Source organism: Vicia villosa, linkage group LG5, assembly GCF_029867415.1.
Source record: "Vicia villosa cultivar HV-30 ecotype Madison, WI linkage group LG5, Vvil1.0, whole genome shotgun sequence".
Classification (NCBI taxonomy): Eukaryota; Viridiplantae; Streptophyta; class Magnoliopsida; order Fabales; family Fabaceae; genus Vicia; species Vicia villosa.
The window spans coordinates 168,617,599-168,680,374 of NC_081184.1; the positions used below are offsets into that span (position 1 = coordinate 168,617,599).

Consider the following 62,776-nt stretch of genomic DNA (forward strand, 5'->3'; position numbering starts at 1 on the left):
TAATATAGGTCATTTATATACGATTTGATATGGTTGTGAAAATTAATTCGATTGATAAATGTTGATATTGTTAGACCGAACGTCTTGTCTCGATTCGAGCTATAGGGACTTTCTAATAATTTTGTTACTTTGTCTAAAAAATGATGTGACCTATGATGTGTGTGGACCGATCTCAAATTTAATTTTTAATTGAGGGTAAAGATTAAGTCAACGAATTTTATTTTAACTGATAAATATTGATATTGTTATGTTAAACGTCATCATTCAATTCAAATTTGTACACACAATTTTGCACTTGAGTTTATAGTGAATATTATCGCTTCATTTATATGTACTAAAAAATTAATGGTAAAGATCCAGAATGACTTTATTGCTTTCATACCAAGTGATACACACCAATCAATCAATCTTTACATTGAGTCAGCTTCCATCTTACTATAAATATGAATAATAAGAATCTCTTCAATTGATAGAACAAAACCTATATTAGGTAACTACATAATAAAAGTAACATACAACCATAAGGAAAAGAGACCACTACCTTACATGAATCCCCACTTTAAAGTAATATGCAAATCCATGTGTTATCTTCCAATACACAAAGTGCTACAAAAAAACCTGCCACCAAACTACTTGTTTGGTTTGTTTATAATATATATAGTAACTATATAGATACATTAGCATGCGCATGTGAGTGCGTTTTATGATTATTTTGTTGGTGTATTTTTGTATTTTTGTACTCATATTCTATTCTTTTGGGTCCACTATTAACATCACCACTACTATAGGACTGTATTCTATGGACAATACAAGTGCACAGGACCAGGAGCAAGCTATGCAGGAAGAGTATCATGGTCAAGGGAACTCACTGATGAAGAAGCTAAACCTTTTATTTCACTTAGCTATATTGATGGCTCTGAATGGATTAATTCATTCTTTTGATTTTAGAGAAAATTTGCTTGTTTTCTCATGGCACAAATTTTTTTATGTAAAAATTCCATAATAATAATAATAATAATAATAATAATAATAATAATATAATAATAATAATAATAATAAAGATAATAATAATAATAATAAAGATAATAATAATAATAATAATATGTATATATACTACTCCCTTTGTTTCAATACCCTTGCAAGCTTTATGTTAATAAATGCAGTTACATTGAGGATTAATCACGACAACTTTGTTTCAATATCCTTGCAAGCTTTATATAAATAGAAAAGTAGATGAAATGAATCGGAAAGGGGGTGTGAATTTTATGTCCTATAAGGAGATATTCAAAGTAGTCATCAAATAGATGTACTCAAATTTGAGGAAGATATGAAAGGTTATGTGTGTGCTGATATCTTTTTTTAACATATAGTAGATGAATCTATAGTTATAATAGAAGATGAAGTAAGAGAGTATGTTGAATTTGTACATGAACCAATAAATATTGACTCGAATTATGAGGTTTAAGTTAAGAAGGGGGGAATGTCTAAGGTGAGCAGAGTGAAAATGTAAATGTTTAGCAGATGGAAGAAGTCCAGATTGAGGAGAAGGAAGAAGTCCAGTTTGTGAATAGGATAAATCCATGTTGAGGAGATATAAGAAGTCTATGTTGATGAGGGGGAATAAGTCCATTTTGAGGAGAGGGAAGAAGTTCAGATTTAGAAAAGTGCATATTCGTTAAACAAGTGACTCCAAACACAAGGTTGAGGTGAATTGTGTGGGTTTGAAAATGATGTCCAAATTAAATTATTTGATAAAATATGAGTTTAAAATAAATTTATAAAACAATAGAAAGATAAGCATCGAAATAAAGAAAATCGGACATAAGGAAATGCAACAGAACTAAATAACAAAAATGTACAGAGATAATGGAAGAGAAAGATGCACTAGATATTTACAGATGTTTTGCCTAATGATTTAGCCTTCTCATCTTCCCACAAGAACTTTTTCTTTGAAGTTTTCACTATGATGTGAGCTTTTGACAAGTTTTGCACACTAACCTCCTTACAAAAAGACTAAAATTTTATAATGGTTTTCCTCACAACCAAACACGAGAAGTTTAACTATGGAGACCTCTTAACTAAGATTTACCACCAAGACAATCTCAAGCCAAACGAGTGATTTTAATATCGGCTACGCTCATGAACCAAACAAGAGTTTTAATTACAGAGACCCCCAACCAAATAGAAGTATTATCAGGTTCACCTCAACAACTAGGCAAGAGCTTTCCAATTGGATTAGCTCGCAGCAAAATCAAATTTCTTACAATGGAATATTTAATATTTCCCTCACACCTGAACCAAACACCTCACAAATAAATGACTCACTCTCAAAATCACTAAGACAACTGTGAAGAATATATATATATATATATATATATATATATATATATATACACAGAGAGTGAGAGAGAGAGAGAGAGAGAGAGATGAGCTTCAAAGCTCTCTTGAGGCTCATGAGCAAGGGTTAGATAAGAGGAGTAACGAAAAGGAAAAGGTTGAGATCACTTTGTAAGCACAGTTCAATGAGAAGAACAAGAAGTCAAAAGGAAACTAGTCCAAGAAAAATAAAGGGAATTTTCTGAATTTTGGTTGAAAAGATTCAAAAAATTCGAAGAGTTTGACATATCAAAGGGGGGAGAGCAACTGCAACAAAAATGGTAGTCAGGGCAACTTTAGAGGTGACAAGTTTGACAAGAGTAAGACACGTTGCTTTAATTGTCAAAAGCTTGATCATTTCACAAGAGAATGCAATTCGAAACAGAGGGAATCTCAAGGAGATGTAGATAAGGTTTCTAGACAAGAGGTGGATGATGAGAATACACTCTTGGCCATGATCATTCAAGGAGAATGCAGCAGCAGCAATTTCGGGAACGCTACATAAACGTTTGCGAAAGAAAAATTTATGGTGACTGTTGGAGAAGGAGTCGAATACAACAGATAGTGGTACTTGGATTCTGGTTGTTCTACACATATGACGGGTAGGAAGGATTGGTTTGTCAAAATCAATCAAGCCACGAAGGATAAAGTGAAATTCGCATATGACACCACTTTAACGGCCAATGGGATTGGTGATGTTTTCATCATGAGAAGGGATGATGGTCATTCCTTGATAAAAAATGTATTGTACATTCTAGGAACTACACGTAACCTTCTAACTATTGGCCAATTTCTTGAGAAGGGTTACAAGATTCACATGGAAGACAAGATGTTACACGTTTGGGATGCAAATGAGATTTTGGTCCTTAAAGCTCATATGGATGCCAATAGAACTTTCAAGATTGAATTGAAAGTGATGGAGCATAGGTGGCTTCTACAGTGGCAAGTCGAGATGAATGGTTCTGGCACTACCGTCTTAGGCATTTTAATTTTAGAGATCTCAATGTGTTGCAAGGGAACGATATGGTAAATGGGTTTCCATCCATCAACATCCTAGCTCAGATTCACGAAGATTGTGTGCAAGGGAAACGACACAAGATTAAATTCAGCAAGGATGCAGGTCATAGAACCAAGCATCACCTTGAGGTGGTGTATTCTGATGTGATGGGCTGATACAAGTTGACTCGTGTGGTGGAAATGGGTACTTTTCACTTTTATCGGCGATTATAGTAGAAATTTATGGACATACCTAATCAAGAGAAAGGATGGAGTATTCAAAGTTTTTAAGAAGTTCAAGTCCATGGTTAAGCGGAAAAGTGGTCACAAGCTCAAAATTCTCAAAACGGGTGGTGGAGGCGAGTATGTCTCAAGTGACTTTGAGAAGTATTGTGATGAATATGGGATAGTGAATGAGGTTGTACCACCCTATACACTGCAACAAAATGGTGTTTCTGAGAGGAAGAAACGATCGATTATGAACATTGTGGGAAGCATGTTAAAAGGGGAGAACTTATCGAAAGAGTTGTAGGGAGAAGCAGTTTCCACAACTGCCTATTTGTTGAATAGGTGACCTACAAAGAAGCTTCAGAAGATAAATCCAAAAGATACATGGTATGGATTTAAATCGAGCCTAAATCATTTGAGAGTTTTTAATTCCATGGCATTTCGACATGTTCCGGGTCAACTTAGAAAGAAGTTGGATGACAAGGGTTAATGATACTTATTGTTTAACACCCTACTAGAGGTTACAAACTGTTTGATGTTGAAAACAGGAGGATTTTGATTAGGTGGGACGTTGTAATCCACGAATTAAAGCAAGTGGAACAACCTGTAACCAGTTACATGCAGACGTTCATCGGTAACATTATTGTTAAAGCGGCAGTAAAAAGTAAGTACTTGTTTAGTTTTATCATATCGTCAGGGATTGGTGCTATTGAATTTTCGTTCGACAATTTCTCGCGTTAATGAGTTTGGGTTAAAATGGGTTAAAATAGTAAATACAAGAATTGAACTTATGAACATAAAAAGAATTCATTCTTCGAAGAGTAGAAAACTCTCAGGTTTGCATTTCATCTACCCTATCAAATACTTAAACTTACTACCCAGTTGTACTCAACCTAAATCACTCATCAATATTATCATGTATCACTCACATATAGGTTATCTCTAACGCAAAGTAAGATATCAACTGTATCATTCGCGGAGGTGGTCTCTCAGAGAAACACAAACAACACGGAAGCATTAAGCTTTGATACACAGGTGAATACTAAGCCTTAATCTATCTTTAGAATTAAAATCCAATAGATGTTCATCCAAAATCTGGATTCGAACCTGTAACACCCGGAATTTAATTAATTATTTAATTAAATTGTATAAGGAAATTATTTGTTGGAATTAGTCGAAGTTAGAATTATTGGCATTATTATAAGAGGCGTAATTGAAATTATGCGTTGTGTTGGGCGGATAAATTAATGATCGAGAAATTAGTCGGTTTAATCGGAGAATAATATTAGAGATAATATTACTATAATAGACTATTATTAATTTAAGTTGATTTAAGCCGTAGAGAATGATATTGAATATGTTGAGTTGGTGGTTTGGACGATTTATTTTATAGTCGGTAGTTAGTCAGTTTGGTGGAGAGAAATAATAATAGAATTAATATTATGGATTATGAGAGTGTTTTATTTAAGTGGGCTTAGACATTGCGTTGGTGATAGTAATCATGGGGGTGTTAATTAGTAAGCCCAAATGAAGATTATAATTATAATAATAATTATAATAAAATAAAAGAAATAAGAAGAGAAGTTAGGTCTCAGTAGATGTGGAGAAAGAAGAAAAGTTGGAGAAAGAGGAGAGGTGCAGAAGAGAGCCATGGCGGAAGAGAAAAGCTAGAGGAAGTCCAATTTTCGCAGCAAGTTTCTGCAGTGAGACACCTTAGTAAAACGAACGTTTCTCCCAATCCAACCGTTGGATCGTCGCGGTTCTTGGACATAACGTTCCAGACTCGTAGAGGTAACTTCTGACCGGAGCGATTTTCGTTTTGATGATTTTAAGTTCGTCTGACAAAGCGATTTCCGAACAGGTTTTTGGTGCGTCTCTGCACGTTGTTAGAAAAGATTTTCGGAGAAAAGTTGGAAGCGGCGGCCTAAGCTATGGCAACCGGGAGAGTAGAGCAATCTCATATCCAAGGTAAGGGTGGGGTTCTAGCTCTATAAACGGGATTATGATGAATGATATGTGGGGGTTATGGTTGTATGATTGCCTCTGTTTTGTGTGTTGTGATTGTATTGTTGAATGTTGAAATTGATTGATGTCTGTGAATAAGGTTATAAAATTCCAATCAATGGTTGTGGGAAATTAACCTAGGGTTTATAATTATTATTGAGGAATTAGTTGTAGAAAATTGATAGATGTTGGTGGAGTATAACTATAATATTGCTATGTTTCTGTGATGGTCGAAATTGAATTGTACTGGAATCGAAGGAAGAAAATTGAGTTTTAATTTTGTTGGAAGATGCTGTCAGCGCAGGTAAGCGCCAAGGTTTGGACGCGGCGCAAACTGAAGGTTTATGTGGTGTTCGCGACGCAAAGAGAGGTTCGCGGTGCGTGCTATACGAGTTTTAGAAATATGTTTTGATTTCTGGTTGTTGATGTTTTATGTTGGTTGTTAGGATCAAGCCTTAGTAGGATTAACTTGAGAAGAATTATAATTATTATTAGTGAAGAAATTGGTTTAAATTAATTAGAATATTACACCGTTGGAATTGATTAATTTAATTAGTAGAAACTATAGTGATGATTCTTAGTGATGAGATATGTAGTTAATGGATTAAGTTGTATAAAGATGGAATTGGCGTGAAGAAGAAATAGCAGTAGTAATAACGATGATATATGTAGCAGGCTGAATTAGTAGCATAATTGGATTTAATAATAGAATTAACGAATAGTAGAATTGAAGAATTAGTACCTAGATGTTTAGGGGTTGTTTTGTAATGATTAAGTTGATGCAATTGATGCATGTTTAAGTTGTTGTTTTCGTTTTTGTTGTTCCGGTTGTTGTTGTTGATACGTTGATTAAGTTGCAGGTCTTATGACCAATGTTGTTTAAGTTATTGATGATGTGTTGATTAAGTTGCAGGTCTTATGACCAAGGTTGATTAAGTTGTTTGCGGTTGTTGCATTGTTGTGTTGTGACGTTGTGGTTGTTGTTGCATGCATACATTTGCATTGTTTAAGTTGGCCTTGATGGCACCACGTTGAAAAGTTGAAGGCTTATGCCTTGGCCTTAATGGCACCACGTTGAAGGCTTACGCCTTGTTGAAATGCCTCGATAACCTGACATATGTTTAAGTTGGGAGTTTTACTCCAAATGGTACCACATGCATTTGCACAGTTGAGTCGCATTTGAAGTTGTTGTTGTTGTTTCGTTGTTGTTGTTGTTATTACGTTGTTGTTGTTGATATAAGTTGTCGTTATTGTAAGTTGTTGTTGTTATAAGTGGTTGTTGTTATTAAGTTATGATGATTTAAATTGTGAAATAATTATTATAACTATTGTTATAGTTGTTATTGCTAATTGTTGTTACTAATTGTTGTTATACTTGTAACTGAATATTGTTATCATAATTGTTGTTGGTAAATAATTATTATAACCGTTGTTACTATTTGTTATTATAACTGTTGTTTGAATAAGTATGAAGTGGTGATATTGTATGATCTAATCTTAATATATTATTTATCATACGCTTGCTTATATTGTTGGATATCTCACCCCTTCTGTAATGATGTTACCTATTATTGGTAATTGAGCAGGTACTCAAGAATAGCTGTGGAAGTGAAGTAACTTTATGAAGTCTTTAGTTACTGTTAGTTCGAGTTGGTCTTGCTCTGATACGTAGCACTCGGGGGATGAACGATTGTCTTTTTATTGTTGTTATAACTATAAGTTGTTAACTTTTAAGTGGAATTTATGAAGTAATATGATGTTGGTGAAGTTGTTTTAGTTTAATAAAAATATTATGCGAAGTGAAGTTGAATAATTGATATTATTATTTTTAATAAAAGTTGTTTTATTTTTTAAAAGAGTAAACAGGTTTTATCGGTTCATCCGAGTTATGTGCTATGTATCTAAGATATATGTGATTAAGTTGTTTGTTGTTTTACGTTGAATGTGACATCCCAATTATATGTTGAATTTCCGCACTCTGATTTTATTAAATATTCGTCGGGTAGATTTGGAGTGTTACATTAGTGGTATCAGAGCAGGTCGGTCCGTCCAGCCAAGTTGTCTAATGTTATTTATTCCTCTCTACGCGACAAGTGTGTGAAACACTGTCGGTACTTGTTGCTTTCTGGTTGTTGCAGGAATTAGTTTGAGCGAAGTGGGGGAGAAGCTTTGCTTCTCGGATGTGGTTCAGTTGCAAGTTCGCAAAGAGGATTGTTGTCTGGGTGTTTCGAAAACTGAATTTCGACGAAAGAATGTGTCTCTCGAGTTATAAAAAGTTTGAGAGCGAGGATTTATGTTAAGGACTGTTTGGAAAGTGATTAAATTGAAGAGAATGAGTTTTTGAGTGAAATTTCCGTAAGCAAAACGTAGGAAACTTTCTGAATCATTGTGAAACTTCGAAAATTCATAACTGGAGTTCTGGACGTCCGATTTGAGTCCCGTTTGAAGCGTGGGAAAGCTAACAAGATGAATTTTCTTATAAAAATAGTGGGAGCATCTGTAACAAATTTATTGGTGGCAGGATTATGTTGGAAAGAAATGAAATTGTTCGTTTGAGTAGATATCGTGTCAACTGTTGACGAAGGGACAATGATTAAGTGTAGGATTATTGTAGATCTTGTTATGGATTGTTAGTAAGTAATTATAAGATTTGTTGTAGTTGTTAGAAGTACGAAGAGCATAACTTCAAGAATCAGGAGTGTTGATGATGATAGCACAAGGGAATTTTGTTCTGATAGTATCACAAGGCGTGTGGTAGTATGAAGTCGTAAGACGTCGGTGTTAGCGGATTCAGATGGTTTTGCAGATGTTGAACTATGATGCTTTTGGTGGTGTAAGTGCAATTTCTAAAGGAACATTTTGTAGTTGGTAATAATGGTTATACTCCATTACGATTGTCGGATATTTATTGACAAATTAAGGACTTGATCACCCTTAATCTCTTGTTGATAGTAGATGGAATTGTATTGGATGTTATAGACTTATTTTACTATCTCGATGATGCAGAAAGCGTTTAATGTTGAGGAAAAAAATTGAGGCGCGGGTAAAGCTTGTAAATTATAAGTTGATAGAAACTCTAATGAGGACGGTGAATTAAGATGGATGATCACAGTTGCGCAGCTGAAGCGTGATGTGCCAAAGTGTTGTGTTTCCTTGTAAATAGTGTTGATTGAAATAGGATTTCTTGTAAGTCATTTGTCAATGATGAGTTGAGTAGTTATCGGTCAAGTTATGTTGTCAGATTAGTATTATAATAATTTAGTCGTTGTTGCAGTAATGTTGTTGTTGGTTACCGTAGGTGGCGAATGATATCCTGAGATATCATGAAGTTGATTAAATTGGTTACTTTGAGGTTATTATGGGAGTGACCTGACAAAATGATGATGTGGAATGAAGTTGAGGTTGGAGTTGGTGGATAGAATTTTCGAGGACGAAAATATTCTAAGTGGGGGAGAGTTGTAACACCCGGAATTTAATTAATTATTTAATTAAATTGTATAAGGAAATTATTTGTTGGAATTAGTCGAAGTTAGAATTATTGGCATTATTATAAGAGGCGTAATTGAAATTATGCGTTGTGTTGGGCGGATAAATTAATGATCGAGAAATTAGTCGGTTTAATCGGAGAATAATATTAGAGATAATATTACTATAGTAGACTATTATTAATTTAAGTTGATTTAAGCCGTAGAGAATGATATTGAATATGTTGAGTTGGTGGTTTGGACGATTTATTTTATAGTCGGTAGTTAGTCAGTTTGGTGGAGAGAAATAATAATAGAATTAATATTATGGATTATGAGAGTGTTTTATTTAAGTGGGCTTAGACATTGCGTTGGTGATAGTAATCATGGGGGTGTTAATTAGTAAGCCCAAATGAAGATTATAATTATAATAATAATTATAATAAAATAAAAGAAATAAGAAGAGAAGTTAGGTCTCAGTAGATGTGGAGAAAGAAGAAAAGTTGGAGAAAGAGGAGAGGTGCAGAAGAGAGCCATGGCGGAAGAGAAAAGCTAGAGGAAGTCCAATTTTCGCAGCAAGTTTCTGCAGTGAGACACCTTAGTAAAACGAACGTTTCTCCCAATCCAACCGTTGGATCGTCGCGGTTCTTGGACATAACGTTCCAGACTCGTAGAGGTAACTTCTGACCGGAGCGATTTTCGTTTTGATGATTTTAAGTTCGTCTGACAAAGCGATTTCCGAACAGGTTTTTGGTGCGTCTCTGCACGTTGTTAGAAAAGATTTTCGGAGAAAAGTTGGAAGCGGCGGCCTAAGCTATGGCAACCGGGAGAGTAGAGCAATCTCATATCCAAGGTAAGGGTGGGGTTCTAGCTCTATAAACGGGATTATGATGAATGATATGTGGGGGTTATGGTTGTATGATTGCCTCTGTTTTGTGTGTTGTGATTGTATTGTTGAATGTTGAAATTGATTGATGTCTGTGAATAAGGTTATAAAATTCCAATCAATGGTTGTGGGAAATTAACCTAGGGTTTATAATTATTATTGAGGAATTAGTTGTAGAAAATTGATAGATGTTGGTGGAGTATAACTATAATATTGCTATGTTTCTGTGATGGTCGAAATTGAATTGTACTGGAATCGAAGGAAGAAAATTGAGTTTTAATTTTGTTGGAAGATGCTGTCAGCGCAGGTAAGCGCCAAGGTTTGGACGCGGCGCAAACTGAAGGTTTATGTGGTGTTCGCGACGCAAAGAGAGGTTCGCGGTGCGTGCTATACGAGTTTTAGAAATATGTTTTGATTTCTGGTTGTTGATGTTTTATGTTGGTTGTTAGGATCAAGCCTTAGTAGGATTAACTTGAGAAGAATTATAATTATTATTAGTGAAGAAATTGGTTTAAATTAATTAGAATATTACACCGTTGGAATTGATTAATTTAATTAGTAGAAACTATAGTGATGATTCTTAGTGATGAGATATGTAGTTAATGGATTAAGTTGTATAAAGATGGAATTGGCGTGAAGAAGAAATAGCAGTAGTAATAACGATGATATATGTAGCAGGCTGAATTAGTAGCATAATTGGATTTAATAATAGAATTAACGAATAGTAGAATTGAAGAATTAGTACCTAGATGTTTAGGGGTTGTTTTGTAATGATTAAGTTGATGCAATTGATGCATGTTTAAGTTGTTGTTTTCGTTTTTGTTGTTCCGGTTGTTGTTGTTGATACGTTGATTAAGTTGCAGGTCTTATGACCAATGTTGTTTAAGTTATTGATGATGTGTTGATTAAGTTGCAGGTCTTATGACCAAGGTTGATTAAGTTGTTTGCGGTTGTTGCATTGTTGTGTTGTGACGTTGTGGTTGTTGTTGCATGCATACATTTGCATTGTTTAAGTTGGCCTTGATGGCACCACGTTGAAAAGTTGAAGGCTTATGCCTTGGCCTTAATGGCACCACGTTGAAGGCTTACGCCTTGTTGAAATGCCTCGATAACCTGACATATGTTTAAGTTGGGAGTTTTACTCCAAATGGTACCACATGCATTTGCACAGTTGAGTCGCATTTGAAGTTGTTGTTGTTGTTTCGTTGTTGTTGTTGTTATTACGTTGTTGTTGTTGATATAAGTTGTCGTTATTGTAAGTTGTTGTTGTTATAAGTGGTTGTTGTTATTAAGTTATGATGATTTAAATTGTGAAATAATTATTATAACTATTGTTATAGTTGTTATTGCTAATTGTTGTTACTAATTGTTGTTATACTTGTAACTGAATATTGTTATCATAATTGTTGTTGGTAAATAATTATTATAACAGTTGTTACTATTTGTTATTATAACTGTTGTTTGAATAAGTATGAAGTGGTGATATTGTATGATCTAATCTTAATATATTATTTATCATACGCTTGCTTATATTGTTGGATATCTCACCCCTTCTGTAATGATGTTACCTATTATTGGTAATTGAGCAGGTACTCAAGAATAGCTGTGGAAGTGAAGTAACTTTATGAAGTCTTTAGTTACTGTTAGTTCGAGTTGGTCTTGCTCTGATACGTAGCACTCGGGGGATGAACGATTGTCTTTTTATTGTTGTTATAACTATAAGTTGTTAACTTTTAAGTGGAATTTATGAAGTAATATGATGTTGGTGAAGTTGTTTTAGTTTAATAAAAATATTATGCGAAGTGAAGTTGAATAATTGATATTATTATTTTTAATAAAAGTTGTTTTATTTTTTAAAAGAGTAAACAGGTTTTATCGGTTCATCCGAGTTATGTGCTATGTATCTAAGATATATGTGATTAAGTTGTTTGTTGTTTTACGTTGAATGTGACATCCCAATTATATGTTGAATTTCCGCACTCTGATTTTATTAAATATTCGTCGGGTAGATTTGGAGTGTTACAGAACCGTCCATTTCTGCAACAATCCTGATCCAAATAAAGAAAGCAATCATCAACATCAATTTGTAAAATGAGTTTCATACAACGCCATGGAGCATTGTAATACTGCCATTACACCAGCTGAAGCAAGGTTGCAATTTTCCAAGAGTGAAGAGGAATAAAATGTAGGTCCTACTCAATATAGAAAGTTGATTGAATCATTGTGTTACTTATGCAATACACGGCCAGATTTTTCGTTTAGTGTCGGTATTAGTTGCAAAATTCTCTTTCCCGCGGCGGATATGGGCACAAAATGGAATTTGCTTGGTTTTACTAATTTCAATTAATGTGGAGATAAATATGATCATAAGTCTACAGCTGAATACACCTTTATGTTCAGAGGAACACCAATCTCATGGTGTTCGAAGAAGGAATCGGTAGTTGCACTCTCGTCTTGTGAGACCGAGTATATTATTGTTTGTTTATGTGCGTGCTAAGCCATATGACTTATGAATCTATTGGAAGAGTTGGACAACAATGAGGGTGGACCTGTCACACTCTTGGTTGATAATGTTTCAGCCATTAATCTTGCTAAGAATCCAATTGCACATGGGAGGAGCAAGCACATTGAGATGAGGTTTCACTACTTGAGGGAACTTGTGAGTGAAGACAAGTTAAGATTGGGATATTGTAGAAGTAAGGACTAAGTTGTTGATTTGTTGATTAAGGGAGTCACAAATAATGTGTTCAAGAGGTTGAAGATAAGCATGAACATGGAGAACTTGGAGCACTTGAGTTAAGGTGGTGTGTTGGATGACAAAGCAATAACTCGAGTGCTGTAACTGGTTAACACGGGGGTGTAACCGGTTACAACAAGGAGAAAAGCACTTTTGCAAAGGGAAAAAGTTGGTTTTGCGTTGTTGTAACCGGTTAACCAAATGTGTTAACCGATTACACCTGATACTGAATTATTTTGTTTAGTCATTGGTAACCGGTTAACGGGATATGTTAACCGATTACCAACCCGAATTTTAGATTTTTCTTGTTTTTTAAGTTGTTATTTTAGGTCCCAATTGTTTAAAAACACGTGTATTTGATGCATCCTCATCTCAATTAATGTCATTTTTTATTCTCTCCCTCAATTACTCTTTCTTTATAATTTCATCTTCTCTCTCACTACCTTCGTGCATATCACATAATGGATTATGTGATAAAAAGGAGGTTTTTTTAATGGTGTCGTCACTAATCGATTAAGAGTATGGATGTCAATTGTACTAAACCTAATGGATACCCGCAATAAATACTCACAATGGATAGGGTAAAAATCTACAAAATAAATATGAGTGCGGGCACAGGTAATTACCTATTAAAATAAACGGGTATAAGTACAAGTGTGGATACCCTAATACCCACCCACATACATGCACAACGTATATTTATATATTTTAATTTATTTCAACATACATAAAATGTATGTCTATCTCTTTAAAGAAATACATCACATTTAAACCATTACATATTTTAATATAAGTGTTCGTTTATTTCATAATTCAATAGTAATTTATTTTAATTTTTCGTTAATTTTGCGAAAAGTTTAAAATGATATAATTTTCAACTTATATATTTATTTTATTAGAATTGTAGGTAACGGATACCGATTTGGATACATGAATTTATTCAAACTACGAATATGTTGACAAATACTATAATACCATATCCATATCATACTCATTATCATCCCTAATTAAAACTTATAATAACCCATTGTTAGTATCACAAAACTGATAATCGACTAACTCTAATAGTCTAATCAGTCTAATTAAGTATGTCATTTAAAAACTCTTTTGTTTATATCTCCTCTTGAAATAACATGGGGGCGCCAATAGCATTTGTGACACGATGATAAAAACAAATAAAAAAAAGAAAGTGACTCTTGGACTATTGGGTCTCCCTCTTAAAATAATAAGGGAATACCTATAAATAACATTCACGACACCATGTAAAATAAAATAAAATAAAATAAAATAAAATAAAATGTTTAAAGTATATTTTTCATATTTATGTTGAAAAGTGAGATAATTTAGGTATTAAATAGGAAAAGTGGAATATCAAGGTATAAATTTCTAATCCCTTCTATCAAAATATTCCATTGTTTTTAAATGAATGTCAGTTTGAAATTTTTCACAGATTAAATAGTATAATAATATTGTCATAAAATATTATATTTTTATTAAATTAATTTTATTAATGTATTAAAAAAGTAGTATATAAATTAATAATTAAAGGACATAATTTAAAAAATAATCATCATTTTTATATTAAAAAGTAAAAATAACACTTATTTTGTAATAATTTTTTTTCTAAAACGACATTTATTTTAAAATAACATTTATTTATCTTCCTATTTGTTTCGATTTAATGTACTTAAGGGTGAAAATAGATTGGGCTGAGTTAGGTTTTGCCAAGTCTAAGTCTGACCTGTCAAAAAAAACTGAAGCTTAAGTCTGACCTATAGTCTGTCGTAGACTTATTTTTTAGGCATGAGTCTGGCCTTTTCGAAGGCCTGGTTAACTTGTTAGCCTACATAAAAGCCTATTTAAAAATAATGTATGGTCTGACATGAGTCTATATTGGCTAGCCTGTAGGCCCCTCTTATCGGTCTGGCTTATTTCCACCCCTAAACATATTACAATAATTCTGTAAAAAAAAATGTACTACAATAAGAACAAATACATACTCCCTCCGTCCCAAAATATAAGAGAAAAAAATGTATTTTTCTTGTCCCTAAATATAAGAGAAGAAATCATCTTTCATTTCTTTCAAGGTAAAATTAAATGCAAATTGCATTTAACTTACATTCTCTCTCATCATTTCTATAACCAACAACCAATTAGAATTTTTTTTACATTTTTCAAAACACTTTATTTCAAGAAAACCATAAATAAATTAAATGATTGTGTTTTTACTTTTCTTAATAAACGTGATTTTATTTTTTTCTCTTATAATTTGGGACGGAGGGAGTATTTCACAAAGAGATATTATATGTGAACATAAAAAAATGTCTACACCACCGCCGTATGAACACTTTATATTTCTCACTTTATATTTTAACTATTTTTAGTTGTACATAGGAGTGTGAAAAAAATCTGTTCCCATCAACCATTTTAAAAAATAAGGTGTACTTATTTTTTAAATCTATATTATTTGATTAAAAATTTAGAAAATTTCTTTAGCCAGCTCCCTATGAGGGTTACCCCCCAGCGAAAAACCCAAATTACCCCTGCTTCGGAAATAAATTTCCGAAGTATTTTTTTTTAAAAAATTTTCTCAGACTTCGGAAGTTCATCTCCGAAAACACCAAATGGGGGGTGTTTTCGGAGATAAACTTCCGAAAACACCTTTGTTCAGATTTTGAGGGGTTTCGGAAATGAACTTCCGAATTATGCAGAAACTATGTTTTTTTTTATGTTTTTCTTAACAGTCTCGTATTTTTAATTAAAGGAAACCGGGAAATAAAATAAGCGAAATATAAACAGAAAAAACTAATATGATAAAAAAAGTAATATATACAAGCCGATCCAAATCCAAATAAAAATAATGTGCTAAAGATACAATCTGAAAACAAAAAATAAATAAACCCGACCACTACTGGGTGTGCCTAACACTCTCTCCCTGGGACCTCCTATGCCGCCTGTATGTCGCCGCACAGCCCGCATTAGTGACGATCATCTCCATCACGGCGATTGCCTCTGGACCACCTTGATGAACGACGCCTCGATCCAACGCGTCCCGCCCAAGCATCTCTATCCGCTGGCAGATCGGCATGAGATCAATGGCGTGGTCATCCTCGGCCTGCTGGTTCTCCAGGATCTCCTCGTGTGCTGGCCTAGGAGCGCCGGGAACGTCGGGTCTCAGCAGAGGATGTGACACCCGGTAGAACCATGTGACGTATCCCTCCATACTGTGCCAGTCCTGTGTGACCTGAGTGCAACGGTACTCCTACGGTACCACATGATGCTGCCAGTCCTCCCATATGCGAGTGAGCTGCACTCGGGTCATTGTGTCGGGAGAAGCCTCAAAGGGTGACCTGGGTATCTGCTGCACGAATCCGAACTGACGCATGCACCGCTCAGGGAGATACCGGACCATGACGCCGGTCCCGCATGCCAACCATCCTGAATATAAAGCAATGTCGTCAAAGGGGACAACCTGAGCGTAGTCGCTGAACGGCCTCCAGGTGACGTCGTCGTGCATCGTGCGGTCCAGGTATCCACGGTATGGTCCCACCGCATTGTTCCCCCTCTAGAGAACGTATCTGGCGGCCCTGAGCATGGCGTCAACGTACACAGGATCGATGTGGAAGCCGTGGATGCGGGAGAAGTAGGAGATGATCCAGCTCTGAAACAGAAACACGATAATGTATTATAAATAAATACGAAACATAAATAAATACGAAACAATTAAAATGAAACGTACCGTAAGTAGTGTGCAGGATCCGACCAACTGCCTCGTCCTCCAGTTGGAGGCCTCATTCAGCTTCTGGTAGAGGTATGCCAGAGTAGCTGCCCCCCAGTTCCACTAGTGAACGGTATCCAGGTCCATAAAGTAGCGGAGGTAGGTCACGTCGACGTACCTTGCACTCTTGTCCACAAAGCATGCAGCGCCTACCACATGCATGTACCAGCACCGAAGAGCGCAGCCGCGGTGATATTGTGTGAATAGATCGTCACCCGCCTCCTCGGCATCGGCCGCCGCGTCCAGGTGGTGCTCGAAATAGCGGCTCAGTGTGGTGAACCGGATATGAGGCCCATTTGTCGTGATGCACTCGAAGTCAGCAACTTCGGGCTCCATGCCCAAATAGAGCACCATCCACTGACTGGCCTCGACCCTCTGGATTCGGGAGTGGGTCAACAGCGGCCCCCTGATGGGCAGGTGGAGAAGACACTGCACATCATGCAAGGTGATCGTCATCTCCCCAACCGGCAAGTGGAAAGAAGACGTCTCCTTGTGCCTGCACTCCACAAATGCCCCCTGCATGTCGTGGCTGATGGTGGTGTACCCCGTCATGCAGAGCCCGCTAAGCCCTAAACCTCGCATCGCGTCGTTAAACCACTCAGCTGCTGGTTTAAACAGACTGAAAATCTTCCGGGCGTGGTTCACCATTTTCAAAGGATCTCTCTCCTGTTACAAAAAAACAAATAAAAGCATATGTTAAATAGACCGTTAAGAAAATATCGAATAAACGTCTAAATTATAAACGGTTAAATTAAAAAAATACCTCTCCCTCCCAGATACGCCGAGGGACATGATCGTGGTAGCTAATCAGCACGGAAGTGTGAAAGGGTCCTCCCGGGTAGCTGTCCTCCTGCTCATCCTCCTCCCCGGGTGGAGGGTCAACATCCGGTACCCCCTCCGGCTCGTGGTATGGCACTGCCACCTCCTCCTCCTGCTCCTCCTCCTCCTCCTCTCGCTGGCGGGAAGAAGATACCGGAGCCAGCCGACTCCTAGATCCAGATGAAGAGGTACCCTCTCCCACGTCCACGGGAACTCGCACACGTCGTCCCCGGCCCTGCCCCCGTCCCTGTGTCAACGCCAGCTGCGCCGCCGCCCGCTCGCGTCTAGCCGACGCAGTCTGGGTCTCTCTACCCTGTCTGATGCATGCTGGTTGGTTGCCTGACATGTTCCTGTAAACAATTGAAATCGATTAATATGCGAGACAAAAGAAAAAACTTAAAAAATTGCACTTCTGATACAATTCGGAAGTTCATTTCCGAAGCTGGGATGGAGGTGTTTTCGGAAATGAACTTCCGAAACACCCCTGCGCAGAACTTCTCTGCAACCTTCAATGGCAGACCCCAAAATCAAACTTCAAACCTATGTCTACACATTCTAAACATCCTAAATATCAGTACCAACCTAACCTAATACATTTTTTGCTATTTGTAAACACCGTAATATGAATTTTAATCATAGATCTAAAACTCAAAATGCTTACCGATTGAAGAGATTGGAGTGCTTTTTAATGTAGTATAGGAAGCTTATTAGAGCCTTTGATGTAGCCTTGGAAGTGTTTGCACAAATTTTCTCCTTTGGTTGTGTTTGATGTTGAATTAGGGTAAATGAAGCAGTATTTCGGAAATGAACTTCCGAAATGCTGTTTTCGGAAATGAACTTCCGAAATAAGACAATTTTTTCAAAAAAAAAGGCGCTTTCAGAGATGCATCTCCGAAAACACCTTTTTCTTGCATTTCGGAAATGTATTTCCGAAGTCAGGGGTAGTTTGGGTTTTTCACCAGAGGTGAACTAGAAGGTTGGGAGGTGGCCAAAGAAATTTCCAAAATTTATCCAAATCCATTTCACTAAAATCACAAAAAAAAAACGGTATCCACTTTTTAAAACTAATAAAAAATGGTTAATCTGCTTTTCTAATTCAACATGCTATGCACATTGTCTCTGTTTCATTGCACAACTTCTAATTCAACATGCTATGCACATTGTCTCTGTTTCATTGCACAACAACTTAGATAGTAATTTTGTTGCAATGTGAAGACATAATTAGATTACCAATAGTAACGGTAACACACCAGATAATTATCATACAAAAATTCATATTTAATTTACCCAATTGAATATTAAGACCATTTTTTAAACAATTTTTTAGCATATTTGTTTCATAATTGTTAATTATTTTTAATTCAATGTAATGTTTTGTTTAACTATATAATTTTATTACTATCTCATATTATACATTTAATCAAAAAAATTCTTCAATAAAAATATTTTGATAGTCAAAATTACATAACATTTTGATTTGTTTTTATGTTTATTGTCCTTTCTTATTATTTTGATTGGCTCTATATTCTTTCAAAAATCAAATAATTGTTGATCGAATTTTGGAAATGTCATAACTGAGATTTTAAGTTTCGTCGTCAACAAGTGGTTGTTGATTACAAAAGGGATTTAAAACAATTGAGTATAGTTAAGAAGTTAAAAACGGAGTTTTAATCAAAACAAATTTGAGGAAAATTTGATTTTAAAACTGGTTTATATCAAAAACCGGTTTTTAATATAAATCGATTTTAAACTGGACCGATCTAAAATTGTAAACCGGTTTTAAAAAAAAATTAACTGGTTTCATTAAAGTTGTTTTAAGAACCAAGTTGAACCATATATTTGGTTTGGTTTTAGAACCATGCACACTCTTAGTTGTATATATTTTTATTAATCTCAAAAGTGTAGCTATATATCAAAAATTGCAAAGGACGTTGAATGGTGTCCAATTAGTGCATGTACAAATATCAATTCTATTTGACAAATGTCCTCAATTCTTACACTCTTATTACATTTTTAAGCTGACACGTAACATCATAAATTCAAAATTTTTCTTCGTTCTCTCTTTCTCAAAAAACGCAAATTAACACCAAATGAGTTTTAGAAATCCATTCTTCTCTATCATCCCTCTCTTTCTCCAAAACACTAACTATTTATTGAAGGTGAGAAAAATATACAAGGGGGAGAGTGATTGAATTGTGTATCTGATAATTTTGGTTTTACTAGAATTAAAGCTTCTAAATCCGACCAAGTTCAAATTATAAGCTAAAGTAAGCAGCAACGGAATAATTTAAAGTGCGGAAATAATAAGAAAATCACACATATAAATTATTATGCTTCATATATAACGAGAGTAGTCCAGTCCCCTTGTCACACAAGAGTTTTTCACTATAATCAGAACCTGATTACAACTTGCTTAGACATGCCAGTCCAAAAGTTCTTGCTCAATCACACCTGAAAGAGACTTCCATGCCTAAACACACCCGTTCAGGACTTCTTTGCCCAATCAACTTGAAAAAGACTTCCTTGATAAATCTAACCAGAAAAAGACTCCATTTTCTAATTCACAACTCAGGAGTTCCTTGCACAATCTAACTAGAAAGAGACTTCCTTGCTCAAACACTCTGTCTGACACTTCCTTGTTCAAACACATTGTTTGAGACTTTTACAAATTCTAAAAAAACTGTTTAAAATTACAATAAAATGTACATGATATACAATCAGAGGTACAAAGAATACAACACAAGCAAAGACCTTGTTACTTGAGATTTCTAAGATATGCACATGTAAGAAAATCTCAAGTCTATGTGCAATACAACAACTATGTACGAAAACTTAGAGAGCAAAATAGTTCATGTTCTATCTTGTTGTGTGTATTCTTGTTTCTTCTTTTGAATCTTCATCTCCTTTCATAGAGGGAACCAAAAGAGACGTTGGAAGCTTGTTTGCATGAGTATCTTTGTTGATGAAGCGACTTTCAAGAGAGGGACGTTGGAGTATGTACGATTAGGATTTTTATCTTATGAATAATCTCTTTATTCATTGTGTCTTTCTCAATTAAGGAGTCCATAGGCATGCAGGAGTAGACTAGAGAAATTGTGTCACACAACCTTGAGCCTTGTGCTAAAACCTCTAGTTAACTTTATCCATAATTTTGGCAATTGATAAGATTGAGCTGCTTTTGCATAGAGTACGAACCAAAAGTCATTGTACAACGCTTCTAGCTAATTAGAGGATGAGTCAATATGGCGTCGAGGTTGTATTTGAAAATTAGATTCTAATCCATTAAAATATGAATTATATGCTTCTGATTTACGAGTCATTTAAATGGGTCAGAACCTAGTTAATTACTAGCTTAATGATCATGCAGACTTAGACAAATGTTAGTATACCATATTATTCTTTAAGTACTTTGTTATCACCAATATCCAAGGAGTATGAACAGATTTTGTTCCAACATATATTACCTATTAAAACATACTACCACTTTCATTAGAATACTCTAATCTATTTCGGTTTATTACACTACAACAAGGATAAATACATATTTGACAAATGCCCAAAATAATTACACTTCTATACCATTTCTAATCAAACACGTTGCAACATTAATTCAAAATTTCCCTTCGCTATCTCTTGCTCAAAAACACAAAACAACTTCAATAAGCTTTTAGAAACCTGTTTCTATCTATTATCTCTCTCTTTCTCCAAAACAAGGAAGAAGATGAATAGGGTTTTAAAAACCCCTTTCTCTCCCTCAGTATAGAGGGTTCATTTCCTCTCTATCTTGAAATTTTGGAAGGAGATGAAGCTTTATTTAACTTCATTCCCTCTTATCTTCATCCTCTATTCCTCTTTTCTTATTCCTAATTTTCATACCAGTTCCATTATTTTCACTATCTCACTTTCTACAATAATCTGATTGGAAAAAATAGGGTTTTTGAACCATCTTCTATCAATCATCTTTATTTTCTCTTTATCTCTACCATTTTCCATTCTCACATTTGAGTGACTGTGTTTCTAAACTTTACTTTATTGGATTTTGTTTCAATTAGAAAGAAAATTGCAAACATGAAAAAGTGGTTTCGTAGATAAACATGATAAAGTGCAAATTATTATGTGGGTCTCAATTTTTTAAGGGTTTTATTGATCTGGGTTGTTGAAATTTTTTGACTAAACAAGATTCTCTTTAGTGTTTACTTTTAGGTTTTAATGATGTTTTTAATGCTTAAACTCATAATCCAATGCTCTCTTTCGGATTTTGTACTATTCATATTATGTTAGTATTGATATGTTTTAATTAGGTATTTGTTTGTCAATTTATTCCCCCTTTTATATGGAAATTTATACTCAGATTTGTGTATGAATTCAAGTTTTGTTGATAGTTGTAATTAGTTTACTCCACTGGTGCCATTGTTTTGCAAATCTATGGATTTTTTCCTTATTTTCTTACCGTATATCTTTAAGTGACTATGGCACAGTTTGACATTTACATGATTGTGATGTGTTTGTGCAGAAACCTGAAGATGAAGTTCTATTAAGAAAAGTTATGTTCAATGTTGTATTATTGGTGGGTTACACTTTCCTCTATCAAAATGCCAAGCGCAAAAGTTATGAAGTTCTATTAAGAAAATTTAGGTCTGGCGTGTTTTCACTAAACAAGCGATTAATTTAGATTTTGAATTAAGTAACTAGTTTATGATCATGAAATTAATTTAAAGATAATCACAATACTAATTACGAATGAAGTATTTAAAAGAATAAACCTTTTATCATGCTCTCATTCTTGATTGTGTCCTTATCCTAAACTTTAATTCATATGCATTTGACCTTTTCAAATTCATTGAACCATCTACGGGCAAACAACTTTAAACAACAAATATCAATTTTTTGAAAATTTTCAAACAAGTACTAAAATAAAGTAGTTAAATCGCAAGTGTTTTGGCGTGTATGCTCATTTTGTATCTCTATTGTGTTCCCCTACCTGCAGAAAAGTTTGGGATTTCCTCATGTCATTAAGATTCATTAGGCCTACAGAAGAAGCGTCACAACTTGCTAATCTGGGTGAATCTTGCTAAGCGGGTTAGAGCAGCAAAACTCACTTATGGGGCCACAGAAATGACTAAGAGAGTTTCTGCTACCTTAGTGGTACATATTATACTTTGTTAAAATTTCACATACATGCATGAAAATCATACATATATTCATTCATAGATGAGTTCCAAATGAAACTAATATGTTTTGGGAGTTTGGACAGGCTCATGTACTTAGTACAAAATGATCAACATGTCCAAAACTCCATTTGTCCATGGAATTTGTTAGTAATTCATAAAAAAATTATAAAACCGCACAAATTGTTCTAAGCATAATAAAATTAACTAAAAAAATATTAAATGAAAGTTAGTAAAATTTACATTGATGGTGCCAGAAGCTAAATCCTCGTCTTCACTTGTCGTTTCTTCTTCTTCACTTTCTTCTTCCTTCTCTTATAAATTTCCTTCATTCTCCCTTTGCACATCACATACTCCACTAGATTGACCATTACCACCTCCAGAGTAGAATGGCTTGCTCATACGCCATTGGAGGTAGTTTCTAAAGTCTTCAAGAGTGGGTACCGACTCATATAGAGCCTTTTGGATCCTGCATCAATAATTGCAAACTATACATGGTTTATTTTAGAGAAAGTATACATATATGGTATGCATTGCTGACATATCAGCTATACTCAAAACATGCTCTTGAGTTTGGGTCCATGGCATTAAAGCATGTTATCCCTTGTTGAAACTCGGGTGTGACGTGATTTTCATATCACAAGGTACGACGTGAAAATCACGTCACTAAACAACTGTTTTTTATTTTAGTTTGAAATCAATATGTTGTGACGTGAAAATCACATCACTAAAAATACGTTTTTTTTTAAATTCTTATTCAATTAAGATTAATAAAAAGGTTTATTATTAGTTATGATTCAAAATTAATAAATATTAATAAAAATATTTATTTAAAGATAAAATAAAAAGTTTTAATATAATAATAAATAAAAACCATAAATAATAAATAAAAACCATAAATAATAAAAATTTATAAATTATAATTAAAAGAATACGTTTGGGAAATATATAAGATTTTCAGCGACGTGAAATTCACATCGCAACTTTGCATAATGGATTTCACGTCGCAAACGGCGTAACGGTAATAAAATCATTACCCAATCTGCTCCTTGTCAGTCAACGTTGTATGAAAAGTGCAATTTTAGGTTGTGACGTGATTTTCACGGCACAACTTAAATTTTAAAATTTTCAAACTTCCCCATGTGCAAATCTGATGTATTACTTTTTTGAATTTTAATTTTTGAAGTTGCGACGTGTTTTACACGTTACAATTTTTTTTAAAAATTTCTTACTCCTCCCTATGCTAACGTTACTTTTCATTTTTTTAATAATATAAACACGTATCGACGTGGTAATCACGTCATAACACCTATTTTTTTTCTACGTGAAAATCACGTCACTATTTCACGTGGCTGGAGAAGTTTTTTCTTGTTGTGAGTATAATATCAAAACCAAACATTGATTTTACATTAGGCTAAGCTTTGGAACTAAACGGAGTTTTTGAATGCTAAACTCAATAACCAAATGAGAGTTTTTAACGGATTTAGCTTAAAAATCAAACGATATTACTTGGCTAATCTCAAGAACCAAATAGAGCTTTTAGTTGGATTATGTCAAGAACCAAACAACGAATTCTTCAAGAAATATTACACAAGAGACAACCCTCTATAGTAACTTACAAAAAAATCCCACATCATCATAACAGACAAAAAAAACATCACTATTATAGAAATACAATTTATTGTGTATTTTGAAATGAGGAGAAACCCTCTATTTACAGACAAACTACTCAAATGTATTCATATTGTATTCATATAATAGTGATTTTTAAGTTTCATCTTGCATCTTTTGCTCGAATTTATCACTTTATGAACATATATGTGTATGTGTGCGCGGAGATGCCTCATCCCTAAATGAAGGACCTGCTTCAACAGATGGAAGTGCCACATCCACTAATGGTAACATTCTAAGTGTTTCTTCCATTTTTTTCTAACCCCTTCATTCTTAAATTACATCCATGTGATGCAATTTATTAATTATTCCCAAGTTGATTCTCTAGTTTGAAAATTATAGGGAACATCATGTTCATCAACCCTTTCATGTGAAGTAAGAGGGAATTCTTTTCCCTCTAACTCATTCTATTATTTTTTTATGAATGGTGAGTATCTTCTAACACTCTTACCGTGAAGTCAATGACGGTTGTAAGTAGTACGTTTAGGATTTTAGAATAATGTGTATTTAAATTTGAGTCATTTTGTTAGATTTTATTGCTAGATTTTAAGGTCTAAATATCTTAGAACATTCTTTGGAACAACACGACTAGGAGATCCTGCAACTTTGTTTAGAATAACTGTCTCGTAGGACAAGTGTCTTGAGAATCCATGTTTTTCCCGATTTAACATATGGTGGAAGGTCCTTCACCTAGAATTATGTATTCTCTTATGGCATATATGTTCCTTGATCCGCCTTACTACCCAAAACTTGGTTGAACCAGTTTCTTGTGGTTTGGATATTGCCTAGACCAGAGTAGTGATAAACAATTGAGTGATTGATAACTTTTGATTTTGTTCTATTGTCAAATTATGATTGAGAGCAATTATGGACGATGCTTGTAATGATTGAGAAAAGTGAACATTGTCCAGTTAAGTGTTCTAATTGAGAGCGATACTTGAAATGATTAAGAGCTACGAGTGCGATTGAGCGTTCTAATAAAAAGTGTTGCATGGATCGATTTTGAGAAAATTTGAACAATGAGCTATGGATGAAGACCTTCAATTGCTTGACGTGATTGAATGAGACGCGCATTTTGTTCATTTTTTCTCATCAAGTTTGATGAAATTTACCTTATCTATTCTAATTTTATAAAATGATAACAATTGTATTTAACAATAATATAAACTAAAAAAAAAAAAAGTGAATAAAACTTTGTGAAAGGTTTAACAATCCCCGATTAATACAATTGGCTTTGTTTATAGAGCTTTTTCCTTGCAGTGATTCAGAGGTATAGAAGAAAAAACTCATAAAGTAAATCTAGTTTACTGCATCATAGACACAACTAAATTTTGTTTGTACTTTTCAAACATACAATTTACTATTGATTCTCACCTTTAACCATGAATTACTTTTCAAACATACAAACTGACAGGCACGATAATTGTTAATAGTGACATCTTCACAGATACTTTGTCTTCATCTGTTTCTCTTCTCTCATCAAAGTACACCATTAATTTGTTTTGAATCTTGATTGATTCCTAACAATTTTTAATTTATTATTAATAACAAAAACTATGTTTCCTAAGATAGTAATAATAATAACACATTGAAATGTTTGAACACTAATCATTCAAAAAAAATTATAAATAGTGATATATAACGATAAAAAAAACTATTGAACCTAACCAAATTGTTAAACTGAGTTAAAAAAATTAAAATAACCAAACTGTTAAGTTTGATCTTGAATCAAATTATGGTATACAAATTGTTCTAGAATCAAACAAAAACCAAAATCGAACTGAATAAAAATTGAAAATGAAAAAATGATAAAAATGAGTTTAAAGTTTTTTATTAAAATAATTAGAAAAAAATATAATGATTGAGTTTAAGAAAAGCTATCCTTTAACAATTTAATAATGTTCGAAATTCCTAACCAGTATACTAAATCGATAATTTTTCTTCGTTTCAATTCTTAATAAATTTAAAAGGTTCAGTTATATTTAAATAACATTTTACAATGATTTGGTTCGATTTACATTATATATTATATATATATATATATATATATATATATATATATATATATATATATATATATATATATATATATATATATATATATATATATATATATATATATATATATATACACATATACACATGACATGAGGACCCTATGTTTCCCATTATAAGCCATGATTGATTTCTAAGTTACAGAAAAAGGACAGTAAAAACAAGAGGATACCTAATATTAGTACACAAATAATTGAGTAAAAAGAACAACGAAGTAGAAAAGATAAAGAGTAGGTGCAGGCATAGAGCATCCATCATAAATAGAGTAGGGTGTTAGGATGAAAAAAGGAACAATATTAATTCATCAACAAAGCTATTTTTATTGATCCAGCTTTACCGCATAAAAGTAACATATGCATTATGAGAGAGATAACCATTGCTATAGAAACTGAGAAAATACAATGAATAAGCTCATTCCAATAAGTGATTTTAAGGGAAGATTAAGAATTAATTAAGAATGGATTCACGAGTGTGTCAGATATATTAGGACACAGGTATTTATCTTTTTTTAAGGACACGTCGCTTATTAGTGACAGAAAATTTCACTGTGGGGCTATTTTTATTCTTTCTAATCTTCTTTTTCTGAGTTCATTTCATTCATTGGACAATTTTAGTTGTTTTACTTTCTATGCTTTTTTCTTTCTTTTACAACTTTTGAACTGCTTTTTCTTTTGAGTTTTTTGATTGATTCTATCAAGGTGATTCTTTTTTACTACAAAAAGTTGCATTTATTTAATAGTAACATGGTTAGTTTCATGTGTTATGTCACACTCTTGTTTTATTTTTTTTACATATTCCATGCTTCAACCCATGTTCTATAGGTGTGTTTTTGTCATGTAATGTAGTTTTTCACGAGGTGTTTGTTTTCTTTTGTTCTTGATAAACAAACTGTGGCTTGTTTTTTGTGTAGGTTTTCACTTCTTCTTGCAGTAGTAGTATTATTCTTCTTCCAATGGGTAGAACCATAAGGTGGTTCAAGAGTTTTTTTGGGATAAAGAAAGATAGAGATAATCCAAATTCGAATTCTTCGAAATGGAATCCTCCTCTTGAAACATTCTCGAAGAGAGATTCAAGAGGTTTGTGTCATAATCCAGCAACTATACCACCTAACATTTCACCTGCAGAAGCTGCTTGGGTTCAATCGTTCTATTCAGAATCCGAGAAGGAGCAAAACAAGCACGCCATTGCTGTTGCAGCTGCCACAGCAGCAGCTGCAGATGCTGCTGTGGCAGCTGCTCAGGCTGCCGTGGCTGTTGTCAGACTAACCAGCCACGGCAGAGATACCATGTTTGGAGGCAGACACCAGAAATTCGCTGCTGTCAAGATTCAAACCACATTTAGGGGATACTTGGTAAGTTTACTCTACCTTTGACTTAATTATGCAAATTTCAAGAATCCTAATTCAAATCCAAATTCGAGTTCTTTATGAAACAATTTTTGGTCTCTATAATAGGCAAGAAAAGCACTGAGAGCCTTAAAGGGTTTGGTAAAGTTACAAGCACTGGTGAGAGGGTACTTAGTAAGGAAGCAAGCAACAGCAACACTTCACAGTATGCAAGCTCTGATTAGAGCACAAGCAACCGTAAGATCTCATAAATCTCGCGGTCTCGTCATGAACACGAAGAATGAAACGCATAACAGATTTCCAGCACAAGCAAGAAGATCCACGGTAAGAAAACATACAGATCTCATACATTTTCTAGTATCAATCACTTCAATAGTCTTTTCTTTGCACCTGTTATGATTATTTGAATCATTGTTTTGTAGGAAAAGTACAATCACAATGAGAGTAATAGGAATGAGTACACATCTTCAACTCCGGTCCACAGTAGAAGATTATCATCTTCTTTTGATGCTACTGTGAACAACAACGGCAACAACAACAATAACAACAACAGTTATGATATTGGAAGTCCGAAAATAGTAGAAATCGATACTGGAAGACCGAAATCAAGGTCTAGAAGAAGCAACACATCAATTTCCGATTTTGGCGAAGACCAGTCATTTCAAACACCTTCATCTCCACATCCAATTATCCCATCTCAGTTATTCATTCCAAGTCAAAGGAATTTCAGTGAATCAGATTGGGGAATAACAGGTGAAGAATGCAGGTTTTCGACTGCGCAAAGCACTCCGCGTTTCACAAGTTCATGTAGTTGTGGATTTGTGGCACCCTCTACACCTAAAACAGTTTGTGGAGATAGTTTCTACATTGGTGAATATGGTAACTATCCTAATTACATGGCTAATACACAGTCTTTTAAGGCGAAATTGAGGTCTCATAGTGCTCCAAAGCAAAGACCGGAACCGGGTCCAAAGAAGAGGCTTACATTGAATGAACTTATGGAATCTAGAAACAGTTTGAGTGGAGTTAGAATGCAAAGATCTTGTTCACAGATTCAGGATGCTATTAATTTTAAGAATGCTGTTATGAGTAAATTAGATAAGTCCTCTGATTTTGATAGAAACTACTCCAACCAAAGGAGGTGGTAATGTAGTGTTGTGTCCGGTATCTGTATCGGTGTATGCAGAGTCTACACGTGTCGTGTCTGATATCTATATCAGTGTCTGCAGAGAGTCTACATATAATTGATTAGTGAATGGTTAAGTCAAAGACAAAATTGAAGGATTATAACAAAGATGATAAGAAGGTCCTTATTGTAAGAGTCATTTAATTGAATCATGTGTTTATATTTTGTTTTGGCAATAGTTATGTTTCTTGTATTTGTTTAGTATAGTTAAACTTGTTTTATTTGAGTTGAAAGAAAATGTTTACTCTAAAAAGTGAAGCAGCATCAATATTATAATACAATAGAGTAATGCAGCATTTTATTTGACAAAAAACAGAAAAGGCACATTAATTGTTTTTACAACAATTTGAATCACAAGCAATGAGTGAATACTCATGAGTTGAAAGATATTCAAATCTACACTATATAATTAAGAAAGAATGATTGAGAATTTGGTATTCATTGAATGACTGTGGGGGAATCTTTAATGTCAGGCTACATCATGTACTATGATGGGACGTTTACTGTTATCTGTGTCCACACTTATTTTTTCAATTTTTTTCAACTTTGAAAGTGAAAGGTAGTAGTAGTAGTAACTAAGGTTATGTTTTTTGAGATGGAATGTTTTCAAAACATAGGACGAGGATGTTATGTGTGTTCCAATGTTGGATTTGGGGAGATGTCAAATATTAGTATGATACATGTTAGATAAGTTTTTTTTTTCACACCCCTTAAATATTTTTGGAGGGTTAAAGATGTGTTGAAGGAGTGATGAATTGATATGGATTAAGGTTCAAAGGGAGGAGTGCTTTGTGAAATGTGACTCTTTTTGAGGCGGCACTTATGAATAAGAGTCACTCGAAAAATTCAAAAAGAGAAGTGTTAGAAAAATGGTATGATAATCCTGGATATCTTCAAGAATCGTGTTTGTTCACTTTCCGAACAAAGTATTTCGACCCTATTCTTGTCTGGGTTCACGAAATCTTTGCGGGGATAATTCTTGAAGAACAATCTGTTTCTGACAATGGAGAACAGATCAGAATGTAGAGAGGAAGTATGTAATTTCGTATGCCAAATCGAGACCAAAAGACTCCTTATATAGGAGACCAATAATAGAAACGAACAGACACACCTTTTCGGAAAACAGTTATGTCTGTTGGAACGGGTGTAACTATTCAAACGAATCGTTATGTCCGTTGGGAACGGGTGCAACTATTCAAACGAATCGTTATGTCCGTTGGGAACGAGTGCAACTATTCAAACGAAACGTTATGTCCATTTCTATTATTCATATTCAATTACGCGTTTGGCTCGACGAGCGTGCACTCCGCACTACCCTAACTCGTTTCAAACTTAACGCATAATTGCATTGGCCTATAGTAAATCACATTACTACCAAAATGCATTGATGATACTAAAATCACCAACAAACTCCCCCCATTTTAGTATAATCCTTGATTTACTTTACAGGTATAACGATCAAACAAATGCATAGAAGAAAATGTCTTACGATTGAATTTTCATCTTAGTACAAATACACATTCCAAATATTCGAAAATCGGGGTGTCATACTGATTGAACCCGTCAATCCATTTGAATATCTAAAGATATAGTACACATATGTTTCTTACAATACTCTGCTATTCATACTTGACACTTTACAAGCCATGTGTCCTTATCCATTAATAAGCATATAGGAAGCCAAGTCCAAGCTTCTTGAAGCGGCAAAACTTCATGCTCACATAGGTGATCCTTTTAATCTTGCACCTGCATTAGCAATTTTTCAAAAGAACCATTAAGAAGATATACTTCAACCTAGCCATCACTTGCAGGTCTGAGCACATACCTTGGGAAGATAAACACAATTGCTCCAATCTTTAACTATGATCTTTCCACATTGAATTCTGCTTCTAACGTTGTATTAGAAGGGAATTGGGTATACCATAACTAATAGATTTAAATGGACTTTAATACCATCCCAATTACCGACTTCTTCACTAAGTCTCTTGCTAACCCCTTCGTCAAGTGGTCAGCTAAGTTTTGTTGCAACCGAACAAACTCAATAGATATCACCCCATTCATGATTAATTCCCTAATCATACTATGTCTAATACCCAAATGTCTAGACTTTCCATTGTATATTTGAATATATGTTTTAGCCAGTGTGGCACTACTATCACAACGGATAGAAATTGGTGATATCGGTTTAGGCCATATCGGAATCTCATATACCAAGTTCCTTAGCCATTCTGCTTCTTTACCAGCAGCAGTTAATGCTACAAACTCAGATTCCATTGTGGAACTAGTTATACATGTTTGCTTCTTGGAAGCCCATGAGATGGCACCTCCCCCAAGCAAGAACACCCATCCACTTGTAGAGGATGAATCTTCAACATTATTTATCCAACTAGCATCCGAATAACCCTCTAACACCGAAGGAAATCCCATATATGACAATCCATAATTCATAGTACCCTTCAAGTACTTGAATACCCTAGTTATCGCATGCCAATGATGTCTACTAGGATTACTAGTAAATATGCTCAATTTGCCAACCGCATACGTAATATCCGGTCTAGTGCTAATCATAGCATACATCAAAGAGCCTATAGCTCTTGAGTATTCGAGTTGATCCCCAGGTTTACCTGTATTTGGCATAAGCTTTTCTCCTAGATCCATGGGAGTACTTACTGGAGAACAATTTCCATAATTGAACTTCTTAAGTATTTTCTCAATGTAATGAGATTGCATAATTACAATCCCCTTATTCTCCCGTTTAATCTTAATACCAAGAATAACGTCCGCTTCTCCCATATCTTTCATGGAGAACTTTGACGACAAGAAATTCTTTGTTTTATCAACTTGATTTTGGTCGGTGCCAAAGATCAACATGTCATCAACATATAGACAAATGAAAACTCCTTTACCGGATGTATCAAATTTGCTATATACACATTTGTCAGCTTGGTTTAGAATGAAACCATTAGACAAAACAACCTCATCAAACTTTTGATGCCACTGCTTTGGAGCTTGTTTCAGCCCATACAACGACTTAACTAGCTTACACACTTTATGCTCATTACCAGGCATTACAAAACCTTCAGGTTGCTTCATATACACTTCTTCTTCCAAATCACCATTCAGAAATGTTGTTTTGACATCCATTTGATGAATCACTAGATTATGAATAGCCGCCAAGGCAATCAATAATCTAATAGTAGTGATACGGGCAACTGGAGCATAGGTATCGAAATAATCAATCCCTTTTTTTTTGTCTGAAGCCTTTGGTTACTAATCAATTCTTGTAGAAGTTTTGTGTATCATCACTATGATACTTCCTTTTAAATATATATCCAAAATATATTTAATGCATAGTAATCGTTGACGAACTTTTGATTTGTGTTTTCAACAATCCTTTGAGAACTTTCCTCACAAGGTTTTTAACTTGTGAGAATCTCGAATTCTTTATCCTCCAAAATAAGGTTCTCAAAATTCTATATAAGGGGATTTAATAAGACTCCAAATTCATAGAAGTCATGAACCATCTTTAAATGATCTTCATGTGTCTTATAATAAAAAGTCTCATTGAACATAAACATGTTAGTCACATAGAATACAAATCAAAACTCAATTACATAATTTAAAATCATGAAATTTGATTACTCTAGTAATCAACCAGTCCATAATTTAATTTTTCAAAAAAGTATGTGCACATATAAAATCTTTATGAAGAGACACGACAGTTCAAAAGAAACTATCAAAAATTAAAAAAATATTTAAAAGTTACAACTTTTCATCCGGATGCTATCGGTTTAATTTTAAGCGTTGCAAATAAATTTTCATTACCAATTTTCTTTTTCTAGTATGTATTCATGGCTTTCCATTTCAAATTAATTACAAATATGAATTCATGTTACTATGAATTAAAAAAAAAAAACTTACAATCCAATCTAAAATTTAGATAGGCTACTGTTACTATGCTATATGTTAGTGGCAAGGAAACATATGCCGTAAAATTAATTACGTAGTGTTGTACAGTACGTTTACGCGTATGCATGAAACAATCTTATTATGATTTCATTTAAAATCTAAATATTAATTTTCAGAGTGCTTTACAAAAATCATATTAGCGTACCTGAATCTGCGACAACAATTCTTGTTCGGTTTTTGATCTATGATGTAAAAGCCTCGGTTATCATTATTTGATTACTATAAGATTGTTAGAAAAATTAATTTCAGTCGAATGAAATCGAGGCTAGAATCGTGTACGGAACACTTTTTTATAGTATTTCAAGCACTCCCAATTTGTCTTGGAGTTTCTACGCAGGAATACCCAGGATAATTCAGCCTTCTCGAGTTTGCGTAAGACCGGTGAAAACTCGAATGTAGCGAAGAGTGCTCTGGAATTATTTTAGAGGATTTGCAATTTTGTGATGTCGATTATTGTCCATGAAACTTGTCCAATTTTCTGAAACTTTTAGTCATCTCCTTGACGGTGCTTCCTCCTCCAGCCATGATTATCAGAAAGAATACTTTGTTCGTTTGTTAGAAAAATGGTATGATAATCCTGGATATCTTCAAGAATCGTGTTTGTTCACTTTCCGAACAAAGTATTTCGACCCTATTCTTGTCTGGGTTCACGAAATCTTTGCGGGGATAATTCTTGAAGAACAATCTGTTTCTGACAATGGAGAACAGATCAGAATGTAGAGAGGGAAGTATGTAATTTCGTATGCCAAATCGAGACCAAAAGACTCCTTATATAGGAGACCAATAATAGAAACGAACAGACACACCTTTTCGGAAAACAGTTATGTCTGTTGGAACGGGTGTAACTATTCAAACGAATCGTTATGTCCGTTGGGAACGGGTGCAACTATTCAAACGAATCGTTATGTCCGTTGGGAACGAGTGCAACTATTCAAACGAAACGTTATGTCCATTTCTACTATTCATATTCAATTACGCGTTTGGCTCGACGAGCGTGCACTCCGCACTACCCTAACTCGTTTCAAACTTAACGCATAATTGCATTGGCCTATAGTAAATCACATTACTACCAAAATGCATTGATGATACTAAAATCACCAACAAGAAGGATACTAGAGACCATTGTTTTAAAAATCAGATCGAATTGGTCGGTCGGATCGATGAGACCGAAAATTGGAGGGATCATTTGTGTGGTCTAATTATTGGACTAGATATGCTAATGAACCGGTGAGAACCGGCTAAAATCGGAAAAAATCGGTAAATTGGCAGTTTTAAAAAATCGATGGTTCAAATGCATACTTTTTTTCCTGCACAAACGACGCCGTTTTCATGATTCTTTTATAAAAAATATAATTAAAATATAATTAGACTTTATTCAAACCATATTTGGAACAACTTTTTCCCTATTTGCAATTAGACTTGGTTTAAAATTTATTTAAATTTATATTTTGTATTATTTTGTTGTGAGTGATGATTATATTAGAATTTGAAAGTAAAAAATAAACATGTGAAATTATGATATTTTAAAATTGTAAAATTTTGTATGTGTTATGATATTTTTTAAAGACCAAGTCATCTGGTTCGATCGATTTAATAAATATATAGTATTGCAATAGAGACTGGTTTATTCAGCCAAGTTATCCGATTTAGTCATGTGATTCGACCAGTAACCCAGTGGTTCAACCAATGAACCAGTACCCAGTACTCTCATCGGTTTGATGATCGGTCCGGTTTTTAAAACTCTTCTAGAGAGTGTTAGAGTGGGATTGAGGAGTTATCAATTGTGCTAAAAAAAATTATTGTAGATCTAGAAAAACTTGGGTATGTCATTCTTTGGGAGAAGATTTATAGGTGGAGAAAGGTTTGGAAAGGATAGAGGTTACTAATCAAGAGGAGAAGTTGACCCAAAATTGAAAGAATGTCTTTCAACAATTGTATGCTCTTTTAAAGGTAAAGGATAGGGAAGTCCTCTAAAGTGAACAAAAGTTACAATTTAAATCATATTTGAAAATATTGACTCTTTGGCACTATAGAAAACCAAGATGGACGAGGGAGGTTTCAAATGCTTTATGCTTTAGAGTTCAGGTGTAATCTAGACTGTGTCTTAGCTATTCTACGATAAGTGTCTGTTGTAATATTAGTATTATTATTATTAAAATATTTTGAATATCATACAACTCATTATGAGTTGCTGTCCAGTATAGCTCATTATGACTAAATTAGCATTTATAGGAAGAATAATTATCCTTCCCTTATTTAGATAGCTTTATAGTCTATAAATACCTCTTATGTATTCTTTACAATATATATAAAACTTTTTATATTTCTATATGGTATTAGATCACCCGATTCTAGGGGCTCTTCTTCCGCGCTCAAAACACTAGTCGTTCTTATTACGACCGTTTTTCTTGGTCAAGGTTCCCTTTCTCTTGGAACCCTAGTGATCTTGGTGACTTTGCAACTGTCATTCACCGTTCAATCGCCGTTGCAGATCCGAACGGTTTCACTTTCATTGTTGTTTTTTCAAGACAACCTTCATTGTTGTACCTTTGTTTCTCGCTGTTTGCAACCCTTGATTGTTTGGTTGTCATCTTTGTTGGTGTTTCTCATTGGCAGCCCTTCGATCCTCTCCTAATAGTAGATCTCGAGACGGTTTGTTTCTCTTTATGGACTCCTTAAGTAAGTTCTCTAACACTAGTTCTCTGACCATGACTGGTAAGAACTCTAGCTTCTTAGCTTTAAATGCCTCATGTTCTAAAGATATCTGAATTATTGACTTTGGTGCAACTGATCACATGACTCCATATATGTCATATCTCTCTTCTTATTCACCTTTACCTAATAAACGCCATATTAGCGTTGCAAATGGGTCCCAAACCCCGATTGTTGGATTTGGTAACATCAGCCTAAGCCCATCATTTATTCATGTAATATTCATGTATCCAATGAATCCATAGTCGATCCTTTATTTTAGCTATATTCCATAACATTTTCCCTATGGTGGCTTTGTTCCATGCAGTGAGGGATATAAGATTTAAACCTCCTGCAGCAACTAGATCACAAACATGTTCCCATGCAATGGGAGCTTTTCTGATGTAGCTGTCTTTTCCAGTCCATAAAAAGTTCCTGCATAGCCCTTCACTGTGTGCAATCACCTTTTTTGGTAGTGGAAATATATGCATCCAATAGTTAGAAATAAAAAAAAAAGGCACTTTTCAATAATTGTTGTCTCCCTCCATATGGTAAAAGTCTCGTGCTCCAATGGTTCAGTTTTCTCATCATCTTCTCTATTAGAGGTTGGTAATTGGATATAGATAGTTTCCCGTTGTTTAAAGGGACCCCCAAATATTTGAAAAAGCATATTACCTATATCAAAGTCAGTTGCCTGTTGTATAAGTCTTGTTGTTTCTACATCCAACCCTCCAAGATACAGCTTGCTCTTTGGAATACTTTTCTGTAATCCAGTTGTAGCAGAAAAATATTTCATTTTCTTCATGACCAATTTGATAGATTTTGTACGACCTCTTGCAAATAAGAGGATGTCATATGCAAAACACACATTAATGATCTTCAATTTCTCACATTTAGGGTGAAAATTAAAGTTGAGATTATTATTCAGCCCCTGCAGCACCATTTGTAGATATTCCATAATGATCACAAACAAGAGGGGGATATGTGGTCTCCCTGTCTCAACCCTCTTTTTGCTTTGAGCATTACAGATGGTACACCATTTATAGCAAACCTCTATGAAACAGTGGTCACACAGGGGAGTATCCAATTAGTGAAAATGTTTGGGAATCTCATCTCAGTCATAATTTGAGCCAGAGCATACCATTCCACTGTGTCATAGGCTTTTTGTATGTCCATTTGGACCATACACCTTGGAGATATACTTTTCTTGACATATCCTCTAACAAGTTCTTGAGCAAGCATGATATTTGTCATGGATCATTCTACCTGGAACAAAAGCAGATTGGTTATCAATAACTATATAGCTAATCACTTAACCTAATCTTGAAGTGAGGGTTTTTTTATATAATCTTGTAAATAGTATTGCAGCAAGCAATAGGTCTCAAGTCTTTGATTGTTGCTGCCTCTTGAGACCTGTGGATCAGGGTGACTAAGGACCACTTGATGGCTTTGTACAATTTAGAGGTGGAGAAGAATTCCATCCATGTCTGCTGCATTGACATCAGATTATAATATTTGCCAAGTATTCTTAAAGAAGGCATTGAAGCCATCAACACCAAGGGCTTTAGTGTTACCAATATTGCGCAAGGCATCCCAAATTTCTTTTTTTATTATAGGGATAATCAACTGCATGGATTGATCTCTAGACAGGGTCTTTACATGCCTCATAGTAGGCACATCGACTCCTTCTAGATTATTAGCAGTTGTCCCTACCAATGCAGTATAGAACTCCAAGATTTCCTTCTCAATATTTTCATGGTCCCTACTCCCTACCAATGCAGTATAGAACTCCAAGATTTCCTTCTCAATATTTTCATAGTTACTTAAATAGAACCGTATGAAATTTTACTCTCATCAGTGATATGAAATTTTTGTACATATTTCAATTATTAAAATTTTATTAAATTATGTCACTAGATAAAACAAAATATGTTATTATAGTCCAATACATTTTTACATTGAGATCGAGAGGAACTTAACCAGAGGTAGTAATAAATTTTGCAAGAATAGAAAGGAACCGAATGAAATTATTATTGATTTAAATGTTTCATTTTGTAGCTCTGGCTAATTGTGTCATTATGAAAGCAACATATACACTATTTTTAAGCAGATTTCTAAATTTGAGATAAAACAATCATTTTACTTCCATCAGGAATATGAAACATGAGAAAAAGTGTGATGATTCATCTAGTTGGAGATAAGTTACTATAAGGTATGTTGTTGCAATGAAAATTTTAGATTTACATATATAAATTTTTCTCTTAATTTTTTTTTCTTTGTTATGAGTTGGGTAGAAACACTCCGGAAGAAGCGGCGGATAACTTTAAAAAATTCAAGATCACAAAAAATAATTTATTTGAAAAAGTTGAGATGATTAGACTATTGATCTACTATTTGATCCTAAAAATACATTGCTTAGAAAAGTATGATTAAAAGTTTTAAGATGAGATGTTTATTAACGTAGGAATGTAGTATTATAAAAATTAAAAATATAATAATTGGAAAAATTATTTTACCATTTTATATAAAAAAAAAATTTAACCATACAACCAATCAAAATCTTTATATTTACCATGTCATATTAGTTTTTTAAATTATAATTGTGTTTTAATTAGATACATGGTTGTGATTGAGTATTTTACACTGTCAGTGCATATCCTTTTTCATCTCAATTATTATTATGAGAAAAAAATGATATACACTGATAGTAATATGAAGTCATACTAATCACGGTCATGTTAAGTGTAATTCATATTGTTATATTTTACACTGTCAGTGCACTGGCTTTAACATTTGTTGTTATTATTATTATTGATGTGTATTAATTAATTATTTATGATTATTTAATTACCAATTGATTAATAAAGAGATTTGACAAATTATTTAATTATTAATTGATTAATTAAAAGATTATAATTATTATGAAACTGATTAAAATAATAGAAGAGAGAAGGAGAAGAAGAGAGTGTATGACACTACTAGAAAATTCGCTTTTAGTGACCGATTTAGTGACCAAAAAATTTATTTCAGTCACTGTAGTGACCGAATTAGCCATCAAAATTTAATATTCATGAACAAATTTTAAGAGGTCACTAAATCGGTCACAAAAAATATTTTTTATGCAATGTAATTTATATATATAAATTAGAGACCGAAATTTCGGTCACTAATATTTTTTGTTTTAATTTTTTATTTTTAATCTTCTTTATTATATTATTATTTCCTTTCCATTTTTTTAAAGATATTAATTCTCTTTCAATTTTTTAATTTTTAATAAAATTTTCATATTTTTTATTGTTTTAACATATAATATATTTGTAAAAAAACTATATATATATATATATATATATATATATATATATATATATATATATATATATATATATATATATATATATATATATATATATATATATATATATATATATATAAATATAAAATATAACAATAGATGTAAAGTGGTGTAGTGGTAAGTTCTTCTTAATATATGCGGAGGTCACAACCTAGATTCCTAGGTATCACAACTCCGAAAAATAATGGTCACTAAATCGGTCGCTAAATGTTTTAGTGATCGATTTTTAAGCATTTTCGGTCTCTAATTCGGTCACTAAAAGCGAATTTTTTAGTAGTGTGATATTATTTATATTTTAAGAGGAAGAGATTCTAATATATATAATATGAGTCCTATTTATAAAACATATATAATAAATGAAAAATCAACCTGAAATTGAAATATCTTAATTGATGATATTCATAATCATATCATTTATAACAATAATTATTTAATTATTATTATTAAGGTGTATTACATGAGCCTTAATTTATTATTATTATTATTTAAGTATTAATTGATTAATAAAAATATTTAACAAGTTGTTTAATTATTATTTGATTAATAAAAAAAGTTTAATGGAGATGCACTACTTAGTAAAATACATGTTTGTAATTGATTGTGTAAAACTATGCATATCCTTTTTTTCCATAAATAAATTTGGCAAGTTAGTGATTTCTTTTTGAAATTCTATAACCGTTTTCTTAATTAATTTGTCAAATGAAGAGGTGTACGTGTACATATTTAATTAATTGGACAGGTGTAGGAAAATGGACGTGATCCAATTAATTATAATTGAGGTGTATTACATTGATATAAAATAATTATTAATTATTATTTTTATTAATTAGTGGAAAATTGGGTGAAAGTTTTGGAGGAAAATTATAGACAAAATACTTAAATTAACTATATTTTGGGATTAATGTTTTTTCTGTCTCTTGATCTTTTAACTTTTAAAATATTTTATTTTAATATTTTTATTTAATTAGTGGCATTTTTTTTAATTAGTGACGGAAAGAATTTCATGTGATTTAGTATTTTAAATAAATGCAAGACTTTATATTTAATTAATTTAACAATTAATATATATGCTGGTTTAAATTTTTATATTCTAAAAATATTTTACATTTTATTATTTTATCTTAATTAGGTTATTTTTTCAATGTAATTTTCAATAAATTATTCAAAGTTTGCATGATGCTTATTTTCTTAAAAATATTTTTCTTGAAATAAAATCAACCATTTGTGTTTTTGTTTTAAAAAAGCAATGTTTTCAAATGTAAGAGCGAGAAAACTAAACAAAAAAAATTAATAGCGTAAAGATTTTGATTAATTAAAATATCTATGAAAATAATATATCAACTTTATTACGTGGATTCACTGAATATGTAAATGTGAAAAAAAGATAGAAAATTTAATGAAAAGAGGGTGAGATATTCTCAAATAATAATAATAACAGATATGTTGTGCATAAGATCCAAACCCACTAACGGTCTTGTTTTGAAAAGGTCATATTTTCATCTATATAACTATCGTCAAATTGAATAATAATAATACTTAAGAATTCACTAATATAGATGGCACGTTCAAACCAAATAACCCCCAAACCCACGGGCAAATCTCACAGAAAGCAACAACAACAACAAATCGCACCAGCCAAGAAGATCAAGAAATCCACAAAGGGCAGAAAGCAACAACAACAACAAATCGCACCAGCCAAGAATGTGAAGGCTCGCAGAAATCAACGGCATCTCGCATCAGCCAAGAAGGCAAAGGCTCCCATCGACCAACCAGGTTCCTCGTTTCTTCTATTTAATATAAAAATTATTGTCTACAACCACCAAGAATTAGGGTTTTATAAAAGGGTCTACAACCACCAAAAAATCGACAGATGCCTACTCTTTTCAACGCTTTTATATTAAAATACAAATTATTGTCGATGGCCACAATCATATTGGTACCGACTAAAACGACTGCATCTCTTTTTGAAAACTATAATAAAAACTCATGATGTTTGGATTTTTTATGGATTAAAATTTATCTACTGTATTTGTATTATTTATTTGTGTTACTAGAATCATATTGATTTGTATTATTTTTTATTTTGTAGATATAATCTCTGATTTGTCGGATTGTATTCTGATTCACATAATGTCTTTTTTATTTTGTAGATATGATTTCTGATTTGTCGGATTGTATTCTGATTCACATAATGTCTTTTTTGCATGCAAAAGAGGCTGTTCAAACTTGTATTTTGTCTAAAAGATGGATCAATGTTTGGAAGAAACTCCCCACTCTCGTATTCTATTATCCATCAGAGATGGATGGATTTTATAAACAATTTGTACCCAAGCTTTTGTCTCTTCGGGATGATCGGACCGATATTCATTCTCTCCAACTTTATCCTCTTTTTACCAAAAAGAGAAGCAACATATTAGTGTCCCAGATTGTAAAATATGTTTTTTCACACAATGTCCAACACTTATTATTGAAGATCACTTATTTTAAACCTAATTGTATTTCCTTTTCATGTCCTACATTAAAGTCACTTGAACTTACTAGTGCCCATTGTGATTCGGGTGTGGATAGTGTATTTCCAAATTCCCTTCATTTTCCAGCATTAGCCACCCTCTCTCTAACCCATTTTACTTTTGCTCCCAATGAAGATGGTTGTGCTAAGCCATTTTCCACATTTAACATGTTGAATACTTTGATCATTCATCAATGTAAGGTCTTGCATCAACGAAACCTATGCATCTCAAATATCAAACTTGAAAATTTAACCATAGCTATGTATGACAATATTTTTGATGGATTCCATTTCGATATAGAGTTATATGCTCCAAATCTTAGTACCTTTTCTTTTAAAGGTACTCACATTTCAAAAGTTTTTGGCACCAAGAGCTTTTTCCCTTCTATAAAACAGTTAAAAATTAATATTATGAAAAACTATTCAACCCTACTCAAATGGCTGGATACGTTTAGTATTATTGAATCATTGACGGTTGATACAGATACTCTTCAGGTATTTTGTAATATTTTAATTTACTTTTTATATTCTATTTATCAAAAATAGAATTACAACTAACCCTAACTTGTTATTTGTTAGGTTCTTTTCAATTTTCCTGATTTATTCAAGGATAAGTCGCCTTCCCTAAGTAATTTAAAGTCACTCAAAATAGAAACATATCAGCTTTATGGCGTATCCAAATTTGATAGAGTGGTGAATTTCTTGCTTCAAAACTCACATTCAGCAAATGTTGAGTACATCATTGTAGGTACGTTTTATTTTTATATTGATTCTAGAGTAATTATTTAAGTGGATAAAATATATTTTTTTAGATAGTATATCAAATAATGGCTTTTAAAAATATTGTATGTATTAATTATCAATAATTATTTTTGTGTGTTTATTTAATTTCCATAATATTGCTAAATATTTTATGATCATTTCATCAGTTATTAAAATACTAACAAAGTTATACGAGAGTTGAATTTGGTGGAAACATTGAATTGTATAAAATATTTGAAAATATAATGTTTTTTTAAATATTATATATTTTAAAATAATTTAATTTTTACTTAAATAAGCCATTTTTTTTGAAATAGTTTGTTTGTTTAATGGTGATTGGCCTAAGATATGCTAGGGAGAATCACGGTTCGATCCTCGCGAGGGAGAGGGCTATAACCACTTGATGCCATAACTGACTCACGAACCGAACAAAACCGGTGGTAAAAAACAAAAACAAAAAAACAAAAATTTATTTCAAAAACCAAAAACGATACAAGTAAGGCGATCAAATGATCCGGCCAGCACAATAACACTAAGGCAACATAAGCCTAGCTATAAATGGTCTCAACTGCTTTTTCAATCAACATCTAAAAATCACATAATCCATTTTTATTAGTATATCAATATATATCAAATGTTGCTGATTTCATTTTTATTTATTGCTATAACATTTTATTAAATTTTTGGTTAAATATTTTAGTAATATACGTTTTGTTAAATGTTATAATATTTTTATTGTATTTGAAAGAAATATAAAATTTATTTGTCTAATCAGTTTTATTTGTATTTTCATGTAGAAATATGGAGCAAAATGTAGAGATGGTCCTTTGCTGAATTTATTTTAATACAAAATGAGATGTTCAAACTTTTTTTTCTCAATGATGTTTGTTTTTCTTTCAACAAGTATAAGTTTCTGGAACACTTCATTTGGATTCTCTCCAATTATATATATATATATATATATATATATATATATATATATATATATATATATATATATATATATATATATATATATATATATATATATATATATATAAAAGTGTTTAAATAACTTTAAATAAAGTGTTAGCCTTCATAATCTCGTATTCAAATAATTATTTAAGATATGATCACTTTAATTGAGTAAGAAATCGAAAGTAATAAATATAGTTGAGAAAGAAAGTTTATTAATGAGAATCGCATCACATGATCAAAACTCTCCGAATTTGAGCTAAATTTATAACCAAGCATAATATTCATATAATTGAAAACACTAGAGTAAAAAATCATAATATTTATAACATATGTCTTAAAATAGCGATAAACAATAGACACAAGTTTATAATAAATGCTTTGACCGAATTTCTCTCCTTCGATATTAGGGTGCACTTCTGAGATTTAGTTGTTCAAGCAAACTTTGTATCTTCAATAGGTTTGTATATTATTGAAAAATATTAAATATTTATATTTGTTGATCAGCTAGAACATAAAGTCTCTCTAATCGATTAGGCATTGAACAAATATTTTCTAATGCTTTCTAAGTAATTAGGAACATTTTTGGCCAATTCTAACGTGCACCTTGATGGTTCCTTTATGGGTTTTAAGATGTTGGCTTAATTACAATTATGTCATTTTTTTTAGTTTTGGCCCCCCTATCTTGAAATCTGTAAAGTTCTTATATTTAAGATTTATGTTGAACATGTCATCAATGTGAGTTCCATTTCATTAAAAATTGTCTTCGGATTTGCAAGGGGTCAAAATCCTCAAAAAATTAAAATAAAGGGACTAAATTTTAGGATTTTAAAATAGGGGATCAAAACTAAAAATAAATAAATAATAAGGGACCAAAATTGCAATTAAGCCTAAGATGTTTTAACAAAATAAAGAGGATTTAAGTTGTTCTCAAACAATTTGAGCTGAAAGAATGCAATGGTTGTAGTGAGAAAAAAATCCAAAATGAGTGTTCCACTGACATGCTCATATTCTCTACAAGAAAACACACAATTAGCATTAAGGATGCCCCTATCAATTACATCTTCAGCATCATAAATAGAAACTACCGTGAGAAAACATCATCATCATAAACCATGGAAATAATTGTATCTTTATCATGAAATTGCTTCAACTCCTGATTTTCTATCCGCATAGGTGATGTCTCCATATTCACGTTATCCCTCACCTGCACATCATTTAATTGGACTACATGGGAAGGATACGCAATGTACCTTCTCAACTAAGACACATGAAACACATCATACAGATTAGCAAGCGATGGTGGCAAAGCAATTTGATAAGCCACTTCACCCACTCTTTTCAAAATCTAATAAGGACCAACAAAACGCGGTGTCAACTTATACGACTTCAACGCTCGACCATACCTAAACATAAATAATATTTGTAAACGGGAAAAAAAACTATTATTAATCTGATATTTTATATACGAAAAATGATATTTATGATTAAAAAATTATTCAAAATGGAATACGAGGGAAAAAAACTATTATTGATCTAAATATTTTTATAGACGAAAATTTAATATTGATCCAGATATTTTTGTAATCTATACTAAACAAAAGTAATATTTGTATGCGGAAAAAAAATATTATTGATCTAAATATTTTTATATATGAAAAATGATATTTATAATCCAAAAATAGTATACGGAAAAAATCTATTATTGATCAAAATATTTTTATATATGAAAAAATTATATTATTGATCTAAATATATTTTTTACCCTTCTATTTAAAGTAAATATTGAATTTGGTGGAAACATTGAATTGTATAAAATATTTGAAAATATAATGTTTTTTTAAATATTATATATTTTAAAATAATTTAATTTTTACTTTTATAAGTTTTTTTTTTTTGAAATAGTTAGTTGGTTTAGTGGTGAGTGGCCTAAGATATGGTAGGGAGAATCACGGTTCGATCTCCGCAACTGTGATCGGGAGAGGGTTAAAACCACTTCATGCCATAACTGACTCACGAACCGAACTAAACGGGTGGTAAAAAACAAAAACAAAAAACATTCATTGCTGTTTTTTCAGGACAACATTCATTGTTGTACCTTTGTTTCTTACTGTTTGCAGCCCTTGATTGTTTGGTTGTCATCTTTGTTGGTGTTTCTCCTTGGCAGCCCTTCAATCCTCTTCTAATAGTAAATCTCGAGACGGTTTTCTTCTCTTTATGGACTCCTTAAGTAAGTTCTCTAATACTAGTTCTCTGACCATGACTGGTAAGAACTCTAGTCTCTTAGCTTTAAATGCCTCTTGTTCTAAAGATATCTGGATTATTGACTCTGGTGCAACTGATCACATGACTCCATATATGTCATATCTCTCTTCTTATTCACCTTTACCTAATAAACACCATATTACAGTTGCAAATGGGTCACAAAACCCGATTGTCGGTTCTGGTAACATCAGCATAAGCCCATCTCTCCACCTAAATCATGTGCTTCATGTCCCTAAGCTTTCTAACAATCTTTGTCCATCCATAAACTCAATAAGGACTTGAACTGTGTTGTAACCCTTTTTCATTCTCATTGTGTTTTTTAGGACCTCACCAGAAGAAAGATGATTGGAATTGCTGAGGAACAGAACGGTTTATATTGTCTGCCTCATAAGGAAAGCAAGTGCCATCAAGCTGGTTCAGAGTCATAGGCAAATACTCAAATATGACTCCAACACATGCGTTTTGGACATCCTCCTTTCCGCATGCTCAGGTATCTATTCCCTCACTTATTTACCAAAATGACTGTTGATTCCTTTCATTGTGATGTGTGCCAGTTTGCCAAATCCCATCGAGCAACCTATTCCCCTAGTGATACTAGGAGTGTCGAACCCTTTGATCTTGTTCATTCTGATGTATGGGGGCCTTAATCCATTTCCAATATTTCTGGTGCAAATTGGTATGTTACTTTTATTGATGACTGTACTCGGGTTACATGGGTTTTTCTTATGAAAGATAAGTCTGAAGTGTATCAATTATTTGTTAACTTTTTTCAAATGGTTAAAACACAGTTTGGGAACCTATTAAAAGGTTACGGCCGACAATGGTAAGGAGTATGTAAACCAAAATTTTCATAATTTTCTCAAGACTAATGGTGTTGTTCATGAGTTGACTTGTGTTGATACTCCACAACAAAATGGGGTTGCTGAAAGGAAAAATCGTCATCTTCTTGAAATCACCCGAGCATTACGCTTTCAAATGACTGTTCCTAAATTTTATTGGGGGGGAGCTGTCTTGACCTCTGCTTATTTAATCAATATGTTACCTTTTAGGGTGTTGTCTGGTGTTATTCCTGTGCAGGTCCTGACTCGATTCTTTTCGTCCGTGCCCATTATGTCAAGTCTTCAGAATCGTGTCTTTGGTTGTTCTTCCTTTGTCCATGTTCATGGTTCTCATCGGGGTAAGTTAGATCCTCGGGCTATTTAATGTATCTTCATAGGATATGCTTCAGATAAGAAGGGGTGCAAGTGTTATCATCCTCCGAGTCGTCGTGTCTATATATCCATGGATGTTACTTTTCAGGAACCTGAGTTTTTATCTCAGTCCTCAGCTTTAGAGGGGAATAATCAAGAAGCCGAGTCTTCAGAGTTGTCTGTCCTTCCTATTATTCCTCTAATACAGGACCCAAAGTCGTTTCTTGAGTTTTCTGCTCTTTCTGTTATTCCTGTAATACATGAACCCTTGATGCCTAATGAGGATGGTGGTGATGTACCAATAGCAGTGCATAATAATGTTGACAGATACAAGTTACAATTCCAGCGAAAAAGGTGGAAAGGTAAACTCGTTCTGCCCCCAATAAGTCCAATCGTCTGAACCTGAGGTAATGTTCCTAACGCTGAGCCTAGTAATTCTTGTGAGCCAACCCTTGATGACCTACCTATTTCTTTGAGAAAATAAAAGAGGCCTTGTACCAAATACTCTATATCCCAGTTTGTGTATACTGAAAAGCTTTATGTGCAGCATCAAAGTTTTATTTTAGCTATTGACTCTATTAGAGTCCCTGCATCAGTACAAGAAACATTAAAGGATAAGAACTTGATTCAGGCCATGAATGAAGAGATGCATGCACTAGAGAAAAATGAGACTTGGGAGATTGTTGAGAAGCCAAATGATAAGAGGTCAATATGCTGCACATGGATAAATACAATAAAATACCGATCCGAAGACACGCTCGAGAGATATAAGGTGAGACTAGTTGCAATGGGATACACCCAGACCTATGGAATTGATTATGAAGAGACATTTGCTCCAGTAGCAAAAATGAACACTGTAAGAATCATTTTTTCCTTGACATCTCAATTTGATTGGAAGTTGCAACGATTTGATGTGAAAAATGCTTTTTTGCATGGAGATTTGGAGGAAGAGGTGTATATGGAGATCCCAACGGATATGACCCTACTTCAAGAAGTAATAAGGTTTGCAGGTTAAATAAGGCTATATATGGGCTCAAGCAATCACCCCGAGCTTGGTTTGGGAGGCTCACTCATGTTATGGTATCCTTGGGTTATAAACAAAGCCAAGGTGATCATACTCTCTTTATAAAGCATGCTAAAAATGGTAAACCCACTCTTTTGTTAGTCTACATAGATGTTATGATCATAGTAGGTAATGATGAATTTGAGAAGAAGAACTTAAGGAGGGAGTTGGCAGCTCAGTTTGAAATGAAGGACCTTGGAAAGTTGAAATATTTCCTAGGTATAGAGGTAGAATACTCAAAACAAGGAATTTTCATTTCTCAAAGAAAATATGTCCTTAACCTTCTCAAAGAGACTGGCAAGTTGGGTTGTAAATCCACCAGAGTGCCTATAGAGCAAAACCCCGGGATTGGGAGTGATGAGGAAAGCCCCAATGGTTGATAAAGCTTAATACCAAAGACTTGTGGGAAAGCTCATTTATCTATCTCACACCAGGCCTGACATAGCTTATCCGGTTAGTGTTGTCAGTCAATTCATGCATGACCCTCAAGAGAGGCACTTACAGGCAGTGGATAGAATCTTGCAGTATCTAAAGATGAGCCTAGGAAGAGGACTACTTTTCAAGAAAAGTGAGCAGTTATCTATGGAGGTTTATACTGATGCCGACTATGCAGGGTCTATTATTGACAGGAGATCCACCACTGGATATTGGATGTTCCTAGGTGGAAATTTAGTGACATCGAGGATCAAGAAACAAAATGTAGTTTCCAGATCAAGTGTACAGGAAGAGTTTACAGCCATAGCTCAAGGAGTTTGTGAACTGTTGTGGATGAAGATCATTCTAGATGACTTGAAAATAAAGTATGAAGCTCCTATGAGACTTTTCTGCGATAATAAGTCTGCCATTAGTATTGCTCAAAATCCGGTCCAACACGACAGAACAAAGCATATAGAGGTAGACTGACACTTCATCAAAGATAAATTGGATAGTGGTCTTATTTCTACACAGTATGTCCCATCAGGACTTCAGTTAGCTGATGTGCTCACCAAAGGACTTCCCTTTGAGATCTTACTTGAAAGCTAGGGATGATAGAAATCCATTCCCCAACTTGAGAGAGAGTGTTGTAATATTAGTAATATTATTATTAGAATATTTTGAATATCATACAGCTCTTTATGAGTTGATGTCCTGTATAGCTCATTATGACTAGATTAGCACTTATAGGGAGAGTAATTACCCTTCCCTTATTTAGATAGATTTATAGTCTATAAATATCTCTTATGTATTCTTTACAATATATATAAAACTTTCCATATTTCTACGGTGTCAAAATATAGTAAATGAACAATGGAATTAGGCCACTTATCGACTTGTTTCGCAAATTTCGAATATTAAAACCCCAATCAAAATGCAAATATTGGATATCAATCATTTCAGAATTACATAACTGGTTCTAACCATTTTTATAGGTAATATCACTCACCCAACGAGCATCAAGCGAGCTCCGAGCGAGAGAAAACAGAATGTCGGAAAGTATGAAAAATCACCATCCTCGCTTAGCGAGAGTCCAAACGAGCACTCACCCAGTGAGCCTACAGCGAGCTCCAGGAGAGAGGAAACAAAAGTTTATCAGAGTGAAAAATTAGCATTTTTTCCTAGCGAGGACAAAGCAAGAAATCTCTCTAGGTGAGACAAGGAGGATTCACCAAAAGCGGTTCATAAATCTTTTTGATGAAGAAAATTCATCTCGCTGGGCGAGATTAGAAATTCATGACAAATATAAATAGTATTCAAATACAACCAAAAAGAAGATTTCACTTTTCCAGAAACAGTAAACAGAGCAAGAAATATGGGATAATTATAACACACACAGAAACAAAGGTGGATGTGAAACAATTTTCGAGAAGTTAACGTTGATGTTGGTCCATATTTATTCTTCTCACGTGTATCAAGTTACCACGACAATGAGTATCTAAACCTCTCTCTTGTTGTTATTAGTTATAAATAATCTTACTTTCATGTATCTCTTTTGATCAATGTTATATATTTACTCTTTACTTATAAATCTTGATGTTATATTAGGTTTCCATGTTAACATTTTGGATTTAAACTAATATTGAGAAATATTGTTTGAATCTCGATTTAGGATAATCATATGTTAGAAACTAAACTCTAGAGATAGATTTGGATATAACATTCATTACAAGTATCAATTCTTAATATAGTTGAACTCTCAATATTATTTAGACAAAAACAATGTCAGTGAGCGATACGTGATAAGATTGAATATTAATTAGGATTTATATAACCGATTAGGAGGATACATTCAAAGTAGGTTAATGAAATTCAATTCTAACAAGTTCATATCTATATTATTTCACATATCACTTATTAGTTTTTACATTCCTTTACTTTTTTGCAATCGAACATCTTATGATCCTTACTTAGAAACATATTAATTGTTGAACAGAGGTAATATCACACTAGTCCCAATGGGTACGATAATAAAATACTTGCTTTTGATTCTACACATCATTCTACCATCGGTGGTTGGTAGTTAAAGGATCCTTTATGTTATGGGCCAACCATATCTCTTATGATTCAACCATATCTCCACTTATCAGGCTTCCTTATGTGTTTGTGGCAGAGTTGTAGGAGTGTATGAAGAATTGTTACTTTCTAGAAGGATTGATGTGTGAGCTATAAAGATCAATGTGGACTCGATGGAAGTTATAAAGAATATTTAAGACAATAAACTTGGAAACCCTAATAAAAGAGTGTCAATTAACAAGATTAAAACCTTGATGGAGTTGGAGTGGGAGGCTAAGATTCACCGTATTGATAGAAAAGAGAATCAGTGTGTAGATATGATTTTGAAAAATGGGATAGAGCTTATGAAAGGTTATTGTTCCTTTGAGGATTTCCCTCTTTGATGGAAATATCTTCTTGAGGATGATATGTTGGGAATTTTGATTCTCCATTTAGTTGCGTTGTAGTTTCTTATTTGGGCTTAGGCCCTCCCTTTTACTAATTTTTTTATAAACATCTATGAAAAAACAAGAATAGAAACTGAGATAAACTTGTGACATGGAGGAGATTTTTATTAAGACTTTAGACAAAAGGTATACTAGCAAATTAGAGATACAAAACAATACTACTACTAATATGATCAAAAATAATTTTTTTGAAGAGCTGACTCTAGTAAATCAACAAGAATATTTGATTTTTTTATAATGAATACCAACCTCTAAGTTTTATATAAAAACTTATGATTCAAAATTTGCTAGAACAAAAAAATCTCAAGAGTGCACCCTGATATTGAAGGAGGGAGATTCTGCCAAATCATTCATCGTAAGTTTGCATCTATTGTTTGTCACTATTTCAATATATTAAAAATATTTTTCGTTTTACTCTAGTTTTTTTTTATTGTATGTAAATGAGTGGATTGTCTACATCAATGAAGAGTAAAGACATGTATGACATATTTCCACTAAAAAGGAAAGATTTCAAACGGTCTGGTCTAAACCACTTAATAAATAATGAAGAAATTCAATGTTTGATTATCATTTTAGGACTTAGAAAACAATTAAAATATTTATAAATTTGGCTCAAATTCTTTGAGATACTGTTATTATCGTCATATAATAAGTGATCCGTTAACATGGTAATAGTCTTTCTTTCGCAACTGTATTTGTTACTTTCGCTTTCCTACTCCATTAAAGTATTCACATCTTTAATAATTATTTGTGTACATGATTATGATGACTTACACTTTAAAGGACTAATTATAAGTTTGATATATAGTTATGGCATTGCCTACCGAAATGTCCTACTTTTTTGTCTCATTTTCTCACACCAATATTCAAGGTTAGGGTTAATTTTATATTAAACTGTCTAATAAATTATCTTATTATTGTTATTTTAACTTTTGAATTAAATTCTCGTGTTTTTATTTTGTAAATTTAATCATATTATTATATAATTTTTAATTTTACATTAAACTATCTAATAAAACCTCTTGTTATTATTGTTATTTTAATTTATAAATTGTATTCTCATGTTTTTTTTAGAATAATATAATGATTATATTCCAAAAAATAGTTGGGTTACAAGGCCAATCCTTGGATCCAGGCCATCCAGATACATTAACCAAACAAACAAACAAGAAGAGACTAGGAAATTACATTCGATGAAAATACTTAGCTAATTTCCTATCTTTGTCCACCCGCCATAGAATAACTTCAATGATCTCTTGACTCTGCAACAAATCCTTTGTTCTATTCTGAAAAGGATTTTATTACGAGTGCACCATATAGTATAGATTGTCTCTGTCAGGGTCATCTTCAAAAGTTTACTCTTGCACCCTTTACCTTTAGTCATCTTGCAGATCCAATCCATTTTTGCAGGCCATTCACTAGGTCGATGATCAATATTCATCTGAGCCAAGATTTGGATCCAAATCTGCTTGGTCACATCACAACCGACGAAAAGGCGGTTGTAGCATAATTAATCAGTTAAAGTTCCAAATCTTGCCAATCTATCTTTTGTTTGGATTCTCCCCTGACAAGTTAGCCACAACAGGAAAGTATCTCTTGATCGACCAAGGTTTTTCATCATCATTTTTCTCCACACAACTCTCAGCTTAGGGCCTCGAAGCATCTTATATACGAGCTTTGTGACATAGGTACCTGTGGGCTTAAAAGAGTCCCACATTTCAAATGCCATCAGAATGTACCTGTGCTTGAAGATTGCCTTTATAATGCAAGAACAATTGATATATAGCCTATAATTTCTACTGTCGTATCTTTGTAATATTCATGTATCCAATGAATCCATAGTCTATCCTTTATTTTAGTTATATTCCATAACATTTTCCCTATGGTGGCTTTGTTCCATGCAGTGAGGGATATAAAATTCAAACCTCCTGCAGCAACTAGATCACAAACATGTTCCCACGCAATGGAAGCTTTTCTGTTGTAGCTGTCTTTTCCAGCGTATAAAAAGTTCCTGCATAGCCCTTCACTGTGTGCAATCACCTTTTTTGGTAGTGGAAATATCTGCATCTAATAGTTAGCAATAAACAAAATAACACTTTTCAACAATTGTTGTCTCCCTCCATATCATAAAAGTCTTGTGCTCCAATAGTTCAGTATTCTCATCATCTTCTCTATTAGAGGTTGGCAATTGGATATAGATAGTTTCATGCTGTTTAAAGGGACCCCAAAATATTTGAAAAAGCATATTACCTATATCAAACTCAGTTGCCTGTTGTATAAGTCTTGTTGTTTCTACATCCTACCCTCCAAGATACAACTTGCTCTTTGGAATATTTTTCTGTAATCCAGTTGTGGCAGAAAAATATTTCATTTTCTTCATGATCAATTTGATAGATTTTGTATCACCTCTTACAAATAAGAGGATGTCATATGCAAAACACACATTAATGATCTTCAATTTCTCATATTTAGGGTGGAAATTAAAGATGAGATTATTATTTAGCCCCTGAAGCACCATGTGTAGGTATTCCATAATGATCACAAACAAGAGGGGGATATGTGGTCTCCCTGTCTTAACCCTCTTTTTGCTTTGAGCATTCTAGATGGTACACCATTTATAGCAAACCTCTATGAAACAGTGGTCACACAGGCGAGTATCCAATTAGTGAATATGTTTGGGAATCTCATCTCAGTCATAATTTGAGCCAGAGTTTACCATTCCACTGTGTCATAGGCTTTTTGTATGTCCATTTGGACCATACACCTTGGAGATATACTTTTCTTGACATATCCTCTAACAAGTTCTTGAGCAAGCATGATATTTGTCATGGATCATTCTACCTGAAACAAAAGCAGATTGGTTATCAATAACTATATAGCTAATCACTTTACCTTATCTTAAAGTAAGGATTTTTTATATAATCTTGTAAATAGTACTGCAGCAAGCAATAGGTCTCAAGCATGGTTTTAAATTGCAGATCGCATCACCTGATGCGGCCGCAATATTGCGGATGCGGTAGTGTCCGCATCCGCATCAGACCGCAATTGCGGCGTGATTGCAAATCACAATAAAAGCCGCATCATAACACCGCATCAGCCGCATCATAACACCGCATCGGCCGCATTAGACCGCATCAGGCCGCAAGAGATTATGCAATGCTCGCAACAATTATTTGGTCTACCTTCTTTTTTAATTATATTATAGATTTAAGATATATTTTAAAAGGATTAGTGATATTTAAAAGGGTGACGAATTATTAATGAGATATAGATGAAAATTTAGAGAGAAAATGGAAAATATGTGATATCGAAAGTAAATAATAAAATATAATATTTTATGTTCATAAATATGAATTCACGCCGCAACGACCGCATTCCACATCGCAACAACCGCAATAGCCGCAACCGCATCCGCAGCCGCAATTTAAAACCCTCAAGTTTTTTATTGTTGCTGCCTCTTGAGACTTGTGGATCAGGGTGACTAAGGAACAGTTGATGGCTTTGTACAGTTGGAGATGGAGAAGAATTCCATGTCTGCTGCATTGACATCCGAAATTTCTTTTTCTATAATAGGGATAATCAACTGCATGGCTTGATCTCTAGACAGGGTCTTTCCCTGCCTCACAGTAGGCACATCGACTCCTTCTAGATTATTAGCAGTTGTCCTTAAGAACTCCAAGATTTCCTTCTCAATATCTTCATGTTACTTAAATACACTTAAATAGAACCGTATGAAATTTTACTCTCATCAGTGATATGAAATTTTTGTACATATTTCAATTATTAAAATTTTATTAAATTATGTCACTAGATAAAACAAAATATGTTATTATAGTCCAATACATTTTTACATTAAGATCTAGAGGAACTTAACCAGAGGTAGTAATAAAATTTGCAAGAATAGAAAGGAACCGAATGAAATTATTATTGATTTAAATGTTTCATTTTGTAGCTCTGGCTAATTGTGTCATTATGAAAGCAACATATACACTATTTTTAAGCAGATTTCTAAACTTGAGATAAAACAATCATTTTACTTCCATCAGCAATGTGAAACATGAGAAAAGTGTGATGATTCATCTAGTTGGAGATAAGTTACTATAAAGTTGCTGCAATGAAAATTTTAGATTTACATATATAATTTTTTTTAATGTTTTTTTTTTCTTTTTTATGAGTTGGGTAGAAACACTCCAGAAGAAGCCGCGGATAATTTTAATTTTTTAAAGATCATAAAAAATAATTTATTTGAAAAAGTTGAGATGATTAGACTATTGATCTACTATTTGATCCTAAAAATACATTGCTTAGAAAAGTATGATTAAAAGTTTTAAGGTGAGATGTTTATTAACGTAGGACATGTATTATTATAAAAATTAAAAATATAATAATAGTAAAAATTGTTTTACCATTTTATATAAAAAAAAAAAAAATTAACCATACAACCAATCCAAATCTTTACATTTACCATATCATATTAGTTTTTTAAAATTAAAATTATGTTTTAATTAGATACATGGTTGTGATTGGGTATTTTACACTGTCAGTGCATATCCTTTTTCATCTCAATTATTATTATGAGAAAAAAAAGGATATACACTGATAGTAATATGAAGTCATACTAATCACAGTCATCATATTGTTATATTTTACATTGTCATTGTCAGTGCAGTAGTTTTAACATTTGTTATTATTATTATTATTATTATTATTATTATTATTATTATTATTAATATTATTATTATTATTATTGATGTGTATTAATTAATTATTTATGATTATTTAATTACCAATTGATTAATAAAGAGATTTGACAAATTATTTAATTATTAATTGATTAATTAAAATATTATAATTATTATGAAACTGATTAAAATAATAGAAGAGAGAAGGAGAAGAAGAGAGTATATGATATTATTTATATTTTGAGAGGTAGAGATTCTAATATAATAGGAGTCCTATTTATAAAACATATGTAATAAATGGAAAATCAACCTGAAATATCTTAATTGATGACATTCATAATCATATCATTTATAACAATAATTATTTAATTATTATTATTAAGGTGTATTACATGAGCCTTAATTAATTATTATTATTTAATTATTAATTGATTAATAAAAAGATTTAACAGTTATTTAATTATTATTTGATTAATAAAAAAAGTTTAATGGAGATGCACTACTTAGTAAAATACATGTTTGTAATTGATTGTGTAAAACTATGCATATCCTTTTTTCCATAAATAAATTTGGCAAGTTAGTGATTTCTTTTTGAAATTCTATAACCGTTTTCTTAATTAATTTATCAAATGAAGAGGTGTACGTGTACATATTTAATTGGGGACAACTTCTCTACCCATCACAAAAAGTTGGGTAGTGTACCTCCAACCAATCACATGATTCTATCTCATTAAACACATTTAATTATTTATTAAAATGCTATAAATATTTATTGTTTTCAAAGCATTTTACAAAGGAGGTAACCTTACCCAACTTTTTGAGTTGGGTAGATAAGAATTCACCTATTTAATTAATTGGAGAGGTGTAGGAAAATGGACGTGGTCCAATTAATTATAATTGAGGTGTATTACATTGATATAAAATTATTATTAATTATTATTTTTATTAATTAGTGGAAATTTGGGTGAAAGTTTTGGAGGAAAATTATAGACAAAATACTTAAATTAACTATATTTTGGGATTAATGTTTTTTCTGATCTTTTAACTTTTAAAATATTTTATTTTAATATTTTTATTTAATTCATGGCATTTTTTAAAATCTGTCGCTAATTAGTGACGGAAAGAATTTAGTGTGATTTAGTATTTTAAATAAAAGTTAACTATACAACCAATCAAAATCTTTATATTTACTATGTCATATTAGTTTTTTTAAATTAAAATTGTGTTTTAATTAGATACATGGTTGTGATTAGGTATTTTACACTGTCAGTGCATATCCTTTTTTATCTCAATTATTATTATGAGAAAAAAAAAGGATATACACGGATAGTAATATGAAGTCATACTAATCACCGTCATGTTAAGTGTAATTCATATTGTTATATTTTACACTGTTAGTGCACCAACTTTAACATTTGTTGTTATTATTATTATTATTATTATTATTATTATTATTATTATTATTGATGTGTATTAATTAATTATTTATGATTATTTAATTACCAATTGATTAATGAAGAGATTTGACAAATTATTTAATTATTAATTGATTAATTAAAAGATTATAATTATTATGAAACTGATTAAAATAATAGGAGAGAAGGAGAAGAAGAGAGTGTATGATATTATTTATATTTTGAGAGGAAGAGATTCTAATATAATATGAGTCCTATTTATAAAACATATATAATAAATGGAAAATCAACTTGAAATTGAAATATCTTAATCGATGATATTCATAATCATATCATTTATAACAATAATTATTTAATTATTATTATTAAGGTGTATTACATGAGCCTTAATTTATTATTATTATTATTTAATTATTAATTGATTAATACAAATATTTAACAAGTTATTTAATTATTATTTGATTAATAAAAAAAGTTTAATGGAGATGCACTACTTAGTAAAATACATGTTTGTAGTAAAATACATTTGTAATTGATTATATCCTTTTTTTTCCATAAATAAATTTGGCAAGTTATTGATTTCTTTTTGAAATTCTATAACCGTTTTCTTAATTAATTTATCAAATGAAGAGGTGTACGTGTACATATTTAATTAATTGGAGAGGTGTAGGAAAATGGACGTGGTCCAATTAATTATAATTGAGGTGTATTACATTGATATAAAATTATTATTAATTATTATTTTTATTAATTAGTGGAAATTTGGGTGAAAGTTTTGGAGGAAAATTATAGACAAAATACTTAAATTAACTATATTTTGGGATTAATGTTTTTTCTGATCTTTTAACTTTTAAAATATTTTATTTTAATATTTTTATTTAATTCATGGCATTTTTTAAAATCTGTCGCTAATTAGTGACGGAAAGAATTTCATGTGATTTAGTATTTTAAATAAATGCAAGACTTTATATTTAATTAATTTAACAATTAATATATATGCTGGTTTAAATTTTTATATTCTAAAAATATTTTACATTTTATTATTTTATCTTAATTAGGTTATTTTTTCAATGTAATTTTCAATAAATTATTCAAAGTGTGCATGATGCTTATTTTCTTAAAAATATTTTTCTTGAAATAAAATCAAGCATTTGTGTTTTTGTTTTAAAAAAGCAATGTTTTCAAATGTAAGAGAGAGAAAACTAAACAAAAAAAATTAATGGCGTAAAGATTTTGATTAATTAAAATATCTATGAAAATAATATATCAATTTTATTACGTGGATTCATTGAATATATAAATGTAAAAAAAAGATAGAAAATTTAATGAAAAGAGGAAGAGATACTCTCAAATAATAATAATAACAATAACGGATACATGTGCATAAGATCTAAACCCACTAACAGTCTTGTTTTGAAAAGGTCATATTTTCATCTATATAAGTATCGCCAAATTGAATGATAATACTTTAAGAATCCACTAATATAGATGGCACGTTCAAAGCAAATAACCCCCAAACCCAGAAAGGGCAAATCTCGCAGAAAGCAGCAACAGCAAATCGCACCAGCCAAGAAGATCAAGAAATCCACAAAGGGCAGAAAGCAACAACAACAAATCGCACCAGCCAAGAAGGTCAAGGCTCTCGCATCAGCCAAGAAGGCAAAGGCTACCATCAACCAACAGCAACTCCCACCAGGTTCCTCGTTTCTTCTCTTTAATATAAAATTTAGGGTTTTTAGAAAAGGGTATACAACCACCAAACTACAGTGACAATTCGACGTTTTTATTTGTGTTACTCGAATCATATTGATTTGTATTATTTTTTATTTTGTAGATATGATCAGTGATTTGCCCGATTGTATTCTGATTCATATAATGTCTTTTTTGCATGCAAAAGAGGCTGTTCAAACGTGTATTTTGTCTAAAAGATGGATCAATGTTTGGAAGAAACTCCCCACTCTCGTATTCTATTATCCATCAGAGATGGATGGATTTTATAAACAATTTGTACCCAAGCTTTTGTCTCTTCGGGATGATCGGACCGATATTCATTCTCTCCAACTTTATCCTCTTTTTACCAAAAAGAGAAGCAACATATTAGTGTCCCAGATTGTAAAATATGTTTTTTCACACAATGTCCAACACTTATTATTGAAGATCACTTATTTTAAACCTAATTGTATTTCCTTTTCATGTCCTACATTAAAGTCACTTGAACTTACTAGTGCCCATTGTGATTCGGGTGTGGATAGTGTATTTCCAAATTCCCTTCATTTTCCAGCATTAGCCACCCTCTCTCTAACCCATTTTACTTTTGCTCCCAATGAAGATGGTTGTGCTAAGCCATTTTCCACATTTAACATGTTGAATACTTTGATCATTCATCAATGTAAGGTCTTGCATCAACGAAACCTATGCATCTCAAATATCAAACTTGAAAATTTAACCATAGCTATGTATGACAATATTTTTGATGGATTCCATTTCGATATAGAGTTATATGCTCCAAATCTTAGTACCTTTTCTTTTAAAGGTACTCACATTTCAAAAGTTTTTGGCACCAAGAGCTTTTTCCCTTCTATAAAACAGTTAAAAATTAATATTATGAAAAACTATTCAACCCTACTCAAATGGCTGGATACTTTTAGTATTATTGAATCATTGACGGTGGATACAGATACTCTTGAGGTACTTTGTAATATTTTAATTTACTTTTTATATTCTATTTATCAAAAATAGAATTACAACTAACCCTAATTTGTTATCTATTATTAGGTTCTTTTCAATTATCCTGATTTATTTAAGGATAAGTCGCCTTCCCTAAGTAATTTGAAGTCACTCAAAATAGAAACATACCAACTTTATGGCATATCTATATTTAATAGAGTGGTGAATTTCTTGCTTCAAAACTCACATTCAGCAAATGTAGAGTACATTATTGTAGGTACGTCTTATTTTTATATTGATTCTAGAGTAATTATTTAAATGGATAAATTATATATTTTTTTAAGATACTGTATCAAATAATGAATTTTAAAAACATTGTATGTATTAATATCAATAATTATTTTTGTGTGTTTATTTCCATAATATTGCTAAATATTTTATGATCATGATTCAATCCCCCGCAATTCGGGAAGAGATTGGAACGCACTTGATATTATAACTGACCCACGAACCAGATTAAAAAAATATTTTATGTCAAAAACCAAAAACAATACAAATAAGACGATCAAATGATCCACCACCATAATAACACTAAGAAGGGAACATAGCCTAGCTATAAATGGTCTCAATTGGTTTTTCAACCAACACCTAAAAATCACATATTCCATTTGTTGTTGATTCCATTTTTATTAACGTTATAACATTTTATTAAATTTTTGGTTAAATATTTTAGTAATATACGTTTTATTAAATGTTATAATATTTTTATTGTATTTGAAAGAAGTATAAAGTTTATTTGTCTAACCAGTTTTGTTTGTCTTATTTTCTTGTAGAAATATGGAGCAAAATGTAGAGATGGTCCTTTGCTGAATTTATTTTAATACAGAATGAGATGTTCAAACTTTTTTTTCTCAATGATGTATAAGTTTATGGAACACTTCATTTGGATTCTCTCCAATTATATATATATATATATATATATATATATATATATATATATATATATATATATATATATATATATATATATATATATAAATAAAAGTTTAAATAAAGTGTGAGCCTTCTTATAATTCCGAATTCAAATAATTATTTAAGACATGATCACTTTAATTGAGTAAGAAATCGAAAGTAATAAATATAGTTGAGAAAGAAAGATTATTATTGAATTGCTCATTAACATCACATGACCGAAACTCTAAGAATTTGAGCTAAATTTATAACCAAGCATAATATTCATATTATTGAAAACATTAGAGTAAAATATCATAATATTCATAACATATTTCTTGAAATAGCAATAAACAATAGACACAAACTTATAACAAATACTTTGACCGAATTTCCCTCCTTCAATATTAGGGTGCACTTCTGAGATTTATTTGTTCAAGCAAACTTTGCATCTTCGAGATGTTTGTATTAATTATTGAAAAATATCAAATATTTTTGTTGACTAGCTAGAACATAAAGTCTCTCTAATCGATTAGGCAATCGATTAGACAATGAACAAATGCTTTCTAAGTGATTAAGAACATTCTTGGGCAATTCCCACCGCACCTTAATGCCTTTATGGGTTTTAAGATGTTTTAGCAAAATAGAGAGGAGTTAAGCTGTTCTCAAACAATTTGAGCTGAAAGAGAATGCAATGGTTATAGAGAGAAAAAAAATCCAAAATGAGTGTTCTACTGAGATGCTCATATTCTCTACAAGAAAACACACAATTAGCATTAAGGATGCCCCTATACATCTTCAGCATCATAACTTTTTAATTTTTAGTTTTTTTCATCTCATTAACTATTCATTAAGGGTGTGTTTGGTTTGGGGTAGATGAAGGGGAGGGGAGGGGAGGGAATATTTCTAATTAAATGTGTTTGGTTCAAATTTTATGAGGGAAGGGGAGGGGAGCAAAACCCCTCCAAAACACACTTTTTTTGCGTCCCCCCAAATCCGGGGGGTTTGGAGGGGAGGGGAGGGAATCTGAACATTGATATTTTAAAACTTATTATAATTACTATAACATCCTCAGTTTTATTTTAATATTTCAAAATTATTCATTTTCTTTTGTATTATAACTCTCTTCTATGTGATTTTTCTCGATTGTTTCTATCAACTTATTATAATTATTCTCCACCTTCAAATTATTTTAAAATTTGTGTCATTAATATAAATCATAATCATTGTATTTTTTTGATTTTTTTATAACTCTTTTATGTTTGTTTATATTTTTTCTGATTTTGTTATGTATCCTATCATATTTTATTTTATATCAAACTTTAAAATTTTCATTTATTTTATTAAAATATTTAAATCATCTATATTTAATAATAAATTATTTTATGTATTTGATGTGTTAAATAATTCATTACGATTTAAAAGTTGTTATCAACATATAGTTTAATTTGTTTTTGAACATATATGTTTTTGCATTATGTTCCATAATTTCTATTGTAACATACTTATTTTCTTCCTTAATGAATAGTTAAAGAGATGAAAAAAACTAAAAATTAAAAAGTTGTACATATATATATATATATATATATATATATATATATATATATATATATATATATATATATATATATATATATATATATATATATAAGGAAGAAAATAAGTATGTCACAGTAGAAATTATGGAACATAATGCAAACCAGTTCCGCTTGATCGAAATAGCCGAATTAAGCGGTATAATTAGTTGTTCGGAATTTGATGAAAATTTACGTGGTAGCTAAGTTTAATTAGTACATTAACGTGGTGGTGTTATTTTGTCGAAATTGTGATATTAATTGGTCGATTAAATTAATGGTTGAATTAATCTCAATTAGTCTATTTAATTGAAAAACACCTAGACTTAGATTAATTATTCGGTTTGTCGATAAATAACGGTATCTTGAGAATTTAACCGAACGAATCGAGTAACCGATACAGAATATAATTGTATCTGAACTAACCGGTTGAGCTATGTTTTTGTGACTTGGGAGTATAACTCGAAAATTCGTAAAGTCGTGAATATTAAGGATTTAACCGGAAATTAGATAACCGGTAGTGACGTAGGATGTATTTGATTAATTTGAGAATATTACGTGAATGATTTTGGTGAGTTGATAGTGGATTAGTGAGTTAATAAATCGACTAATTTATAAAGAATTATGAGACTAATGTGAATTTACTTAATGTGTTGATTTGTTGTAATATACTGAAACATGATGATGACACTGTGATGACTTTGTTAATATTTGAAGCTATATGTTTGCCGTGAATTACCGAAGCATGATGATATTGTGATGATTTGGTTACTATGTGACGATGAAAGATTATTTGTGACGTTGAATTACCTCTAATAATTGGTAATTCTCAGTGATCTAGGCGTATGCCTCGCAGTGACGTGTGATTGTGTTAGAAAGTATAGGATAAATATTTATAGTATCGTCTCCTCAGGGATTGATGCGATATTATCGCCGTTCTACAGCTTAGTGTATTTTGAGTTAAGGTTCTGGATGTTTTTAGTGTCATGAAAGATAAATAGCATGAAAAGAAATTAAAGACAATAACTTAGGATTTAAAAAACGGTTTGGTAAAACTGTGTCAAGATTAGTTTTCATTAGCTT

General features: G+C 32.3%; 2 protein-coding genes and 1 long non-coding RNA gene across 5 annotated transcripts in view; all 3 read left to right on the forward strand.

Moving 5' to 3' along the window:
* LOC131608165 (probable pectinesterase 53) overlaps positions 1–2,698 on the forward strand; it is a 4,643-nt gene extending 1,945 nt beyond the window's left edge. Inside the window, exon 5 of the mRNA XM_058880092.1 lies at positions 789–2,698. Within this exon, the coding sequence (XP_058736075.1) occupies positions 789–942 (154 nt within the window). The 3' untranslated portion in view covers positions 943–2,698. The remainder of the gene's footprint in view (positions 1–788) is intronic.
* Positions 2,699–26,546: 23,848 nt separating this feature from the next.
* LOC131608166 (protein IQ-domain 26-like) lies at positions 26,547–28,971 on the forward strand. 3 transcript variants are annotated; one of them, XM_058880093.1, is made up of 4 exons: positions 26,547–26,676; positions 27,093–27,533; positions 27,636–27,851; positions 27,950–28,971. In XM_058880093.1, the coding sequence occupies exons 2-4, from the start codon at positions 27,135–27,137 to the stop codon at positions 28,673–28,675; spliced, it is 1,341 nt and encodes a 446-aa protein (XP_058736076.1). In that variant the 5' UTR covers positions 26,547–26,676; positions 27,093–27,134; the 3' UTR covers positions 28,676–28,971. The 3 variants fall into 3 exon arrangements, with proteins under 3 accessions (XP_058736076.1, XP_058736077.1, XP_058736078.1); XM_058880094.1 differs by lacking the exon at positions 26,547–26,676 and adding an exon at positions 26,790–26,880; XM_058880095.1 differs by lacking the exon at positions 26,547–26,676 and adding an exon at positions 26,952–27,003.
* Positions 28,972–40,338: 11,367 nt separating this feature from the next.
* On the forward strand, positions 40,339–58,444 carry LOC131608167 (uncharacterized). Its single transcript, XR_009285518.1, has 3 exons — positions 40,339–40,428; positions 58,077–58,197; positions 58,336–58,444. It is a non-coding gene; the product is annotated as an uncharacterized LOC131608167 (long non-coding RNA).
* Positions 58,445–62,776: the final 4,332 nt, after the last annotated feature.

Bases quoted from the DNA above. Each gene is read 5' to 3' on its own strand.
- LOC131608166 (XM_058880093.1), top strand. From the start codon at position 27,135: ATGGGTAGAACCATAAGGTGGTTCAAGAGTTTTTTTGGGATAAAGAAA. The intron at 27,534-27,635 runs GTAAGTTTACTC...TCTCTATAATAG, and splicing joins CCACATTTAGGGGATACTTG to GCAAGAAAAGCACTGAGAGC. The intron at 27,852-27,949 runs GTAAGAAAACAT...ATTGTTTTGTAG, and splicing joins CACAAGCAAGAAGATCCACG to GAAAAGTACAATCACAATGA.